The 72,089-nt window shown below is 46.4% G+C and overlaps 1 protein-coding gene across 1 annotated transcript; it reads right to left on the minus strand.

Moving 5' to 3' along the window:
- Nucleotides 1-762: 762 nt before the first annotated feature.
- On the minus strand, nt 763-40,722 carry LOC142576559 (monocarboxylate transporter 9-like). The gene is made up of 4 exons (XM_075686731.1): nt 40,482-40,722; nt 14,062-14,205; nt 10,597-11,811; nt 763-1,917 (listed from the first exon to the last, which is right to left on the minus strand). Exons 1-4 carry the CDS (start codon nt 40,699-40,701, stop codon nt 1,778-1,780), a joined length of 1,719 nt encoding a protein of 572 aa, XP_075542846.1. The 5' UTR covers nt 40,702-40,722; the 3' UTR covers nt 763-1,777.
- Nucleotides 40,723-72,089: the final 31,367 nt, after the last annotated feature.

The following is a 72,089-nucleotide window of genomic DNA, read 5'->3' on the forward strand; positions in this document are numbered from 1 at the left end:
GCGAAAACACGTCATTTTTGGGTCTACGTCCTTCAGTGTACAATTTGGCACAGTAAAGTATAAACCCCATGCAAGCGATCTTGCACGCGACAGCGACAGGCGACGCGATGGAGATGGCTGTCGCGCTCGCTCGTCGCCTACAAGTTGCACCCCATGCGAGCGATGACTTCGAGCGACGTCTCCCCAGTGTTGCCGGTATGAGGGCAACAATATAGGCGCCGAAACTAGCGTGACGCGTGCTTTATTAACTTAAGTTGATGTATCTTACTGTAAAAAACAGCATAAGATATTTCTGAAAGTCTTGCAGTAGGTGCTTATCCTTGCACCTATAAAAATTCAATCGTTTCTTGTTCGGTGCGACAATCGGAAGTACTGGAGTTATGTACATCCAGTTCCGGCTTTGCGCTATTGGCTAGTCGCTCATAGCACTTCCGGGCGACGAGCGACGAATTCTAGATTTGCAAAACCGAGCGATCGCGCGACAAGACCGAGCGATCTGTTCAAGCGACGGCCTGATCCGTCGCGCGAACCCGTCGCTCGTCGCTGTCGCGCACAAAATCGCGCTAATGGGGTTTAGCCTTAATGCTTCTCGTTCTTAAGAAAAAGAAAACACGCCCATGTGTCTTCGTATATGGGGATGAAAGCTGCTGCCGAGATATCGCTAGCATGAAATTATGCCGCTGTCTACCGGCAGCTGCAAAAAAAAAAAAAAAAACCGTTCAGGTGAACTGACGCAGACGAACGACAATGGCCCAGTAGCAGAAAAGCAACTCATTTTATTGCCATGAACAATTTGTTCTTAGAGAGCGTTATGTGACGCCACACAGGGCCGTGTGCAATTTTCAATCGCACCCTATAAGACAACACGACAAACAAGAGCTTGCGCTACATCAGGGACTGTTGTCGCATGTTCGAAAAGCTGCCATTACGCCCCAGCTGTTCTTGAACGGCTGCTTTCTCAGTACGCGCAAGTAACAACGAACGATTTCACCACAAAGTTAAACTACAATCTGAAACTGCTTGACCGCCTATGAACACTGTGCAGAAAAACGTGTCTGCTCTAGCTGCGTTCACGCATCATGACCCATCGGGTTCCAAGAGTTACCTAAAATTCGCTGGAGTAATTCTCATCCTTCAGGACAACATTTAAAGATGTATTTGGCCCCTTGCATGGCTCGAAGAAGGTTTTCCTGATCAAGACAGCGCAGCCCTGGCCTGTCAAGTCAAGACGCAGGATGGCAGGTTCGTGCGGAGGCCAGCGCAGAAACTCTAAAAACTCGAGTTGGCCTACAACTGTTTCGGGCGGGCGATATAGAAAACGAAGAATAAACATGCGCAGGTTAGGACTGCGAGGAAAGAAAAGGAAGTTGAGAGCGCAAGGGAAAATGGATCAATGTTTGACTTCTCACGTTGGTTCATGCTTTTCGTGGAACCCCCACTGAAATGCTGCCGCCCCGACCGGGATTTGATCCCGCGCCCTCCGGCTAAGTAGCGCTACGCCTTAGCCAGTACGACGCCATGGGGGTGGTAAATAATCTGATGCAGACATGTGTCTACACTTACCATTGTCGATGGTGATTTGCAAGGGCTAGATTATACCTGAAATATGGCTTTGCTGTTTCCGACGTTATCAGGCATATTGTTTTGTGCCTATAACTTTTTGTGCTAGCGACGCGCAACAAGAGTTCTGTTTTATGTGTAGAGTTTCAGAACGTTCAGTGACACTGAGGCGAGAAAGTGTCAATAAAATCTGTTTCACTAATATATATATAGATATCTATCTTGATATTTTAAACTTCCTGGACTTCCGATAGTCAATTGCTGAGAGTGCAGCGAACAAAACAGATTGAACCACCAGGGTGCTTGCCATGAAATAGAAAAGGCCATCATATGAGCCCCAGCTGTCCCGGAACAGGCCTGCAACGGGTGAAAATAAAAGACAATTTTAGGAAATACTTGCAGAATCAGACGCACACGTAATAATGCAGATAAGGCCGAACAATGTGGTTGATGCAAGCAAAGCAAAAGAATTGTGCTATTGTCGTGACAGTATATTATTGTGACAGTATAATGCTGACCGGCTTGAGTAATTTTGTAAGTCCACAAGCAAAGAGGAAAACGTATTTTTATACCTAATGCTGTATATGACTAACCTTGCGTAGTTTTTTCGGCATCCGGCTTCAGAAACGGACTTCGCGATTTATAACAATCTCACACAATGTGTTTCATTGTTTGCTTTGTGTGTGATCACGTACGGTTGCAGTGCGGCGGCGCAGAAGTCAAAATGCGGAACAGAAATGAACGCTCGCCGTGAAAAATAGCGTGACGTCAAGGTTAGTGGAGTATATAAGCACGAGAGGTATCGGCGCTAAAAACTGCTGCGTTATCGATGGGGCGGACACGTATAGTTCGTACACCCGAAGAACAACATGCGTACGAGGAGCACTGGGGGGAAGAGCAACCAGAATGTAAGGGGCGCTGGCACGAAAAGACCAACGACGAAGAACGTTTCCGCGATTCGTAATGAAATGACAATCATTCCATTCTGTGAACATGGAATTGCAGCGAAATAACTTTGCTTTTCGTTTGAGAGTTTTGACTGTCGTCAGCTTTCGCTGTTATTCCACGTTCACATAGTGGAATAGCTGTCATTTTTTTAGGAAAGCTGAGAACTCAGCATGAGTGACTTCCAAGCGATAACGTCTAAGCGCAGATAGGCTAATGCTGAACGTCACAGGAAAGCTAAAACGCCTGAAGGTGGTGGATGATAGTGAAAAATTCAAGAGGTGTTAGTATAAAATAAAAGCATAAAGAAACTGAGATAACACAACGGTTCTCAAGAATAAAAAAAATATTGTAAAATAATGTCCGGAGAATTAAATGTGAGAGTGGTAGCGATAATTCGACTTCGGAGTCGGAAAGGTTCAGATTAAATTATCATCTACTGCAACTCCATACACCGTGTTGAGCTGGGATTCAATTGAGGAGCTAGTCGCAGAGTGTTCAATGACGTGCAGAGCGCCACTATGGAGGAATTGATGGCTCAGAAATCTCATCAAGTCGTGTTAGTTGAAATGGCATTAATGGTTAAATATTTCAAGGTAATTTTACGCCATGTTTCGTAGAAGTCTGGCTAGGCTACATCAAATTTTATTTCATATACAGGGTGTCCCGCATAACTTGAGCCAAGAACTTAAGAATGAAAGGCGCGTCCGAAGTGAATTGAACCGAACGCATACTATTCGCAACAGCCTATAGTAAATCAGGTAATTTTTTGTTTTCCCCGTAACTCACTAATTAAGTTCAATTGCCGAGCTTTTTAATTATTGACTGATGGCCCCAAGTATGATACGCAGAATTGTAGAGCACCTTCAGAAACCACCGATCGAGTTGTTTCTTTTGCGACACGGCTCACGTAGTCCTTTTTTGCAGATTCCAAAGAAATCCCGCGAAATATGAAAAAGCCACTTGACGGAACGCTTGCGCAGTGGTATCGTGCTGCTCTCAAGCGTGCGTTAAGTGAACAAAGTCGGCTCCCGTCGGATGACGGCGAAAATGCATGCTGCTGGCCGAGCGCTGCCAATGAGATAAAGAACACCCTGCCGCTTCCTCGTCGCCAGTCACGATGCAGCCGACCTTGTTCACTGAACCCACGCTTGAGAGCAGCACAATACCACTGCGCAAACGCTCCATCACGTGGCCTTTTTCATATTACGCGGGCCTTCTTTGCAACCCGAGAAAAAAGGACTACGTGAGACGTATCGTGCAGGAAACAACTCGATCGGTGGTTTCAGAGGGTGCTCTACAATTCTGCGTATCATACTTGGGGTTCTCAGCCAATAATCAAAAAGTTGGGTAATTAAACTGAAATAATTAGTGATTGGGGAATACAAAAGAAAGGAGAAATGGGAAGAAATATCTGAGTTGCTATAGGCTATTGCGAATAGCATGCGTTCGGTTCAATTTGCATTTGACGCGCCTTTCATTTTTATATCCTTGGCTCATGTTACCTGGGACATCCGGTATAATAGACGCCTTAGGGTTCTGCGCCCCAGTCTATTCTAAAACTATTGTTATGAAGAAGGTTTCTAGTCAGGTGAGAAGATATTGTCACGTGGTCGTGACGTCAATGAACGCAGTAGGAAAACTGTGAAAGGTAAAAAACTAGCTTTTATTGGGCGAACCTGTGCCCACAAAAACAGGCTACACTTAAAGCACAGCGAGAGCGGCGAACACAGTCGGCGATCGTCGTAAATCTGATCAGCGGGTCAAGCGCGTCGGCTTTTATAAATCAGTCGTCGAATGTTCCAGATTAACCGTTGGGACCCGCGTGCCTTCCACAAAGTTCTACACCATTCGCGTCACGCGATGAAATCTGATAGCACAAGGTTAGGCGACAACAGACAACGGGATAGAAGCATCGATAACTTTCCAGAAACTTCGGATGCATGCAGGCGCGTCACGCGCTGTGCGATAACAGTTGTTAAGCGGCAAAACGTGGTCGCTTGATAAAGATAAGTACACGTGTCAATACCCCCCTCTTAAAAAAGCATCGACCCGATGCTGCAAACAAACGAAGGTAATAAACAAAAGCACTCGTAGCAAAGAAAAGAACAAAAATGAGGAAGTTCGTCAGCGTCCGTAAAAGGGTTTAAGGCGCACCACGTGGACTACTTCAGATCGTGCGCGGCGCCGCTGTGAATGCGAAATGCCGTCTGGCACGACCTCGTAGTCCAGAGCACCAATACGTCGGATGACCTTGTAGGGTCCGAAATAGCGTCGGAGTAGTTTCTCACTGAGTCCTCGTCGGCGTATCGGGGTCCAGACCCAAACACGGTCGCCAGGCTGGTACTCGACGAAGCGTCGTCGGAGGTTGTAGTGTCGGCTGTCGGTGCTCTGCTGGCTCTTGATTCGCAGGCGGGCGAGCTGTCGGGCTTCTTCGGCGCGCTGGAGATAGCTAGCGACGTCAATATTCTCTTCGTCAGTTACGTGCGGCAGCATGGCGTCAAGCGTCGTCGTCGGGTTCCTGCCGTAAACCAGCTTAAACGGCGTGATCTGTGTTGTTTCTTGCACCGCCGTGTTGTACGCGAAGGTTACGTACGGCAGGACCGCGTCCCACGTCTTGTGTTCGACGTCGACGTACATTGCTAGCATGTCGGCGAGGGTCTTGTTCAGGCGCTCCGTGAGACCATTCGTCTGCGGATGGTAGGCAGTTGTCCTCCTGTGGCTTGTCTGGCTGTACTGCAGAATGGCTTGGGTGAGCTCTGCTGTAAAAGCCGTTCCTCTGTCGGTGATGAGGACTTCAGGGGCACCATGTCGCAGCAGGATGTTCTCGACGAAAAATTTCGCTACTTCGGCTGCGCTGCCTTTTGGTAGAGCTTTAGTTTCCGCGAAACGGGTGAGATAGTCCGTTGCCACGACGATCCACTTATTCCCGCATGTTGATATCGGAAACGGCCCCAACAAATCCATCCCAATCTGCTGGAATGGTCGGCGAGGAGGTTCGATCGGCTGTAGTAATCCTGCTGGCCTTGTCGGTGGTGTCTTGCGTCGTTGACAGTCTCGGCATGTCTTGACGTAACGGGCGACGTCGGCGGTCAGACGCGGCCAATAATACCTTTCCTGTATTCTCGACAGCGTCCGGGAGAATCCGAGGTGCCCAGCGGTTGGATCGTCGTGCAGGGCGTGCAGTATTTCTGGACGCAGCGCTGACGGTACAATAAGAAGGTAGCTGGCGCGGACTGGTGAGAAGTTCTTCTTCACGAGCAGGTTGTTTTGTAGCGTGAACGAAGACAACCCGCGCTTAAATGCCGTAGGGACAACGTCGGTGTTCCCTTCCAAATACTCGACGAGACCTTTTAGCTCCGGGTCGGCTCGTTGCTGTTTAGCGAAGTCTTCCGCGCTGATTATCCCAAGGAAGGCGTCGTCGTCCTCGTCGTCTTGCGGTGGGGGATCAATGGGGGCGCGCGATAAGCAGTCGGCGTCGGAGTGTTTTCTTCCGGACTTGTATATCACTGTGACGTCATATTCTTGTAGTCTGAGGCTCCACCGCGCCAGCCGTCCTGAAGGGTCCTTTAAGTTAGCTAGCCAACACAATGCGTGATGGTCACTGACGACTTTGAATGGCCTGCCATAGAGGTAAGGACGGAATTTAGCTGTAGCCCAAATGATGGTGAGGCATTCCTTTTCAGTCGTAGAATAGTTGCTTTCCGCTTTCGACAGCGACCGGCTAGCATACGATATCACCTTTTCAAGTCCTTCTTTCCTCTGGACTAGGACGGCACCGAGGCCTAGGCTACTGGCGTCAGTGTGGATTTCCGTATCGGCGTCCTCGTCGAAGTGTGCAAGTACCGGCGGCGACTGCATGCGTCGTTTGAGTTCTTGAAATGCCTTGGCCTGCGGCGTTTCCCACTTGAACGCGGCATCACATTTGGTTAGATGTGTTAGCGGCTCCGCGATGCGTGAAAAGTCCTTGACAAAGCGCCTATAGTAGGCACACATGCCAAGGAATCTGCGCACTGCCTTCTTGTCGGTTGGCTGCGGGAAGTTTGCGATGGCAGCTGTCTTCTGTGGGTCGGGGCGTACTCCTGATTTGCTGATCACGTGGCCTAGGAACAAAAGCTCATCGTAAGCGAAACGGCACTTTTCCGGCTTCAGAGTGAGCCCTGATGACTTGATAGCTTCTAACACTGTCGCAAGCCGCCTAAGGTGATCGTCGAAATTTCCGGCGAAGACAACGACGTCATCCAGGTAAACAAGGCACGTCTGCCACTCGTACGTCTCAAGCCAGCTTTCCGGGTCCTCGAAAGTTGAACCGCAGAACGTCGGAGGCTCCCTGGGCTGCTGCAGCACGACGGGTGACGCTGGAGCTGCCATTGGGGTGGACTTTGTGGCCATCTTCCTAGTCGTCTCAGGCAAAAGTCCGTGCTCCGGGGGCAGTCCTTGCAGCCTGCGGCTACCTCGTTGGTTGTTGGCGACGTTGGCGTCTTCCGAGTGAGGGCTTGGGTCGCGGCTTTGTGGGGGCGTCCGGTACATGAACGCAAAGCACCTCCACCAAATGTCACGTGGTCGTGACGTCAATGAACACAGTAGGAAAACTGTGAAAGGTAAAAAACTAGCTTTTATTGGGCGAACCTGTGCCCACAAAAACAGGCTACACTTAAAGCACAGCGAGAGCGGCGAACACAGTCGGCGATCGTCGTAAATCTGATCAGCGGGTCAAGCGCGTCGGCTTTTATAAATCAGTCGTCGAATGTTCCAGATTAACCGTTGGGACCCGCGTGCCTTCCACAAAGTTCTACACAATTCGCGTCACGCGATGAAATCTGATAGCACAAGGTTCGGCGACAACAGACAACGGGAGAGAAGCATCGATAACTTTCCAGAAACTTCGGATGCATGCAGGCGCGTCCCGCGCTGTGCGATAACAGTTGTTAAGCGGCGAAACGTGGTCGCTTGATAAAGATAAGTACACGTGTCAATATAAAAGTTAGCTGATGCACGTAAAACAAGGTGTCGCGAGGCAAATTTCAGGAACTATTTTTTTTTCTTTTTAAGTGCTACGCAATCATGCTTACGACAGCCATAAGTACTTCACATTAGAATAGGTGCACAAACGCGCACCTCAGTTTTAAAATAAGTTAATTTTTTGCATGTGAAACCTGCCCAGGGTTATGGTATAGTTGGTTCGTTTAGAACGCCTAAGCCTACGGACACGACGAGATCAATGTAAGATGTCGCGAGTCATCCAGTGAAAGTTATCATGACTTTTCTTAGTTTTAACGGTCACAAATCCAAGGATACGCGGCAACAAGATTCTCAACATATTTAACAAAACGGTTTACCTCCTGTCTGACAAAGAACCAAGCTTATCGAACTCATCACCTAAGAAATCAGTAATGAAATTGTCGTCCGCGCGAGTGAAGGCAGGGAAACTAGTAAACGCATGGGGCGGTTTGGAGGTTTGACACGAGAGAGATAACAAAACGCCTTTATGATCTGAAAGTCCCTCAATTGCATCGCAAGAGAAGTCATTTTTCGCTTTATCAGCGCTTAAGGAAACTAAGTCGAGGATGGAATTTAACCTAGTAGCATTAAAGAGAACCTTAGTGATAGTGACCACGAAGGATAAGCAAATAATTAATAATTCATTAAATAGTGTCACGTCATGACCTGTTGTATTTAGTGATGGCCAGTGGACACCAGGAGCGCTGAAATCACCCATGCAGATAAATCGTCATAAAGCAATATTAGACAGGCACATAAAATTTGCGATGGCACGAAGGACATCAAGTAAAGAACTGGGTGGACGATATGCAACGCTAATTACAATACGCTGATTGTTCAAGAAAACGTTACACCACAGGCGTTTTTTATCCGAACAGATAAGCAGTACGACGCCGCCGCCAGTGCCGTGGATCGTGTCCATGCGCGCGGCAATGAAACCGGGTACAGTAAACCCGTAGTAATAAATATTACTATGTAGACATTGATACCTAGACTCAGTGATGCCTATAACATGAGCGGAATGAACAGAAATAAGAGACCCGCCGTGGTTGCTCAGTGGCTATGGTGTTGGGCTGCTGAGCACGAGGTCGCGGGATCGAATCCCGGCCACGGCGGCCGCATTTCGATGGGGGCGAAATGCGAAAACACCCGTGTGCTTAGATTTAGGCGCACGTTAAAGAACCCCAGGTGGTCAAAATTTCCGGAGTCCTTCACTACGGCGTGCCTCATAATCAGAAAGTGGTTTTGGCACGTAAAACCCAAAAAAAAATAAGAGACAGTAAGTTTGGAAGTTTTTTAACAATATGGCGAGCATTAATGTTCAAAACGACCAGATTATCGAGATAACCAGAACGATGCCATGTAGTGGATGAGCCGGCCGGAGTAGAAGACACAGGCACGCAAAGTAATGGTTGATTATGCGCTTTTACTAATGTGTTTGAAATGTCATCGCCGTTATAACGACTCTTGTCAATGATCCCATGATTGTAACTTTACGACCGAACCATTGCTTCGAAAAGGATTTTAGGCTTCCCAGATTTTCTTGCGAATAAATCTAATCCTTGCAGAGAAATCTTCTGTAATAAAAAAACAATTGAGCCCTTGAGTTTATAACTGTTGTTTAGAACCCCGGTTTTGAAGTCAGAACGCTTTACAATAATAGGACGGGTGTGGTCAGCGCGCGCTCTACCAAACCTGTCGACTCGTTCAATGTGAGGACAGCTTATCCTCAAGATATCGCTAGATACAGACGTAACTTTGGCCAGTAGTATGGCCGCGATTTCATTGTGGTTTTCGAAAATACAGTGTATTATAAGATTATTGCTTCGAGAATGATTTTCTAGGTCGTCATGTTTTAAGACCAGCTGCGTACTTTGAGAAGATAAGGAGTTGATTTCTGCACGCAACTCATAAATGCAACTGGAGCCATTAGCTGAGGATTCTAATGCACCAACACGCCACCCTAAACCATCAAACGGGCTGGCGACTGTCTTTTGAAATGCCTTGATGTCACCATTGCCTCTAGGCAATTTGTTTTGCCCAATCAGTTGTTTAGAATTTACAGCCTACAGGTTGTGAATTTCTTCTGTCACGTAAGTTTTACTGAGAGAGAACACACAAGTGTTTGTTCTCGCACAACTAGCGGTAACAATAAGCGGTACATTATTCAGTTCGGAGTAAAGACGGCTATAAATTTTGCCTTTTCCAGTTAACATGGTTACTTTTCAACACCAGCTTGAAAATATATGCTTTGTTATTTAATTACCCACTGCTGTACTATGTTGCTGATCAATTGCTATTTTCTAAATTGCGTTTTGATGCACTTTATTGGTACCCGTGGCGGTAGCTAACTGTCTATGGCGTTTCGCTGCCGAGCTCGAAGTCGCGCGTGCGATCGCGGTAGCGGCGACCAGGTTTCAATGGGGGCGAATTGCAATATTTTCTCGTGTGCTTAGAAGCAAGGACTCTTTATAACGATTCCAGGTGGTCAAAATTATAGCGGCGACCCCCTCTACTAGTTGCTGCCTCATATCGAGATCGTAGTTTCGCCACGCGGAGCCCCAGAATTCAAGAAAAAGAATATTTTATTTTTTAGTAAGGAAATGAATTCCCTGGATTTGCACGCCTGTGAGCAAATTGGTTGTTTACGTAGTGGAGTTTAGCTATGTTGTGGAGTAATGCTGCTGTCAATAACAATATTTGGTACATGAGCCTCCCTATTCTTTTATATTGGCTCAGAAATTATTGCGCAAGTATGTATGTGCTCACTCCGCAAGAATAAAACGTACTAAAGTGTCGCATTCATATTTTAGACGTAAACCACACGTAAAACATTTCTGACGTACTTAAGACATGGCGTTGCCTGCTCTAAGCCCTGCACGTCGGCGAGGTTATCATGGTCACACAAGTGCGTACCGAATGCTGCCCGCTGTGATGAGCAGCCGCATCGAAGAAGTTACAGCCGGGGGGTCAGTGCATCAATCTCGTGCAATGTAATCAATCTGCCAGCGGCAGGCAACATGGCGCATAGTATACGCTTGGAAGTCCGTGTAGTATTTACTCTACCAAATATTGCGAAAAGGTGATCACCTATTAAAGAAGGCGCCGTGAAAGAGCCGACAGCCGCCGCCGTAGACATGAAACCAAGAGCCATAGGCTGGTTCTCTTCTCCGGCAACTGTTGACGCATATTCCGAGATTCCGACGTTTATGCATCCGCTCGGTAACCCGACAGCCAGTGCCACACTCCAGAAGCCTACTTTTCCGGTGATAAAGGGAAGACTGCCGGCGAAAAGCGAAGTGACAAGACTAGATGATGCTAAGAGAGTAGTAGTTGAGAGCAGCTTGCGGTCTGTGAGGCAGGGCATCATAAACCGGCAGAGGGTGTCTGTCACAGAGAAAAAGGCAACAATGTGCATAGCGTCTCCATCTGAGATTCCGCTGTCCACAGCATAGTCGACATTCACTGTAAGGAACGTGTCTAGAAAAAGAGAGTATGCATAGAAGGAGTATGCGATTACGTAGATTCGCGGAGTTGCGGCCACTTCTCGAACACTTTCAATAAGTGCATTCCATTTGAAAACACTGTTATCTGAAGGCTTTCGAGGCTGCCACTGAATGGCGGCTGGCTGCAGCTCAGCTTGAATGACGTTGATGGTCGCACTACAATGGTTCAATGCTGGGACTGAGCATAAGAAGCCGTGTAGCTTCGCCTGGTTCATTCGCTCAGCGTCGTTTGTACAGGTTGGCCATTTGAGTGGCGGTAGCATGTGAGCCACTGAGAGAGAACCTGTTGCTTCTTTTCGTAGACAGTCTTTGTTTGGCGTAGTTTTCAAGATGCTACAGGCTTTCCTTTGTTTTGTAGGAGAATCACTAAATGAATGTTCTTGCCTCAGGACGGTGACCGGGTAAGAATGGTTGCGCACGCAGCCTTTTGCCACGATAACCTTGCTTTCATAAACAGTGGGAAGAGAGGGATGTTCGTATACGTGATGTGATTTTGCCTCTGGAAACAGGTCTGACTCCACATCGAAGACGCGCTGTCGCCGCGTTTCTTCCGCTTCATTTGGCGGCGAATTACGAAGCAGCAGTGCAAAGGCAGGAACATTCAGCAAACACGCTCCGGTGAGGAGCAGAGTTCCACGTAGCCCGTGAAGTTCTAGGACGTACTTGAATAGTGTGGAAAAAATAAGAGACGATGCGGGCGCTCCGGACGTCACGACTCCAATGGCAAGGCCTCGCCATGATGGAAAGTTGTCGCCGAGACCAACGATGCTGCAGTTGAACATGATGCCTTGTCCGATGCCTGTAACAGAGTAGCAAAATTAATCAGAAACAGCGTTTTCCTGTCATCCAAGCGCTAAAATTTGTACAGATATGCTACCTTAAATAAATGCGAAAATGTGAAATCTTGTCAATAACTCGGCGGGCATGTTTTTGCAATGAACCGATGAGACCGCACATTAGCAGTTCTAAGCAAACGATACAATAAAGAATGCAAAGCTGTTGGACACAGTGCCTCTTTGATGTAGTTTTTTTTAGGATGCAGATTATCACCGCAAAGTTAAGTTGATCCGCTTGCGCTCTTAAATTTACATTTTTAGAAGGTGCCTCGACGTTCAAGTCGTTAAATTAACGCTAAAATTCGCAATAATGAGCTAACCTCCCGCGCCATCTTAACTGCGCAAGCAGCGTTCCATAAATTTTGTGCAAGAATTTACGAAGTGAGCCTCTTCGACACATATTCATCATTATATGAAAAGCCTTTGTCTTGCAGTGGGCGTAGACTCACATTTTCTTACCTCTAAGGTTGTACACACACTCTCTCACATCCTCTACCTTTACGATTAATCTCGTTATGCTCCACAATAATATTGCTTAGGTTAAATCGTTTTCGCACTCTAGAGGATTTTTTGGTTATCGCCCTCTAACAAGCATGCTCTTCGCTCAGCGTCAAATACACCATTGCTCCCTGCGATACCTTTCACGAAGGCATTATAATCACTAAGGCCCGTAGCAGCGGCAGCACTAAACTTCTGTGACGGCATACTTGTGGCAAGCAGTTGTCACTCAGTTCGTTGAGTGTTAATTTCGTGTGGTCAAAGCAACATTGAGTATATAAAGGGCACACTGTAGTGGAAGTCTCGATAGTAGTTTGGAGGATCTTGGTTACTTTGCGCTCATCTAAATGTAAGTGCACAAGCGTTTTCGTAGTTTTCCGCCATAGAAATGCACCTGGGGCGGCCTAGAGGCAGACCCCCGACCTGAGCAGCAGAAAGCCGTATGCACCAAGTCACGCAGCAGCGGGAAAGGGATGGTGGCAGCAGTCGACGGCATCTTTTACTGTTTTGAATGTAATGTCTGACAGGACAGCTGACGCATGACACCTTTGTATTATCGGGCAGTAAACTGCGATTGAATATAAGTACGTGCTTTTAATTCTTCGTTTCATTTTGCGATTCTAAAGTGCTGCTTGCTGGGGAAGTTGGTGCATATTGAAACTTGAGAAAAACAGCGAGAATATTCAGACGCCAGAAAAAAAGACACCACAACGCTGGTCTAGGAACTGACGTACATTTGAAAAAACGATTCACCTTTCGAACACTAACCGCCAACGCATGCGCAATGCTCTTAGCAAGGTACAATATTCTTTGAATTGCTGAGAGCACTATTTTGCTTTATCTATTGCTACTTCATACTTCCTTGTCTTTAAAGGTCAACTTTTTAGAAAAGCTATCACTTACAGAGATAGAAGATACACTGATGCATTGTCCTTCCTCTTCTAGACTTATAGAAAACGCCTCAAATATATCGCTTTCGGGTTTCGTCCTGCGCCTGCCTATAATCGTAACATTATGAAAAAGTGGTGCACAGTCATAATGACGATAGTGAAATCCAGGTGACCAGCTCCCTGAGAGTTGGTCAACGCACAGTGCTCCGGCATCCGTTCATTGACGCATCGGCCTGTTTGGTCATTATAGACCTCGTTTCTCTAGAACAAATTGCTCCGCGAAAAAGGGTCAATAAGTGTGTTCACAATAGACTGTATGCATAGTTGGCACTTTATACGCGTTACATTTTATTCTGTGGAGCTCGTTTATTGACTTACATGGCGCCACACAGCCTGATTGGTTCCGACGTAAGGCGTTTGGCACCTACCATGTCTCGGCAGCTATTTCGTTGCTCTCGTATACCGCGAAGTTTTACACTGCGTGCCCAAATACATTTTGTTTTGTTCATATCAAGCTGAATAGTTGTTGCACCAGCTGCCTAACTAATCAACAGTGCTGTATTTATTACACTTAAAGCCACATCATTTGTTTCACGTTCAATAAGTGACACCGTGGTGAATAGCGTCTTGAAAAGCTTTTTCAGTGTCCACAAACTCCAACACCATGAATATCACTCAATGCACCGATTGAACATTGTTCTTTTTTTAGCGACGACCGTAAGCTGCCGGTACTGAGTTGAGGCGCGTTGTCATACGCAGTCCAACCAATTATTGCTCATTGCGAATCTGGCGTTGAGTATTTTGAGATGCGGTGAATACACTTACCACCAAGGACGCCCAGTACAAGTGTGAGAAACAGTATTCCATTTGCAAAGCAACACGCTAGGAAAGTGACGCTGAGCAGGAAGCCACCGACCACTGCAGCTACCCAGACTGTGAGCAGCTGTATCACAGTGCCTCCGAGAAGTACTGCGCAGACAAAGAAGATGAAGCAGCCGTTAGTCGTGATTTCTTCCACTAACTATTGCGCGTCGTTCAATTTTGATGCCAAAATATGCGTTTTGTATATACGAGGAAGGAATCGAGTACCGCGCGTTCATCTTAGCGCGAGCAGCCGTTATGAGCGTGGGACTGGGAGCCGATAATGCGTTCATTTGTCATCATGATCTGGTTCAGGTAAAAGAGGAGGTACCTAAGACAGCGGAGTGGACATATGTATAAACGAAACAAGAAAAGTTTCAAGCCGATCGCTGCGCCACTGCCACTTACCACAGTGGAACAGAAAACGTCCAATCAACGTTATTAGACGTACTTCCGTTTCGGAGCTCCCTATGCAAGCCCATTGGCCGGCGTGGCCGCAGCGGCTGTTACCGGAAATACCGCCGCTGCAGTCGCGTCTTTCGCCATGCGCCGCACGTCGCCGGCTACTTTTTTGACGCGTCGTTTGCCACAACTGGCCTGTACTGCTTCTCCGCCGGTAAATGTAGTTTAGCTACACACACTGAGTTTTGTGGCAAACCTGCCACGCTTAAGTAACGGGGACTTCACGGTGTCTGTGTACTATGGGCGCTGCACTGACGTATCTTTCACGCAGCGCATGCCGTCTACTCCTGGGAGGTGATTTCCTCGGTGGGTCGTTTTCTCCGTCTGGCCAGTGGTGTTCGCTCTTTGACGACTGTGTTTTGGCTGCCCACGCAATATTTTATGCCAAGGACCCTCGAATGACATGTATCGCTAGTGTTTAGAGGCTGCAGCTACACCGCAACTGAGCGGTCGTACGCTACGACCGCTTTTCAACCAACTTTTTCCCAGAAAAGCACCACGGTGCCCTTTTCAGCGGGGGCTATATTTTTTGCTGCTTATTCTTAAGATGTGCAGTAATCAAACAGGGCAAGCGTCTGTGCAGGTATAGCGACATTAACGCATCACGCCCAGCAGTCGCTCGAGATAGCGCTGTGGTGAATTGATCCCCCCCCCCCCCCCGGTCAACGCTTCTTCGCCTAATAAACTTAATTTACACATGCATTTTTATAGTTATCCGCGGGTATTACGGGACATGAAAATGCGTTGGGAGTGATCTGTGAGCAGTTGGCAAGGACGAAGTTAAATGCTATGGACATATTCAGGTCAAAGCTTAATAGATTTTCTTTCTGACGAACAAAACAAACAACAAATGCAGCGACACTAATAATTTGCTCTATGTAAAAAAAAGTAATCTTGAACAGCTTTTGCTCAGAGTATTTTGCCCGATTTCTGGCTGCTTGCACCTGCTCTGTCAGAGATGCCTCACTGTTAAATTTATTGGAAAAGAAGTTTATGCGCACGACAAGATAGAACTTGATGACATTAGCAGTCACTTCTTCATGATGATCATCACATCCTAGTGCCGGCACAGATTCCTTGTCTAGCCCCTCCAGGATGCTCCAAAATAAGTCGCCAGAAACTGCGTTACTGTCGAGTGTGTGACGAATTATTTCTGCTATGTGTTTGATGACGGTGAACATTCTGAAAGACGGTTCGCGTAAGCACACTGGCTTGAATGACCTCAGCTCTGTCAAAAGCCAATGCGAGGGTCGTTGGTCACACGCACTTGGTGGCACAGAAGCATTTTCCAATGATTCAACGCACTGTTAGCAAGGCACAGATTTGGTAACTTTCGTCAGTGTATATCTAGCCAGGTAGTAGACAACCATTTCTTGCGTTCGTGCTTTCTGGTACCCGTGGCCGCTCAAGTCGTCCATAAAAATTAACATTATAGAATTATGGGGTCTTTACGTGCCAAAACCACTTCTTGATTATGAGGCACGCCGTGGTGGAGGACTTCGGAAATCGCGACCACCTGAGGTTCCTTAACGTGCACTTAAATCTAAGTAAAACACTGTTTTGGCATTTTGCGCCCATGGGAATGTGGCCGCAGAGGCCGGGATTCAATCCCGCGACCTCCTGCTCGGCAGCCCAATACCATAGCCACTGTGGCCTACTGAAAGACTCATCCCACAGAGCTTCTTGTATAGCGTTGCTTCAACTGAACTTTTCAGCTCAGGAGCAGCCTTCGCCTTTTACCCCAGGCTGTCATGAAGAGACACAAGAACGCCATCCGGAGTTCCAGAGCAATTCCCTCTCATGGCATTTTTCACAGGTGTGAACAAAGACAACAATCTTCAGATCTGGCTGAATTAAACTACAGATGGGTGGTCATCGTCGCCATAACCTGAATGGACCACACCGAGAAATTCCTGAAATGAATAAAGAAAGCATTCTGTGAGTGATTTTGTCCACGCACCTTTTAAATTTAATGGCCCTAGCGTGTAGTAATAAAAGTAATCTCGACAAAACAAACTTTGCATTTGCGGTTTGCGCATGCAAGGAGATTTTAAAAATTTAACAGATCTCCGCATTTTCAGCAGGCATTTGCGCATTACCTCTAAGAGATCTTGGTAGAGCTTCACTGTCAGTATGTAAGGGACATCATGTTTGTCGAGCTCATCAATTATACCGACATTAGCGTAACACTCAAAGCTTCGGTTGTCTGTCGCGAAGCAAACATAAACATGTTTCGGTAGTGATAGTTGTGTTCCGTGGTCTTAAACAGGTCGAGAAACTTACTATCTGCACAAATATATGAATTTATGACTGCACTAAACTGTAGGGCTTCCATTAAAATATTATTACACTGAGTTTCACGCACGCACACTGACTTAAAGCGTACGTTAATCTTCGGTGAGCCCTTTCGTATTCCTTCTGCAGGGTGTTTAATGTTAAGTGCATTAAAGACGTCATTCGTTGTCATTTCAAACGCTTCTGTTCCCTCCAAGTCCTGCGGGCCTTCAGCGCTTTCTGCCTTGTATAACTGCAATCTAATAGCAGTACTACGGCTGAACCTCTGTGGAAGACAGTGTGTTACAGTTGTATTTGACAAACGTTACAAAGCAACAAAGAGCCGTCTTCTATATTTAGGTATATTACTATTTATAATAGCTCACATGCGCAGGAAGTTGCACGTTCATTCTCGGCAAGTTTGTGGGTTTCGCGTGCGCTGCTGAGAGCTTGGCTACGAATTTGAGGGGGGGGGGCTTTTGTTTCGCACAAATAGAGGCGTTCATAGCGGGTAAAGTTTAGCGGGAATCTGCAGCCTGAAAAAAAAGTTATCAACGCGAATCACCACAGGTTATTATGAAATAAGCTACGTTAGCTCACCTGTCAATATTTGTGCTTGAGCAAATGGTTGTGTACGAACTTCAGGGTATGTTGCACGTCACACATGTAATAAAGGTGCGCGCGCTCAGGCAGGCATGGATGTAGAATCTTGCGAGAAAGTGAGGTTATGCTGTCACTGATCCCCATCTGCTGCCACATCGAGCGATTGTAGCCAGCTCCATCACTTATTACGGCGATCACCATAGCACCGCGTTTATACAATTGCGTTACTGTTTGCAGCACCAGCTCTGCTAAAATCCTACCAGCCGTAGTGCCTTTCACGGAAAAGATGGCAATCCGTTGCACCCAGCTCTAAAGAAATGGTACTAAAATCAGCACGAGCGTATGATCTGCAAGTCTGCGAGTCACTTCACTTGAAATACCACAGTAGTCCTAAAACCATGAAGCTTGTAGTTTTACATGTTGAAATTGTATGACTGGCGTAACTTAATTTCATCCAAAATCAGTGTGCGGAACTGGCTCCCATCTGCTATGTTGCCCAGCAGTTTTCCAACAGCTTCCATACAGAGAGGATAGGAACCATACTTGCGTGGTATTCCTTTCAAAATTTTCGAGAGACGGCTCAAGGAGGGCAAGGGCAGCATGTCCATGTCAGGTAGAAGCCTATATGCTCGAAGGCTCGCTACCCTCGGCATTAAGCAATTCAGAAGCCAGTCCGCATTGGTACGGCAGGACACATGTAGACTTTACTTTTAGCTGTTTAAACGATGTCATAAATGCAAGTCGCTGTAAAGGTGGAAGTTGGGCCTACGTTTCCTCAATTCGTTTACCGGGCATTTCAGAAAGCCTTTTCATTACAGCCAAAATTTTCGTCTTGTGCTTTTGACGCGCAGCAGCAGCGCTAAGCAACCTCTTCTTGCCATTGCGCAGTTTATGATAGCGCTTGAGCATAGCGCTCGGAGGTCTAACGCTCAATTGAAGTTTCCTCTGTACACGGAGAAAACGCACGCACACTAGTTGCTTTGCAACTACATTGCACTGCTTGTGGTGTATATTATCTGATGTCGCAGTGTTATGCTGGCCTGCTTTCACACCCGCGCATGTGTTCAAGCTGTCTGCTTCTCTCAAAACTCTTTCCACCCTTGCAGTGCTAGTCACAGCTCGAAATGGCCTCTTATGAGTTTTGCTGTAGCCATTTATGCAGCGAAGTACCATCCTCTTTAAGCACAACACTTTTCATTACTAACAGATGTCCCGCTTCCAGTTGCCTCATATAAAATATTACACATCATTCTGTGTTGCGTCATCCTAAAGAAATTGGAACTCCCAGAGCGTAGAAGACAGTGTCACGTTCGTGAGCTCGTTGAGCACAAAGTGTGTAGCGCATATTTCTCAAGTTCCTTCTTCCAAGTCCAACAGCTGCTTTGAAGTTGAAGCTATGTCACTACAAGCTTCGCCCGATTTGCTTGTCGGCACTTGCACTCGTTCTTTTGGTGGACGTCGCTTTCACTTCACTTTTTTGGCTTTGAGATGTGCTGAGGCAGACCAGGAATGAGTCGAGGAAGTGCGCCGGGAACAAGCATCCATATCCAGCGAGAAATAAATATTTCTGTATTACCCACATCATGCTTGTAGTATTTCAAGATGTCGTCGCCCTCAAAGTGGTGTTCACACACTTTTGATTTGTGTTTGTGAGGCGTTTGTCTTTTTGGCGTAGCATGTGTTCCCAGATTTTAAACTCTCCCGCGTCTTGTGGCGGTGCGAAAAGATGGTGACTAGTGGCATCGCGTCTCAGGCCGCTGGCGCAGCCGGGAGCAAAACAGCACGGCATAGAGAACTTATTGCTGTCGTGAGACGCGGAAACGCCTCTTCAAAAAGCTTTTCACCAGAGAATATGACCACATATCACACGACACCTACAAAACGAAGGAGGATAGAGGCAGACGATGCAGCGCAACCGACATGAAACCAGAAGTAAAAGTAGAAGTGAAGTTTCAAGTTTATTATCAGAAATGTATTCAGAATACATAGCTCAGATATGTATGGTATTATATGGCATGGTAAAACATCACCGAAGTCCTGCAGATCGTGAGTCTGCACGAAGCGGGCCGCTCGCTCCCACGTGGGAACCGGAAGACCGAGCCTCTCGGCCCCATCGTGGGTCTGCTGGACAGCACAGAGCTGGTCAGCCACAAGAGGGCTATAGAGAACCGCATCCCATCTGGCCGAGCTGTTATCGAAGATAGAGCGTGACCGGACACACCGCCAGAGCATGTGTTCTAACGTGGATATTTCTCCACAATCGCGGCAAGTGCCATCGATGTGACTATCCGTATAGATTTTATTAAGAGCGATGGATGGGGATACGTATTCGTTTGTAGCAGACGAAGCATTAGTGCTTGGGCTCTATTGAGCCGCGGATGAGGAAAGAAGTAGGCTCTACGGCTAAGACAGTAGAGTTTAGTGGTGGAGGGCATGTACCTGTTCTCTGGGGAGTTGGCGTTCGATTGGCCGGGGGTAGCACGGTAGGCAAGATCGCATGCAGCCCCGTGAGCCGAGTCGTCGAAGTTAAGGAGAGCACCCTTCATCTGACCCTGATATACGGGAAACCAGTAAATCAAGTGGTGCATGATTGCCTTGCCCGTAAGAAGTCCGATGGCCTGTTTCGAAACGGTGCCTTTGTCAAATGCTCTAATTGCAGACCTTGAATCACTATACATAACATCACGTGAGTTATCCAGCAGGGCTAGTGCAATAGACATTTGTTCAGCAATTTCGGAGTCCCTCGTCCGAACCTAGGCAGCATTGGTGATTCCTTACCGACCATTGACAGCGACGATGGAGAACGCCCGACGTCCCTTAAAAGAAGCCGCATCCACAAAGCTGACCTGTCGCTGATCTCTCTGTATTTGCCTACGGAGTTTGGCTGCCCTTGCCCTCCTTCTACCGCGATTATGACCTGGGTGCATGTTCCTAGGTATGGGCGCGACCATAACGTTCTCAGGAATTGACGGAATAACGTCACAGAACTCCGCTATTCTATCGGTGTGATATCCGATTTCCGGCATGATGTCTTTTCCTGCCTTCATTGTAGTGAGGCGAGTTAGCTGTGCGCACTACTGGGCGTCTGCAATCTCTGCCAGAGTATTATGAATGCCAAGCAGCATTAAGCGCTCTGTACAAGTTTATGCGGGTAACCTGAGAACCCGCTTAGTAGTCTTACACAGGTGTGCATTCAATTTATCCCGCTCTGCCCATTTCCATCGATGCATGGCTGCCACGTATGTAAAGTGGCATAGAACGAAGCAATGCATTAGTCGAATGAGCATATCCTCCTTAAGTCCATGATGCTGATTTGATACCCTCCGAACTAAACGAACCGCACTTTCAGTTTTAGCAATTAGCTATCCTATAATCTTGCCATTGGCCCCACTGACTCAACACCATGCCCAAGACAATGAATGAATCGACTCTGGGTATGCGGCAACGGTTGCTTGCATATAGCTTAATGTCTTTATCTTCTAACGATGTCCACCCCTTGGGCCTTGGACCACGTTTCTTGGGACTATCCAGCAAGAGTTCCGACTTCAAGCGGGAACATCTGAGACCGGTGGGTTCGAGATAGATTTCGATAGTGTCTATACCCTCCTGTAAGGCTTCCTCAACCTCACCATCATTGGCTCATGTGCACCTTATAGTTTATCATCAGCATACATGGTGTGTTTGACGCCTTCAATCCCGAGAATCGTTCTGCTAAGGCCGACCATGGCTATATTAAATAAAGAGGTGGAAATGACTTCCCCCTGTGGCGCGCCCCTCTTGCCAAGTTTCAGTAGTTGTAATTCAAGATCGGCCATCTGGAGTGTAGCTTTCCTATCCGAGAGGAACGATCTAAGATAGTTGTAAAACCTGTCACCCAGATTGAGTCGAGATATCGAGCCCAGGATATGCGAATGTAGAGCGTTCTGGAAGGCCTGCTCAAGATCAAGTCCCAAAACGGTCCGAGTGTCGCTAGACTCGTTGTCTATGATTTGATGCTTAATCAGGTTCGCAGTATCCTGTGTCGATTGCCTTCTCTGAATCCCGTCATACTATGGGGCTAAATGCCGTTATTCTCCAAGAACCGGAAGAGTTGATTGAAAACCGTGTGCTCTGCTACTTTTCCCACAGAGGATGTAAGCGAGGTGGGCCTCAAGTTGCCAACGCTAGGTGTTTTGCCAGGTTTGGGAATGAGCACTGCGAGAGCTGTCTTCTAAGACAGTGACATGGTTCCATTCCTCGAAATTTCATTAATTTCCTCTGTGAGGTATGCGAGTGATTTATCATCCAGGTTTCGCAACGTCTTGTTGGAGATGCCATCCGGCCCGGGTGCAGATGTACCATTCAGTCCATGTAGAGTCTTAAGAATCTCCTCAACTCCAAACTCGGCATCCAGGTAGGAATTGGCCTGGCCTTGGTAGTCGAGATGTACAGGAGGCCGCCCTGACCCGACTGAGAGATATTTGTCAGCAATCGTGTGGATTAACTCATTCTCAGAGGTCATTCGTGCACCTTCATGTATGGTTCTACCAATGGCATGCCTCCGATTAGACTTAGTATTGGTCTCGTTAAACAGGTGCTCAAGCAAGTTCCAAGGTTTGCCATTACACATTTGGCCGTCTATGGAATTGCAAACCTCGTCCCACTGCTCTTTAGAAAGGGCTATACAATGCTCCTCAATGTGTTTGTTCATCGCAGATATATTTTTGCGTAGTCTATGATTAAGTCGTTGACACTTCCATCTGTTGAGAATGGACTGTTTGGCCTCTAACAGTTGGCTGACCTGCTGTCCATTTTGTCAATAAGGAGGTCCGTGCAGACCTTAGAGGCTGCACGCCGAGCGTCCTCTTGGACCTGACCCATGCATTGCTCAATGATAGGGTGGGAATCTGAGGGAGGCGTCTCCTCCCGAAGCTTGCGGAATTTATCCCAGTCCATGTACAAGAATCTCCGATGTTTTTCACCCACGGTAGGCAGGTGGGCATCACAGATTTAATGGTCACTACCAAAGTTCTCAGCCAAGTTATTCCATTTGCCCTCAGTCACGTTCTTGACAAAGATGAGATTAGGGGTAGAGTCTCTACACGTGGATGTCCCGATTCGGGTCGCAAGGTTAAGGCTATTGATCAGCGTCTGGTCCAGATCTATGGCACTCTGCGAGAGGTGCTTACCCTAATTGGTATCATAATTAAAACGCCAGGCATGAAGCGGTGCATTAAAGTCCCCTGCGACGATAAGAAGGCTTGAGTCGGCCAGATCTAGGGCCTTGCGGACCAGAGTCTTGAACCGTTGCCTTCTATCGTTGGGACTACTGTAAACGTTAACACATATGCTGTCTCGGTTGACCTGACCAGCTATCATCTTTACCATGACATACTCACTATTACTACCAGCCATTTCAAGATTATGTGTTACATGAGTGAGTTTCTTACTAACGAGAGTGCATACCCCACTCCCCCTCCCCGACTGCACGGCGACCGAGCAAAGCCAGTCATCGACATGCCAGGGGAGAGAGTTTCCTGTGGCAAGATCATTAATAATTGATAGCAGTAATAATAAGATAATCATCAGATAATTTTCACAAAGAGGCTCAAAAGTATCAACTGTGAGATAACTACTTCTCAAAATGGAAACTGGAAATCTACCAGAAGTTAAGGAACTCCTATCAGAAGCGAGAGAAAAAGTGACGAAAGACGCTATTTCAGCGCCGCTAGTTCACGTGACCACCACTTCGGCCACCTCCCGTGCGGTGCTGTGAAACTCAAATATGTCTTAAGAACGTTGGACGAAATAGCGTCATGAAAACAATTTTATGCAACTTTGCTGGAATAAATGTGGGCATGAGTTACTCGAAAAAATTCATTCTATACTTAACTGCATCATTGCATCAGACATGACATTGATATAAAGCTTGACTGCTGAGATGAAGAAAAATTTGAGGTAACCAAAGCACTCCTTATGAGTAGCGAATGCGAAAGCATTAGCGTCCAAATGTGTGCCACCGAGCGGTTGAGACGCTTTGCACACTTTCATTGGTCCTTACGGAGGTACAGTTAGAACGCATGGGAGAGCTTGCACAGACAAGAAACGCACGGATAATGCAGGCTTCTACGAAAGCGAGGGTGATTTGGCGTCACGACAATGCCCTTTGCCCTCAAGCAACAGGTGGTGCGCTATTGGGCAGCAGGTGTTCCCGTTAGCCTGCCCTCCGCCGGGGCGCGCTCGTGTCGTGGGGTCGCAGCCAATGGGAATTTAGGTCCCAATTCGCTTATGGAGACGCGGGCTTTTTCGCAAAATGCGCCATTGCACGCTTTCGCATCAAAAATCACATAAGAGCACAAAGTGGAACTGCCGCAGTTATAAGTAGATTTAGCAACAATTAACTTAGTTAAAAGATTTTATAAGTTACAAGATAAAGGACAACTTTCTCATTTTATAGAGAAGCTCCAGAGCTTAGCACAATTTATAATTATCAGGACAGTCCTCCACATTTTTAAACACGGGTGCCGGTGCAGAAGTAGTGGTTTAGCTGCTGAAAATCAAGCAACATACGCCCAAAAGCGTTCGAAACATGCACGGTATTGTTTTCTCGCTGCTTCATTCTTTCAGGTAAACGATGATTTCTCCCATTCACCGTGTCGGTTCTCTGCTAGTCGTATGCGTCATAGATTGTGATGCCAACATACCAATCTCGGCTTGCCCCGTAATTTGCTAGACAGTTTTTGCAGAAAGCAACTGAAACATAGTGCAGCGCGGAAAAAATGTCATATCACGTGACACCTGGGCTCGAGCGTTGGACGTTTCGTAAACATTCGATGAAGGCTGCCAAAGGCATTGCGGACCACAACGGCAGAAACTCAAGCAAGGACAGCCCATTTCGCATCCAATATGCCAGCGTTCTGACATTGCGCGCTTACCGACAACTGAGCAATAAAATAGCACGATGGGCTTCCCTTTTCCTTAGTCATGTCCCCCACTGCAGGATTTTATTCATACGCCGCCATCTTTAACGAGATCGGATATAAACTTTTGAACTCTGTCGTTACCCCTTGTAGTGTGCTCATTTTCCGTGCTTTTCGCTTTAGCATTTTACATAGAGATGTATGAGTTGCAACGCGTGCTGAGATCATAAGATTAGAGCATGATGAATCATGTTTGATAGGGTGTATAGCAGTAATAATTGTTCAGGCATTATTTTAGAATTCTTATGCGAAACTTCAAAAAAAAAGCATCTCTATCAACAAGAATGAAGGTATCATTCGCTATTTTTAGTATAAGTATGAGTAAAAAATCCATTATTATACGAAATATGCATTCGGTTCGTAGTTCTCAATTTTGTTAGTCAGGTCACAGAGAAAAATGACGATTTTTGCCCTCATTACTAGCCGTGGTGACGTCCAAGCTACAGGGGAAAACGGTAGCATTGCAAATGAGAAAATGGGTAAGCTCCTACTTCACGGAGATCATTTGTTTTTACTCATAGAAGCGAGCACCTGGTTTGTTTTTCACCGCGTTATTTAGGCTCGCAATATAATGGTTCTCAGGTCAGGGAGCAATGCAGTGTCGTCCCCATAGATAATTTTTGCGTTTGATCAGCTCTTCAGCGCAAACAAGGTCGTCTAGTGTGGGTTCAACTGGCGCTGGAGCCTCTATATAATTTGTTCATTTCATGCATAGTGTTGCACGATAATGTGAAGAGTTTCACTACATTATACAGAAATGAGAAAGAAAGCTTTCGCAGGTGGTGTTCAGAACATAAGACATTTCAAAACTAGTCAAGCTTCGTTCGAACTGCGGTCTGAAATCGACGGCGCGCTCTTTTTTGAGCAAAAATCCCGCACGCCTGCAAGGATGTCTCGTAATAATTTGTACATGCGCTATCGAAGTGATGATGGATATAATATATTCATGGCGGGAAGCACAAAGTTGCACTTGCTATTAGTCGAACAAAGTTATGAAAATACCCATGAAAATACCACGCAGCCATGAGTATCGGCGGTTGTATGAGACATCATTAAAACAGCCAATACGTCAGTTCAGAAAATTGGCAACCCGAGAGAAGATTCTATCTTTTCACAGCTGCTGTCTAAAAAGTAGGCTGCTGAGTCGACCAAAGCGAAATGTTTGCCTCTTTTTATAGAAGTGCTCCCGAATCTGTCGAAAATTGTTAAATTGGAGAAATAGTTCAAGTTTGGTCGTCATTTTAGACGGCTACCCATATTGCTAATATAATAATTCTAATGTACATATTAGATCGCGTAGAAGTACTGTCGGTCAAATTGATCGATTGCTACGGGTGCGGTGACGAAAATGTTTTACACATAATTAGACACTAGTTTATCGCCAATCAATTAGTACGTGAAAACTAGTTGTATGCAGCAGCTCGCTATTTTGAAATCTTGACAACCAGCACGAGTGACTTTATGCGATGGGAGCTCTCAATTTTCTGCGCGATCTGGAGAGCCTTCAGGCACAAGCACTGCACATATGCCTTGGCTTACCACGTTGCACGTAAGCTAAGGACATAATAACGGAAGCACGGGCTTGACCAAGCGATATATACAGGTCTTGTGAACCTGCGCGAACTAGAACCTATCTTCCCCTGCTGAGTAGACACTCACACCACCCTCTGTCAACACTTCCAAGAACCAACCTTGACTGTGCTTTTTGTAAAGCAGTTGCATGTCACGCCAGCATTCTACCTGCAAGGTTCTAGGCCACCAATTTCCACAAGACACCTCCATGGACATTGTCGAGACCACTAGTGAGGCTTCAGATACCCCGAATTATGAAGAAATCAAACGTTTCTTTCAGTGGCTTGAAATAGCTCACCCTGTCCTCTATATTTTAGATTATATAGTGGGACTGTACAAGTATATACCAATGGTTCGGCCACACCATCTGCCACAACGGCGGCATTTGTCCTCCCACAATTTGGAATAACTCGGTGATTGGAATTATACCACAAATCAACATCTACGGCTGCTGAACTTGTGGGAATACGGGAGGCTGTCCGTTTTATGAGAACGCAGCCACTTCATAAATGGACGCTGTTCTGAGATGCCAAATCAGCGCTACGGACCCTACAATGCTTTTTAATGAAAGGGCCATATTACCTGCCCGTGCTGGAAATCGCTGAGCTTCATTAGAGTGCCGAGTTAGGTGGCCATCTGATCCCTTTTCAATGGGCGCCTAGTTATTGTGGTGTGAGCGGCAATGAACTCACTGACAGTGAGGGAAGGTCTGCCTTCTCTTGCTCTGAAGAAGCATAGTTTACCTACTGGTGGCCTGACGCCAACTCTACGATCAAGGCACTCATGTAGGACCTTACAAAGGCATACATAGCCCACGATGACAACATCCACAGGCGCCTATATATGATCGACCCAGACGGTAAATTATGTTTGCCCCCGAAGGTTACACGGATCAAAACGTCATCGCTACGAAGGATTCGGCTGGCTTTGCTTTCACCCGTAGCTACACACGCATCATCGGCCAGTCGAACAGCTCTGTTCTGAACACTACCAGACGCCTGAAATGCGCGAACACATAATGCGTGATTGCCCACCATATATGCTGGAGCGAGGGATGTAGGAAATTTCCCTAGCCAGCGTTGACAGGCAACCACTGTCGGAGGAAGTTATCCTCGCCCCATGGCCTGACACTGCAACTTCAATGCGAGAAAATAAAGTGCTGTTGAAATTTCTGCAGGACACCGAGCTAGACGAGCGGCTCTAGCAGGGCAACTGTCTCATATACATGAGCACCCACCACTTATCATCATCACCCATCCCAGTACTTTCACTCCCCTTCCCTCTTCGCCAGTGCAGAGTAGCAGACTAGAGCGCACTAGCTCAGGTCGACCTCTCTACCTTTCCTGTCAATAAATTCTATCTATCACTCTCTGTCGTTCCATCAAGCTCATATCTTCTTCGTCATTTCATCATAGTCATGGTGTCACCATTCATTCGTGAACATGCCGTCCTCGTCACGCAATCGTCATGCATTCCTTGTCACGCCGTCCTCGTGATGTCATCTTGGTTGTTCCATTGTCGTCATTCCACCTTTGTCATAACGTCGTAGTCCCCCCATCACCGTCACTCCACTGATTTCAAGAGTCGTCGCCCTGCAGTCGTCGCCACACCATCGTTGTCACACTGTTGTCGTCATCACATTGTCGTCATTCCATCGACGTCATTAATTCTCTGTATTTCAAGCGTGGTTTTGCCACTGTAGTTATGTCATAGTCACCATTGCGCCGTCGCAGTATATTTCGTTGTCGTACTTTCGTCGCGATTCTGTCTTTGTCGTTACATAGGTATTACTCCAGCTTCGTCATGCAATGCTTGCCCTGCCATCGTCGACCCGTATTGTTATCATGCTGTCACCATCACAATGTCCTCGTTATAGCATTGTCATGTAATTGTCGCCAAATCAAAATAAAGCGCACGGATTAGAGTTGTGTTGCTTTACACGTAAGCAATATTACTTTTCTGGGGTACGGCTCTAACCTCATTAATTTTTCGAGGCATGTTCATTTTCCCATTTCTAAAGGTAAACGATTTGATTTGTACTAATTTCGTAATTTATTGCATGTGTTACGGGCTTTATTCGCCGTTACCGGGAAGTCGTAGGCCGGGTCACGTCGGATCGAGCGTAAAGCAGTCGAGCAGACCCAGCGAAACACAATCGCGAGCAGCCATGCTGATGCGTCCGTACTCTTCCTCTTCAGCGGACGGGCAGGAGCGATGCTCGAGCTCTTCTTCATTACAATGACCCTTGGAGAGAAAAGGAGCCGTTGAGGCGACTATTGGAGAAGATACTATAAAGGGACCGTGGTTGTGATCGAGACAGCTGACGTGTACGGTGTCGCAACCGAGACGGTGCATGTCGTCAGACGGCGTGAGAGGCTCATTCACTTAGTTGACTGGTGACGTGTGGTCGACGATGCGGTAGGGCCCAATGTTTTGAGCCGGAAGCTTGGACGAAAGATACGGGATGTGGGGTGAAAACCACAGCGAAACGAGGGAGCCGGTACGGAATGTTGTGTTTGTTAAGCCACTGTCATGTACATGCCGCTGGTGTGCTTGAACTTCCATTGTCAAAATGCGAGTAAGTTGTCGTCCTCTTCTTTGTGCGTCTGAAGTTTTGGAATGGGCCGGCATTTGGAGGCGTCAGGTCGGTAGCTAGTACCTTGTACAACGTGTGCCATGGTTCTCTTCCATACAGCAGAAATCATGATGAGAAGGCAGCGGTCGCTTGCCTTGTGGTCTATAAACGTACGTTAGAAAATGCAGAACTGTTTCCCTGTTGGAATGGGCGGACGCAACGTACGCAGTGAGCATTTCGCGAAGACTATGGTTGAAGCGGTGCATGAATTACGTGACATTCGGGTAAGGAAGGCTTCACTGAATTTGTACCGAAACACATGCCCTTTGTCACTGAGAAGTTCACGAGGTGCACAGTGTCAAAGCACGAAATTGCGTTCAACGAAGAAATCAACCTCACGGGCTGTAGTGGCAGGAAGGGCGGTTGTTACCAACAGCCCTTCCTGTAAGGAGAAGGTCGACGCCAACGATGATGCATCTGTTCCCAGAATTGGTGAAGGGGAGTGGGCCGTAAAGGTCGATGCCAACGCGATGGAAAGGATGACCTGGGCAAGATAAATGTTGAAGTGTGCTGGTAGAATGCTGAGGACGCGCCTGGCGTCACTTGCAAGTGGTGCAGCCACGAATGCACTTGCGCCCAAAGGTGTACATTTCGCGCCAGTAAAAGCGCTCGTGCAACCTCCTATATGTCTTCAACGCGCCGGCATGGGCACTCTGTGAGTCGGCGTGAAAAGCAGCACAGATGTCGGAACGCATATGACGCAGTACGACATGGAGCCACTTTCGACATTCATGCATATATGAGGGCGATTCAGAAAGTAGTGCCTCTAAGCATACTAAATTGCCAATAACACTGCAAACGTTTTGATCTCTTCATCATTATTGCACTGATGTTTCATCTTTATTATGTCACTTGGCTCACCTTCCTATCTGCTATCGTCCTAAAGTAATCGAGCAATCCACAAGATCCAGTGGTAACGTACAGGAGAAGCAGCGGGCTGTAATTGAATTGTTGACAGCAGAAGGTTGTGCAGCCGTCAACATTCAACCCCGTCTGATTGCAGTTTACGGGAATGCCTGTGTCGATGTCAACATTGTGCGGAGGTGGGCAAGGACTGTGAAAGAAGGATCAACCTTCCGCAGTCAGATATTCAATTACAGCCCATTGTTTCAACTGGACGTCACCACTGGCTGCCACAGATTGCTTGATCACTCTGGAGCGAGAAGGGACAGGAAACTGAGGCAAGCGGCATTCTGTAGCTTAAATACCAGTGCATCAACGATAAAGCGTTCAAACCCTTTGCGATAATTTTCGCAAAGTAGTGGACTTCGAGAAATTTTTGCCTGAATCGGCCTCGTAGTTTTGGCGGTGGAGCAGGCTTTCGCGTAGAGCAAAATAAATGCCTTGACGGCGGAGCTCGCGGGCAGGCGAGGCGGCCGACGGGGTGGACAGAACATTAATGATGTTAACCATGCATGAATCCTTGCGCTGCTTCGACGGCATAGAATCGAAATTGAGTGCCGAGACCGACGAAGCGTCAAATAGTAGTGGGCACCGATAATGTCCATCCGCGTCGGAATGCTTCCGGATAGATCTGCATACCACTTGTATGTCATACTCTTGCAGCCGAAGTGCCCAACAGCTAAGGCAGCCTGAGAGATATGGATCATTTAGGGACGACAGTTAGCACAGAGCGTGCTGGTTCGTGATGACGTAGAAACAACGGTCACAGAAATAAGGTCAGAAGTTTCGAGAGCCAACACGATGGCTAGACAGTCTTGTTCAATGACAGAATACTTATTCTCGGCCTTTGTGAGCGTGCTGCTTGCGTAGGCGGCAACACATTCTGCATAGCCAGGTTTTCATAACGCAAGTACCGCACCAAGGCTGATACCGCTCAGACCTCTATGTACTTCGGTAGACGCTTGCGGATCGTAGTGACGGAGTATCGGAGGAGATATTAACAGGTGGCAAAAAGTCTGGAAGGCGGTATCACATTCAGGGCACCAAGTGGAGATGTTGGTGCGAGGCGCATAGAAATTTCGTCAAAGGTGCATTGATGGTGGCGAAACTACGCACAAAGTGACGGAAGTAGGAACAGGGCCCGACAAAACTCCGAAGTTTGGTGGGGTCGGGAAGGACACCGGTTCCGGACAGAACGTGGCCAAAATTTGTTTACGGGCGGCAAAGTGACACTTCTTGATGTTGAACTGGAGGCTAGCACGTCTCGAGGCGCGTCACGAACTCGTGGAGACAGGTGAGATGAGTCGAAAAATTTGGAGAATATACGACGATGTCATCCAGATAGCAAAGACAGACGTTCTGCTTGAAGCTACAAAGGATACTTTCCATCATCAAATGACAGGTAACTCGCAGAGACCAAAGTACCTGACGGTAAATTCATGTAGCCACTCAGGCGACATGAGGCCACAAGAACCTGGGAGCAGCCAGAGCCCATGTCTAGCGATGAAATGCATTCAGAACCTTGCAAGCAATCAAGGGCATCGTCAATACACGGTAAGGGATAGAGGCCCTTCCCTGTAATTTTGTTCCCTGTAATTTTGACGGCCGTAATCAACAGAGAATCGAATAGATCCGTCTTTGTTTCACCGGAGCACAACTGGGGACGACCACGCAATATGGATGGCTGAATGACGCCACCTTCAAGCATGTTCTCCAGCTGGTCAATGATAAGCAGCCGTTCTGGGCTGTGATCCAGTGTTGATAATGCAGCTGATAGTGTTAGTACGGCTCAAGATTTGTGTAGTGCAATCGAAGGAAGTGCGGATCTGGTCAAGTAAATAAAGAAGCTGATCGTCCTGTTGTGTGGAAACGTCAGCGTCATTGCAAGATTTAAAGACTGCGGGGGCAACTAGGGGCAGTCTGATGGTGACGTAACGGTGGTGAGGGGGACGGCAGAAGAACCAGGAACGTCCAGTGATTGAAAACGATAGACGACGTCGACACAACTGCGGGACTCGCCACAACGGAGAGAGAGTGGGTGCGCAAACGTATTGTAGATTAGCATCGTTGTGGCACCAGAAGTTACCTTGAGAATGGCAAATGGAAGAGGAGGAAGTGTGCGCTGAATAAGCAGTGATGACGGCGTGAACAGGACAGCAGCTTCGGGCTCAAGTGGGCACGAGAAAGCGACGGGCACCGCACTTTCTGAAGGGACGTTGGTACCATCGGAGACAATTATCTTTTGTGGAGCGGCAACAGTAACTGGCAAACCTGTAGAGGCTACGCAATGCGACTTAGGCATGTGCGCAGCATGTGCGCAGTCGCGACAGCGCTATGACTCGACAGGAAGTCCCACCCTAGGGTAACGTCGTGAGAGCAGGAATGCAGCGCAACAAGTTCCATGGTATAGAGAATGGTCTGAATAATGAGTCCGGCCGTGCATGCAGCATACAAATGGACGGGCTGAGTGCTGGCGGTGTGAAGTATTAGAACAGCAGTAAAAGACGTGGTAACTTTCCCGAGTCGTGAGCAAAGCATCTTACGTATAATAGAAACTGCCGCGCTCGCATCAACTTGCGCAAATCTAGCGACTCCTTCTACCTGTGCTTCTATAATGTTTTACCGCCATAGCGGTGGCCGTGGACATTTCAACAAGCTTGCAGCTCTTTCCGCCGAAACTGCAGCACTTATGCACCGTTCCATACATAGCCGTGGACGCTGTGGAGGCTAGAGAGACTCCTTGCAGTGGCTTCATTCGCAGTTGATTGTAGTTCGATGTTGTTTTACCGCAATTGTGCGCAGCAATTTTTTATTGGGCTCTGTATTGAATGAGACAATTTCAATCCATAGAAACATACATGGTATAGTACACTGCTGCTAATGCTTTCATATTCTCCTGATATCAAGACAAAACGATGTCTCAGATAACGTGAAGTAGATTTGCATTAACCGGACGTTAATGTACAGCGCCATACAATATGTAACTCCTGCGCCAAGTTTTATCTAACAGAATATCTAACCTATAATGTCTGGCCCGTAAGTCCGCAATGCCTTGAGCTTATTGATTACTTCCACTTGAATTTTGCAAGGCGCTTGACCTCATATACATTAAACAGTGGCGTTTTCCTACTATTAAGTGAACATTTGCGCAAATAAATAAAAATACCGTCTTTGGAATTTCCGAAATGATGAATAGGGAAGACGTGGTCGCACCTAAATGCCTAAATGGAACCATTTGTCAGCGCAGGGTGAGCGTATCTAACTGGAATCAATAATATCTGAGTGAAGCTCTGTACACCCAGACAGATATGTCCAGGTGGCATGCCTGTCCTGCCTATGTTCTCGCAATACCGTGTTTGGTTCGCGTTCCAACTGGCAGCTATCGGGCACATTCTTTCTGTGAAGTACGTGTGGGATTAATATATTTTCATGGCTACAGGCTCCGTTTGCTCCGAGTTCAACATTGTTGCTGTCAATGTACTTTGACAACAACAGCAGGTGCTGCCGTTACGTGTGTTCTTCATCTGTTGGCCTTTTCATTTGTCGCAAAGGGATGACTTCATTGCGAATGCACTCTAATACTCTGACAAGCATTCCACGAAAAAAGGCATACTTAAGTGACAGTCTTTTGCCAGGACAGCAAAACAAGACGTGGCAATGGCAGTAAAAGTTCTATATTCAGCCTGTTCCAATGTGGCCGTGGACAGTGGTTTTTTGCAGTGGTTGAATATTTTATTATAGCGATTTTGTTCGCATATTTGTGTTATGCCGAAGGATAATAAGTGTTTCGTGAAAGGAATGCAGGGCACCTTATGTAACCAGCAATAAGGAAAACTGCTATGCTACTCCGCCCAACTCTATTGCAGTCCTCATTTTTTACCACCGCGGTACCCGAAAAAAAATAGGTACCGCTTTACGCAACGTCTGCACCATTCAGAACCTTTAGTTAATTGACAGCCGCTACAAACGCGGTGCTTTCCTTTCACTTGACACACTTCTTCGTCCAACGCAATGCGCTATAGTGTAGTGGTGTGAGGAAATATTCGAAATTTCGAAAGGCGAATTTAATATTACGTGTATTTCCTATTCCAGACTAGTAGAAAATATAACTATTCGTCTACCCGTCCTGTAGGCCCACACACGACGCTCGTACTTAATATCTGCGTTTTCTTCCAAGCCCCCTCGTCCTCCTTACAGTGTCTAACCGTTCATTAGGGCTCGCTTCAAAGCTGCTGCTCCACTTTTGAATTTAGAACAGCGCAAGAAGGGACAGTGACATAAAAGTACGCAAGCGGGGGAATGACTTCTAACACTTCCCTATTTCCTACAAATCAATAAACAGTCCCAACATTTGAGGATATATAGCTCCTTAGGGACCATGGAACACACCGATTTGTAGAGTCAACTTCTGCCCTAAACCACCTGAGTAAGCAGTTTGCATCTCCATTTGTCATTTGACGCCTTAGCGTCAAGTAGCCCACAATCAACGCCGGGGGCCGCGCTATGATCCAGCGATCCTGCCCCCGCCCACAGAGGAAAGCGGCGAATGTGTCTCCTGTTCTCGAGGAGCTCATTGCAAGAAAGGCGACGAATTCCTCTGGACAAGCAATGTTTAGACCGTACCACGTTTATATGGCACCCTCCGCAAAGTCGTAAGCGCCGGTTCACCTGAAGGTTCTTGTCCGATGGCGCCTAAAGCCTGCGGTCACTGCTGGACGCGAACGTCCCATTCAGGGCGAGGATTAAAGCTATGACAGCTTCAACCTATCCCTGTGTGTAGGGGACAGAACCATTGGCGATCGTGACTAGGACGCGACTGGAATAGAAAAATGTATGCAGGTTTGCGGAAGCACTCCGTTGAAGTGGATGTGACTGCTGTCGCTGAGCCGAGCGCTTTGCGCGCTTTATTCTCCAGTTGAACTTCGTCAACAGAGGGCTAGCGCGATCTGGTGATTCAAGCTGCCAGAATTAGTCGAACTGACCGAGGAAATTCTGCATCAGTAGAAAAGCATTTTTGACCGTGTCCGTTTATACGCACTTTGAGATTGCTGCTGTTTCATCTATGTAATATAACTTATGCTGTATATGTAGGGTTCTGCGCAATCGTCATGGAGAATATGCGTGTAGTCGCAGACTTCGATGGAAATCAGTGCCAACGCAGCCGAGGGTTCGCTTTTGAATGGAGAGATGCAGCAGCTGTTTGTGTTTAATACCTTGTAGGTAAAACGTTAGAGCAGAAAATATGTAAAGCGCACAAGAGTAGGCTTTTAGAAATCGCCATATAAAGAGAAATTATATGGCAGCAACCTCAACACAAATGATCGCAAGTAGGCTGTTGTGTTAGCGTAGCGGTAAAGTCTCTTATTGCTGTAGTGTGTTGCCTGGGGTGAACTCCTTTCAGCAATTTCCTTTCTTTGGTTTTTCTTTTTTATCTGTGGCAGTTTGCCTGGCGTGGCGGAAACATTTGTTTTTGCGACTACATAAAGTTGGCAAAGGAAGATGACAGAAACCAGTCCGTGCCCTCACTGCTGCCGTAAGACACAAGCATCGGACCACAGGGTAACAAGTTTAAGTACGTTTATTACGCCGTTCATTGTGTAATGAAGTAGAAACTTGGAGGTTAACGAAGAAGCTTGAGAACAAGTTAAAGACCTGGCAAAGAGCGATGGTACGAATATTTTTAGGCGTAGCGTTAAGAGACAGCAAGAGAGCGGTGTGGGGATCAGGGAGCAAATGGGGATAGCTGATATCCCAGCTGACATTAACAGAAAATAATGGCGCTTGGCAGGCTATGTAAGGCGTAGGGTCGATAACCGGTGGACCATTTGAGCTACAGAATTAGTTCCAATGGAAAGGAAGCACAGTCGAGAACGATAGAAAACTGGGTGGGGTGATGATTTTATGAAATTTGCTGGCGCAAGTTGGTATCAGCTAGCGGAAAACATCGGTTATTGAAGTTAGCAGGTCCCTTCGTCCTGCAGTGGCCATAAAGATAGGCTGATGATAATGATCATGATGATGATGACGATGACGAAGGCGCCGTTCAAACGTGTTCTACCGAGAACCTATAAAAACAGCTGAACAAACTTACTGTCTAAAGAGCGCAATATATGTTTTTGCACGTGTGACTACACGACACTATAGATCTGGCTGTCGAGCGGAATTGGGCACATGCTTCTTGCGGTAATGTTTGAATGAAAGATCTAAGTGGCGAAAAGGTTTTCGCCACGTGAGGCAAAGTGAAGTAAAAAAAGAAAGAAAGATGATTGTGTGATAGGCAATCGAACTCCGGGCCGAAACGTGGCAACCGCAGATGCTACCGCTACGCCACCACTAGAGATATTTTTTTATTGCAGGGAAGCAAAACCATAGCATTCAGCGATCGTAGCAAATCAATAATCAGGCAAATTTCAGCGCAAATCAAAGAGGTGAAACAAATCAAGAGATTCACTTTACCCTCGTATATCCCGCGTATTTATATGTCTCTACCTGGAAGAAGTTCGTTGCTGTGGGCGGTTCGGAATCCCCATCTATCAATCTTGCTTTCCAGATACTATGCGATTCCTCAAGAAAAATGACATCTAGTGGCAATGTTCTATTTTTCCCATGAAGGTATCTGATAGCAATAGGATTAATTTCAATAATATTCTTCAATGTGCTCCGTAGAACATACCCCACGATATGCAGCACAACTCACGATGAGTGTCGTTGGTAAGGCGAATAGCAAGCAAGCAATTTACCATGTTGGTGTAGTCACGTTTATGAAGCACGTGCAATGCTGTTTCTCCCTTTCGTTACTTCGGCTAAATGACACGCACTCCGATATCGTCCCACCTTGGCATTGCAATCCCCTGCCAACGTCGCGCGCGAACATTTAGTCATAACGACGATTTTGGACGCTGACTCCGTGAAGATGGAATGAAGGAATGATATTGATGGTAACACAAACGTGCATTACGACCGCGACAGGACGGCAATGACATGCAGATTCTTAAGTTATGATGAAGGCATAACGATGAACACATGACGACTTCGTAACCACAGAGAGATGTCGACAACTGTAGGATGACAATGGAGTGACCACGATGGTATGACGACAGCCGGATGGGGAAGCGAAAATGACGACTATGCTTGGACCAAGACCACAAGAAAAACATGGTATGAGAACAGATGCATGGTAGCACTTGCGTGATGACCACGCATTGACGACGGTGGCATAATCACGATTCAATGACGACAGCATTATTACGATCAAATATTGAAGAAGTGATGTCGATGGATTGACAAAAGAGGTAGGACGTCGACGAGGGTCAGATGACGAGGCTGTAGCGAGGACGATGACATGACCACGGTGGCATGGCGAGGATACTCTCACAATGGATGCATGATGAAGACTGTCTGACGAACACGACATGAAACGCGCGGCATAATAGTAATTGAATGACGACAGTATGATTAAAATTATTAATGTAGAAGAAATATGGACATCGATGAAACGACGAAGGCGGTACGACGATGATAACATGACGGATAAGGAAGGACAAGTGATAACAATGATTAAACGACGGTTTGACAACTGCGGGACAACGATGGCACTATGTCGACGGCATGAAGAGTATCGGATGAATGACAAAACTGGAAAGACGATGCTCCAATGACCACGACGGCATCATGACCCCGAACACATACCTATTGACCCAAGCTGTTAGACAACTTCGAACAACTTGGTTGGTGTAGAAAGTGTGACAACGACAGCTACACGAGAGTTAGATCACGAACCTGGAACGACGACGATTGAACGACTACGACAGCATCACAATTGCATCATGAAAACGAATTTATGGCGACTTTATGACGAAAACGACATGACAAATGCCAGAGGAGAAGGCAGGAATGTCGACAGTGTAACAACCATGGAAGCATCGCGACCACGAACTCGTGGCCAGAGCTGTTAGACCACTTGGGCAACTCGGTCGGGATAAAAGACGTGACGACGACAAAATGACAAGAGTAAGGTGAAGAAGCTGGGATGAAAATGGAACGACGTCGACAGCACCACCACGAGGAGCACATGCTTGGTGGTCCAAGCAGGCAAACGACTTGGGTCACTGGGTTATCGCAAGCAAGATAGATAGATAGATAGATAGATAGATAGATAGATAGATAGATAGATAGATAGATAGATAGATAGATAGATAGATAGATAGATAGATAGATAGATAGATAGATAGATAGATAGATAGATAGGCACGTAGGCAAAAACGGTTGAATTAGGCAAATAATGCTATTCGTATTATCCCGGCGTCACAACTGTTACTGAAGCAATGGTCAATGGTTTCTGAGTTTTTACGCAATTGCAATTTGTGTCCTAGGAAACAAGGTATGCCTCAAACTTTTGTAACGCCTTTACTGGAATCATCGGGGTATAGAGTATTAAAGGAAAAATGTATTTACTCCCTGATAAACACAGATTTGCTTTACGCTATGCAGCACATAAGACAAATAATGATTACCAAATTTGGTTTACATACTAGCACGTGAAAGCGCGCATTCATAAGCAATGTTTTACGATTTAAGCTCAGTACTAAGGCTGTTGAAGATCGGATATGTGTAACCAAAACGGCATCAGCCTTTTCATTTTTGACCCGATACAGAGAACAATTTTCCACAAAGAAGGATACAAAGGAAAAAAAAAAGTGAGATACGGCGTATGTTTATGTGGTGTAGAAACGCATGCGTAACATCGCGACAGTGCAGGAAATGCGAGACTCGTTATGTAAACAAACGCACAATGCAAATTCAACTTTTTTCAAGCGGGATAAACAAGTTATCGGGTCGAACAGGTAGGTTCCTGCTCACAGCGCTAGACAAAGCGGGCTAAGATCCTGTGGAACGGTTGAATATTTTTGCCCATACTGGAGGACTTCACGCAAATAAATTAATTTCGCAGCTAAAGAACGTCTTGGAGAGAGTTTTCATCCGAGAGATCAGCGATTCTCTTCCACCCCAGGACTCAGCTGCATGCCGAAGTTTTGTGCCTGACTGAGACCAATGTTATTTACTGTTGCGAAATTTATATAGGGGTACTCCAAGGTAATTAACAGCACTAGTATACCGTTCAATACTGGCAAACAGTGAGGAAGTCACTGCCCCTGACCAAACGGTAATCATCGGGACTTATCATGATTAAGAGATCTACCAGTGGCTGAACAAAACGATTGCGTTAGGAACATTACTTCGACACTTTTCTTATCTGAGGGTATAGACGCGATATTGTAGGCATAAGAAAAGACTTTGATTTATGAAGTACCGTAGCCAAATCCCGTCATCGTATCATTAGCAATGACACAGAGCGAAGAATTTTCTGAAAAAAAAAGCGACACGTAGTGACGAAAGTGGAAACCATGGTCTCACAGAGGAGGCAATATATATAGGAGCTGAGAGGGCGTCATTCGCAGTTAATCTAGTTCCACCACTTAAGCACATCCTGATTTTACGAAAAATTTTCGCACTAATGAGATGAGTGAAAATGAAATCATGGCTCACTTTATCGGACACTTTAGCCAAATAAAGTGTGGTGAGAGCGACCTGGTGAACGCTATTTCACATACACTGTCCTGCTAATCATGTCATAACGATGTATCCCCATCCTGCAAAACCCCCGTAACGGGATCGCAGTATTTGTAAATAAAAAAAGCAACAGAAGAATGACCATTATGCATATTTGCATGTATATTACGACCAGGAATGACACATGTCTCATTTATAGTCTATCCTCTAGTATTTTTTGCAAACGTGTTATTGTTTGTTACATAACGATGTTCGCCCTTGTCCTCCTACCTGCCTTTGCATTCGACAGAATCACTTTTAGGAACGAAAGCTATATGACCATGATAAATGGTGGGCGGTAAGATATTGCCTGCAAAAGCACACGTGAAAACATTTAAGAGTACGGGACTGAACTTTCTTGAAACTGCTTATAAGGTGCAGTTCCTAGGCTTTTTGGAGCACGTGATTTATGCTGCTGTAAATTCTTAACTGCCATTACATTTACTACAAGAGATATTTGTGCTGCTAACATTTCTTTACCTTCTTCTGTTAAGCTAGCAAAAGTTTTTATCGTGTGAGAAAAAGTTAAGTGTATGATACTCCTCTAGTGCCTTTAAATTTGAAGTTGTGGCATGGAATAATTTTGACTGCGCTTCAAATTGAATAATTCCGTTGGGAATCGCATGTTGCATTAATCATTCCTTAGTAGCATGTTTGAGGCCGGTAGTGCCAGTGTGCGTTAGCGCCTAGACACGTGGTTCGTTTTCCAAATCTCGCGTGTTTTAGTCGCAGCACGAAAAAATTAAAACAAGCAGAGAAGCTATTATGACGCTAAGGAGTTATCTTGCGATTTCGAAATCGGCTCTACAACTTCGTCATAGAACATTATACGTTTAAAGCAGCGCTTTAAACTTTAGTAAATTAATTAGATCTTTTAAATTACATCACATCCCAAGTAAAATAAATTGAGTTGCTCAAGGCGCAGTGAGCAATATTAATTTGGTAGCATTCTCGTTAACGCACACGTTGGTTCTTTAAAGCATTGCACCAGTCACTGGAACAATGCGTACATGACGATATAATTGATTAATGCATCTACTTTATCCAAATATCGCTGGTTAGTACCGCATGTTGATTTTAGTGCTCTTTCAAACAAATAATATGAGCACCTGTAGCGAGCTATTGCACTGCGGTGTCATGTGCAAACAAGAACGCCGCCATTCGTTTTTCGCATTAGTTTCCCCCATACAAAATGTGAACGATTCTTTTGAACTTTCGAAAGATTGCTTTAGTCACGCGGAAACACAATTATCGCTCTGCTAATAAATCTGAAACTATGGTCACATTGCAATCGTCCTCTCTTACGGTAGCACAAGGGTTCCTGCGCGATTCCTTGAAATTGGGAGCTCAGAGACTTTGCCACATACCTCCAAGATAATAGAAGCCTGCGTAGACAAATAGTGGCAGTGACGCCTGTTCCCTGTTGACTAAGAACGTTTCCATGATGAAAGGGTAGAAGAATGCTGCGTTCCGATAGAAAGCGCTGCTGAGTAAATTGATGGCGAAGCAGGCTACCAGGGTGACTCCCTTGTGGCGGACAACTGTTGCGTGGGCAGGGCCGCCGCTGGTGAGTCTGGGTGCCGCCATCGCCTGCAGGTCGGCTAGTTTGCGAGCGCCCCTGAAAAAGAAGGAATATGTGTACTTTTACTGCTTCGTGCAAAGATGTAAAACCGACAGCTGCAAAGGTATTCATAAAAGATAGCTGGCAATCAGGGCACTTATATATAAAAATATCGATGTTTCTCGCACGCTGATATAAGGATAGGCATGAAGGGCTTATTTGAGCGTCATCTGTGCATATATAACGCAACGACAAAGTAACCAATGCCAGCTTCTAAAGAAATCAATCTAAAAACGCGGCAAACAACGCAGTTGCTGCCTTGGCAATGACACGTACTCGTGTCCAAAAGCAGCCTTAAAGCGACATTCCTTGTTCGGCAACTGCTCATCACTTCAAAGTTCCATCTTTCTTTGAACTTCTGTGGTCTTTGCATTTCACCAGTACATACCTTTTATGTAATGTTCCTCACGACATCAAGACTTCGATATCGACGCGGATCAAGTTAATTTTTTTATTAACCCGGTACGTGCAGTCATTTCTCTAGATGTAAATGTGCTACACGGCATAGCATTGGTCAGTCTGAGACACTCATCACGCGAAGAGAATGAGCCATGTGGACATTAAAATTTACCAGAGATGGGGCCGTAGCTTTACCAGCGAGAGTCATATAGCAGTACATGTCGTTATATTACGACACCTGCAACTTCGGAACTGTTCACGACTTCCTGTTCACGGTAAGTCATCTCACTGTTACTTGCGCTGACACCAGCCCCTCCGACAATCAAAAATTTAGATGTTGTCAACTATAGTGTAGGTTAGCCTACCATTTGAAACATGTCTCGACGATTCTCCATCCCACCACTCTGTCCCTCAAAGTGCACTTTCCACAAAAACTAGCAAGTTGGGAACTGCCACGTGCGCCTACACCAATCGTCAGTGGCCTCTTTCGATCCCCGTTTGTGCCAGTAAAAATGCTTTCCTTTGGCTTCCAATTTATTCTCTATGATCAGTCAATAAATCTGCGCTTTAGTGCGTTTAAAAGGTCGAATGTTTTTTTCTCTTTGCCTAATCTGTGCGGGGCTTGAAGACGCTGGTTAGATTTCTGGACGTGATCGCCAGAATAGGACAGTGGTTGAGTGTGAAAAAGACGTACTTGTGCTCTTCATAGAGCCACCGATGACCAAAGCGGTGATTAAGGCTAGTTCTTTATGAATCGCGAAATAGTTTTCGCGCATAAATGATGGGACAAGAAATTGCGTAAGAACTCATCTAACAATGGGTGTCGATGGTAATGCGATAAGCACTTGAACGATGTAACCATAAACCAGAATTTGAAGTCGCGCTTATTGAGCATATGCACTGGTCATGCTCAGACTTCCGTTGCTTCGGACATATCAGGCACATTCCGGTATCACCTGACTTTTCTATGGCACTCGCTTACCCAGGTCTCCCGAAAGCATGGCGGCATGACGGCTACTGTGGGAGGACGACCAAGCCACGACGATGAAATGACATCGATGGAACAACACAGGTGGTATGACGACGAAAGCATGACAACAATGAGATCACGACTTTTAAAGGATTACGATTATATAACGATGGCTGCTTGGCGACGAGGACATAAGGACACTGGGATGACGACACGTGTATGACTACGATAGGGTGACGGTGACGGCATGAGGACACTAAGATGAACAAGCTAGAAAGACGATGACGACATGACAACGAACACATGATAATGGCGGTCCGAGGACGACGCAATGAAGACAACTGAATGAGAATGAGGGCATGATCGCAGTTGAGTGACGGTATGATTATTAGAGAGCATGACAAAAGGAGAAAGCCACAGCAGTGGCCATAGTAACAATAATGGCGTTACGACTACAGGATGACGGAAATTGTATGACGACGGCTGTGTGACGACGTCGGCGGGAAGACTACGGCATGAGGATGGCGGAATGCCTAAGTTATAAAGACGGCGGTGACATAGTGGCGATAGAGGCCAATGCGATGACGACGAGTGTGTGGCGACAGAGGCTTGACACTGACAGCACGACGACATTCGGAGGCGAAGCTGGAGTGACGACGATGGCATAGAAGCGGCGGTAGACAACAGATGCGTTATAGCGAATGTTTGACAATGACTAAATCATGACGATGCCGTGAAAACAGTGATATGAGAACTACTGAATGACGACAACATGATTAGGGCAGAATGATTAAGGATTCATGTAGATGGAACGACGAAGGCAGTATGACGACCATGGCATAATGGCAATGGTATGACGAAGACTCTGTGACGATTATAGCCGTGATGACAGTCGTCCAGGCGTGACGACAGTCGGATAACGAGGATAGAATGACGACGAAAGTAAGATGGCGAAGTTAGAGTGACGACTATGGAATGAACACGGCGGCATGCCGACGTCGGTAGAGCAACAAAAGTATGAAGGTGAATTTATGAGTGCGACACAATTATGACGACGGCATGAGAACGGTATGTGGGCAATGGCATCACGATGGGTGTATGACGAATGGCAATGGTATGACGAAGACTCTGTGACGATTATCGCCGTGATGAGAGTCGTCCAGGCGTGACGACAGTCGGATAACGAGGATAGAATGACGACGAAAGTAAGATGGCGAAGTTAGAGTGACGACTATGGAATGCACACGGCGGCATCTCGACGTCGGTAGAGCAACAAAAGTATGAAGGTGAATTTATGAGTGCGACACAATTATGACGACGGCATGAGAACGGTATGTGGGCAATGGCATCACGATGGGTGTATGACGACAAGGGCTGGGGCCACTGTATCACGAAGACTGTATGGCGAGTATGGCGTGATGAGGCATAATGAATATGACGAAAATGCAAATGACCGCGATGGTTTCATGACCACGAGCACATGCCTAGTGCCATTAGCTATGAACATTATTTTCCAATCAAGGTGCGCGGATGCGCGTACCCTCGTTTCCAGCTTCAGCAAAGCTGCGCCGTCCTTACCGCAGGACAGGTCTGCGATGTGAGTGCGTGATCCCTTGCATAATCCACGGTAAAGTTAGGAGTTTTTTGGGACTTAACGATAATTTTGCACGTGTTCTGTGTGACAGTACTGGTCAAGGAAACGCTTCACGGGAAATACTGCATGCAGTTTTGTAATCGGAATTGGCTCCATGAACCCGCTCTCGAGCGTGAGGCTCAGCGTATTCGAACAGTTGGTGTGCTGTGGAATGCACAAACCGACGTATAATGGTGGACGAGTTGTACTGGCGGGGGGCACAAGGTGAAGTTAAAGAAAGGCGATGTTGCCAGTGAGCCATCACACGATTCCCGCTGAGTGAGACGAGCCATCGATCTTGTAACAGCATGACACTAGAGCCCTAAATATTTGAATCACTGCCTGCCACCTTTTGATTGGTTTGGCACTTTCGGCGCTATAATATTCTACTGATATATAAGAGCAAAACATTCATCATTGGCTGACGAACGCGTTACTGAATGCGTCGCGGAAACATGTGTACGATTGTGTGGGACCACACGCAAACACAAAAAGGAATGTCGCAACACAGCCCATTGGAATGTATGGCGGTGGTGGTGTCGCACTGGTGGTGTGGCGTTATGCAGAACCCGGAGTAATTCTTAGTTCTTGGAAATGAAGCTTTACACACTTGACAGACTAACGCGTTATGCCCACTCGCTTTCTGCGCTCTCTTACCATGCCATACGCTACGTCTCGGGAGAAAAACAGCACTTGTCTTGCTATGCATTTGCATTACGCGTGCAGAATTTTACATGCAATTTGTTTATCATGATGAACTGCTGCTAGAAACCAGCTTTCTTTGAGGTCAAGCGCGTGTACGCGTAAGATAACTGGGTCATTCGCGTCGACCCACTCTAAACGACAGGCCAGTTTATCCTGAAGAAAGTTGCTGCTTCGGCTCGTTGGATGGTAGCACATGTCTTAACCAGTTGGATCAATGTGCTGACCAAGTTGCTGAAGCATAAATGTTGGCCTATGTCTAAAATCTTTGTTCCATGTTTGCTCGGCACTATAGCCGCAAAGGAACACCCTATACGTCACATCCGGCATGTTGGCTTTGCATCGGTAAATGGAAATCTGTTCATGCTATGAGATACGAGAGCAATACGCGTGCATTAAAAGAAAGAAAATGAAAAGCTACTCGAACTAAAGCCCATTGATCTACGGTCTTCCGAGCTGGTCGGCGGAAAACGTCATGGAGGAGCTTTAGCTTTAAGAAGACAATCGACAAATGAAAAGCGCAAGGCAAATCCACTAGAGAAAGCTTGGTAGAGCCGAGGAGGCGCGAGAGCATCGGCGACCTGCCTGTCAAATTTAGTTGAAGTAACGGCCACCCGTCGTGGTTGCTCGGTGACTATGGTGCTCGGTTGCTGAGCACGAGATCGCGGGATCGAATCCCGGCCACGGCGGCCGGATTTCGATGGGGGCGAAATGCGAAAGCACCCGTGTACTTAGATTTAGGTGCACGTTAAAGAACGCCAGGTAGTCGGAATCTTCCACTACGGCGTGCCTCATAATCAGTAAGTGGTTTTGGCACGTAAAACCCCATAATATAATTTAAATATTTTATGAAGTGATGGTCGCTAGAGGGGTCGTTTACTGGAGAAAGGCCCATTGGATAAGTTGGGCCACAGGGTCAACTTAGTAGGCGGGACAACGAAGGAATCAAGTGGCTCAGATCACCCAGGTGGAATGGTGACGACGGAAAAACCATGACAGCATCTCGATCGAGGTGTGACAATGAATGGGTGACATTTTTTTTTTGGCAGCTGCGGTGGTCTGAACAGCGTCTAATTCTCCTGCAATCTGTTCCCAGGCTGATTTCTGCGTGCTTCCGTGGCTATCTTCACGTGCGGCCATATCAACTGCACAGCGCCACCTAGTGGGGCTCGTCCCGACCGGCTGCGTGTGCGTAGACTGCTCCCTAGACAAACTATACGAACCGCTGCAAGGCACCAGTTTTCATTTGCCAGTGACAGTTGCGGTGGTCTCAACAGCGTCTAATTCTCCTGCAATCTGTTCCCAGGTTGGTTATACGATCTTTGTACAAGACTTTGTAACGTTTTATTCCAGCCGCAATTGCTGCCCAGTTATATTTTCTTGTTGCCCAATTCTATTGTCTTGTGCTGAAGAATGCCATCAAACGCGGAATTATCGAAAAAAGTGGATATGCTTGAATCTTTGTTCAATGCAAATATGGAGACCTTGGTAAGCGACCTAGCAACGAAAATCAAGGATCAACTGTCCGGCGAGGGCTTGAACCTGCATATTACCCTCAGTACGAGTGTCGAACAACTAAGCGGCGTCTTCGATGAATTGATGACGAAAGAGGGTTAACTGCTTGCAGCGTACAAAGCCCTGACAGCACGCAATAACGAGCTTGAAAAGAAAGTCGCGCATCTCGAACAGTATTTTCGAACGAATAATATTGAGATAAAGGGTGTCCCGTCCACCGATGGGGAGGACTGTGTCGCGATTCTCACATTAATTGACGAAGTGATTGAATGATCTGTTTCGCCCTCTGACCTAGACACCGTACATCTCGCGTCTACGAAATCTGGCGAAAAAAAAACATAATTGCCCGCTTCTGCTGCCGTGACAAGAAAACCAAATTTCTCCGCAAAGCGAGAAAGGCTCGCCTACAAGCTAACCAAATTGGTTTCTCAGGCTGCACTCCACCCCAAGCTTCAGTCTTTGTAAATGACCATTTAACTCCCGACAACAGGAGGCTTTTCGCGAATGCACTCGCCCTAAAGAAGGATAGCAACTGGCAGTTCCTGTGGACAGATAATTGCCTCATTAAAGCTCGTAAGACCAGTGAAAGCAAAGTACTCCGCATTTCATCTGAGGCACATCTGCGCATCTTCACCTAACCGTTTTTCATTCATCTTTTCCTTGCCGTGCGCACCTTAATCTGTCATGTCTTTGATATCCCTACAAAGATTTAAGTATCAACTTTCAAGTAATAATCGTTCACTGATCCATTTTAACGCTCGAAGCCTCAGGAGGAATCATGATAACATTAGTAACTTTTTCAACAATCTTGATCGCTCTTTCTCGTTTATTTGTGTTTCTGAGACCTTGCTTTCTGGAGTCATGGAGGTGCTACTATTTTCATTGCTTCGGACGTCACTAACACCCGTAGGCTCGATCTTTCAATAAATGTTAGTTCCTGTGAGGCTAATTGGATTGAGGCTGAACAACCTTTCTTTGCACATAATCGGAAAAATCTTATTCTTGGTTCCATCTATCGTTCCCCATCATCTTCTGTCACTGATTTCCTACTTGCTCTTGACGTCATACTTAACAAATTATCGTTCGAAAACAAAATGTTTTAATCCTTGGCGACATTAACATCAACTTACTCGATACAAATACCAGCGCATATTCTGCCTACTCAGACTGCTTTTCGGATATCGCTACGAGTCACCTATTAACTGCCATGCCAGATGTAGCCATAACGGAACGCAAACACTTTTTGATCATGCGTTATCTAACATAACACCATCCCCTGTGTCGGGAGTAGTGCGTACTGATACAACCGATCATTTTTCCATGTTCGTTACATTTAACGTCTAGTGCAAATCTTCAACATCTTTTTCAGTACATCAGTATTTAACCAAGATACACTTATTGATACCATTAGCAATACTAATTGGACTCAGGTCAATCTATTGGAAGATCCGGCAGCAGCAGATGATAAATTCTCTACGTCGTTTTTACATGCCGTTTCAATAAGCACGCGGACCGTTAAGTGTAAGAATAAATATAAGTATGCCTACAACCCGTGGATGACGTCCGCATTACTGACCAGCTTAAGGAAAAAAAGATAACCTATACAGGAAAACTAAGCGGCAACCGTTTAAGTCTAACCTGGCCCTGCGTTATAAAAAATATTATGTTCTTAAAACGCTACATAAACAGGCTAACAGGCGCTACTATGATAATAAATTTAATAAACACAGCAATAATCCAAAAAGGCAATGGAAGCTTCTGAACGAATTCATGAATAAATCTTCTACGTCTGAATTCACTGTTGTAAAATTAACCTGAATGGTACAATATACCACGAGCCCACTCATGTTGCCAATGCCTTTAGCGACTATTTTGCTCTGTCACAAATAAATAACAACCCAGTCACTCAGCCAACCTTGTCTAGGTTACCTCACTCATTTTTTCTTTCCCCTGTTAGTGTTCCAGAGGGGTATTTAACAATCTGTAGCCTGAAAAACACAAGCCCAGGTTTAGATAAGATTTCCGAACACCATTTAAAGTTAGTTGCTAATATTATTTCAGAACCAATGTGTACAATAACTAATCGCCTTTTCGAATATGGCACTTTTCCTCTATGTGTAAAAGAGGCTAAGCTCATTCCCGTATTTAAGGAGGGTGCCAAAGACCTAATTTCTAACTACAGACCAATATCTATTCTTTCGTCTATATATAAGATTATTGAACATTTATTAGTTAAACGTTTAAATAACTACCTTGAAAAATTTAGTATAAATAATCCCTGTCAGTTTGGCTTTCGTTCCGGAAGTTCTACTTGCTTAACATTGCTCTCTTTAAACGATTTTATTAAGAAATCTATAGATTGTGGTAAATTCGTTGGCTCTCTCTTTTTGGAATTGACTAAAGCTTTTGACACGATTAATCGCAGCATTTTGTTCACTAAGCTTGAAGCATACGGTATTACTGGTCCCGGCTTAACTCTATTAAAAAGCTATTTGTTGGATAGGCAGTACGTGGTTTCGGTAGCGGGCGCCCTTTCTCAAACTAAAATAATTAACTTAGGTGTACCTCAGGGGTCCATTCTCGGTCCATTACTATTTATTATTACATTATTGACTTACCCGACCTTTTACATTCATCTCACTGCGTTTTATACGCCCATGACACCAACTTATCATTATCATACACGTCGTTAATCTCATTAACATCAGAGTTAAATGCTGCCCTAACTGACGTTATAGAATGGTGTCTCATTAATTACCTAATTATTAATCCCGAGAAAACTAAATATATCATATTCAATAGTGGTCACAGGGTCCTAACTTCGCCACTAGCGTTAACACTTGGTGCTCATGAAATTCCAGCCGGTAACTTGGTTCTATTCCTCGGTGTTCTCCTGGACGCTAACCTCAAATTTGACTCCCACGTTAACAATATTAAGAAAAAAAAACGGCATTTGGCATTCGCGCTCTAATAAAAGCACGCGCCTTCTTTTCTCACGAGGCTCTTTTATCACTTCACTTCGCTTTTATTCATAGTCATATGAACTATGGAATCGCTGCCAGGGGCAACACGTACAATGGCCACCTGTCATCAGTTCAGCATTTACAAAATCAAGCCATTCGTACCATTACTAGCAGTCCTCGCCAGTCAAATGCATCCATTTTGCTCCGTCAAAACCTCATTTTAACGACCGTGAACTTGTTTCAATATAATTTAACAATCTTATTTTTCAAGTTACTTAACAACCAATTGCTTTACGAATTCGTTCACCTAAATGATTTACATAACTACAGTAGAACTAGGTTTGTCTGTAACAGAAATTTTTTACTGCCTCGTGACCGTACCAAGTATGGTAAACTAACATCATCTTTCGCTGTCATATCTATATGGAATCGCTTACCATCAAACATAAAGTCAATCACATCATTCTATGCCTTCGAAAAATCCCTTAAAAAGTTCCTTTTGACGCAGTGATGCAATTATGGCTCCAAATGTTTTATTTATTATCACTATTTCTCCTATGTTTTGCTGTTCACATGCTTGCTGATGCCTTTAGTCGTTTAGTTCATAAATGCTTCTTTTTATGTATTCTCATGCTTTTTATGTCGGTTGAAATTTTGCATATGTATATTTTTAGCACACTTATACTTTTACTTGATGTTCATTTCAGCCTGCCGATTATATTTTTCTCTATTTAGTTCTGCTCCTTCTTTACACAATTTAATGGTTCTGTTGTACGCTGATATTATTTTTATTTTTTGTTAGTATTACTATACATTGTAATCATAATCACTTTTTCGCAGTTGCACTATACCTCTTCGTTTCTCTTAGTGTACATTCTATAAATGTTATTTCTGTCCTGCCACCTACGTAATTTTTTTTCTGATAATTACCCACCGGGGGTACCAGTTACAGTCTTCGACTTTGGCACCCTTGCCTGCAAAACAAAAATGTAACCGTTTCTTTGTTTGTGATGAATAAACTTGATTTGATTTGACTGTATGGTGACGATGTCATGATGAAAGTCGGATGGCAACGCCGAAAGGACGATGAGGCAACGACCACGAGCTCATACCTAATGGCCCAAGCTGACTGAACTTCGGCCGCTGGGTTGGTGTACGAGGCTAGACAGACAGACGGCCAGGTATGGAGGTAGGACGGAAGCGCAGACAACCCAATATAAAAAATAAACAAACAGTGGTGATTCAGCGGGAAATAGGAGCGAAATGCGGTAACATTACGCCGCACCTCTATGAGGCGCCAGGTCCATTCAATAAATCACGTTTATATATATATATATATATATATATATATATATATATATATATATATATATATATATATATATATATATATGCGTGTGTGTGTGTGTGTGGAGGGTGTCAATTTATAAGTGTTGCGGAATTCTTATAAACCAGCGGTTGCGGGTAACATTATCCTTGCCGTTGCGCTGAGTTAAACAAAGTGGCGGACATTTCTAGAACGCGATAACCAAACACATATTCAAATACTTAACCCAACCTCACTATTCCACTTCTTAATTAATGACATTAGGCACATATTTCTATAGACGAATTCTAGTTGGAGAGCTTGCAAGCCGCATCTACTTGAAATGAATTGGAGGGACGGTTGCAGTTTCGATAGATTATTTCGCAAAGTGTGGGACGAAATACTCGTACATGGGCCTTTCAGTTACTTTTGTGATTCAATGCAGAACCGTGAGTAAAAAGTAAGTGCAACAACAGTGCATTTTACGGTAAGATTGAAGGCGCCTATCTGCAAACAGGAAACTATGTAAATTCATTCTCGAAAATAATTACAAGTGGATACGTCTTGCAAGTTCACCAGCTACACTTCGTAAATTCCAATATGTACCGTAAAGTAATTGATTCGAAAAATAATTAGACATTTTTCGTTAATTAGTTGAGTATTTGTTTCTTTTTTGAGCAGGTAAGCATTGCCTCTCTGAATAAACCAGCTCAAGAATTTTAGTTATCTGCAACAGGGGATTCGTAAACATACCGTAGAGCTTAAGAATGATCACCCTGTGTACTACATGACCGCCTTCCCACAGTTCACACACGTCGACTTCTTTTCGCTTTGACACTCCTAACAATAGCCTATAGAAAATAACATCTGCGCATTAACGACGCCAAACAATGCGCTCACAGAATAGTGTTTACAGGCAATATTGTAGTGTAACTCCGATTGACGGTGGCACGGAACCATGAGAGTTGTCTAGGCAGAGATCCGAAAAGGTGATGAAGGCGAAAGCCGAATGGGATGGTCAGCGATATGCAACAAACAGCGTCAGGCCTCAAGGTCAGGCAATAACTTCCATGCAAGAGCTGTGACATCTCACCATTTGCACACACCAGTCAGATCAGCGTTTCTTTAAAGCGCATCTTTAGACGCCCACTTCTGCAGCGAGCATCAGCGCCAGCGTCTCTCGTAACCGAGCGAACCAGCTCAGCGAAGGATGAAACAGGAGACGCGGAGCGCAGTGGGGGATGAAAGACGTCGATAGCGAAGAGAGCGCGAGGAGGAAATCGGAAGAGAAGGGTGCAGGGGAATCATCAGGCGGAAAGCGGCGGAGTAGGGTATGGCGAAAGCGTGAGAAGAAATGCGTAGGGCCGCGCAAGACGGGCTCTTTGACGGCGATGGCTACGAGATGGCGCCAGACTAGCGCGCGTCGTCTGTTCAGCGATAAGGCCAGTGATTCCGGATATGGAAATAAAGTGCTGCATGAGCGGAGGTTTGTCTGCGGCCGCGGCTGTGAATCACGCCTACGCGTCATCCAAGCGCTGCCTCTCGCGATATCCCGTTTGCGAGCCAGTCGCGTCACACTTCGCTCCGTTCGCAACGTGCCGCATGAGGGAGATTGTCCGCTCCAGCCAATATATCGCGACGTAAAAACACGTAAACAAAGGCGCTGAAATTTCGCATTAGGGAATATCGTAATAGTCTATTATTTTTTTTCGATATTACTCTTTTGTTATGCACCACAAGCCCAAACTGCTCTCTAAAGCGCGGAAAGGGCAGGCATCGGCTGATTGTTTATTACCTTGCGTTACTTCCGAGCGAGAGCTCACACGCACGTGCACAACCCTGGAAAGGCATGGCAAACAGGGAGGCGGCGGTTCTCAGCACCCCCCCCCCCCCCCCCCCCCTGCACTCTCATATTTTCTATGTCCCTCTCAGGTGCCCTTGTGAGACGCAAGCCGGCACGGGTTTACCATCACTTCACCGCAGACAGCGAACAAAGAAAGAAGCAATCGGCACAACATTGCTCTCGGCGCCTCACCAGCTGAGGTGAAACATTGAGCTGTGGGTAAATATTACCAGCGTGATTTTACAGCGAAGCTGTCTGTGGCTAGGATCTCAGGATTTTTGGACGGGTGATAATTTATCACCCGTTATCTCCGGCGAGCCACAAGGTGCAGTCCTGGGGCCACTACGCTTCTCAATATACATTAACGACTTACCGATAGGTTGTTCTTCCAAAATTCGTTTATTTGCTGATGATTGTGTAATCTATCGTCATATTGCTAACAACGCTGATTCTCGCGCTCTCCAGTCCGACCTTAACGCCATTGAAGCTTGGTGTAATAATTGGCTAATTTCTCTCAACGTCAAAAAAAAAAAAAACGTCGCTACTTACTTTCCATCGTCGCCAATCATTTATTTCAGCTAATTACATTATCGCCGGTTCGGAAATATCTTCTGTGACTTCTTATAAGTACCTAGGCATTAACTTGTCCAATAACCTCAGTTGGTCCTCGCACATTTGCAACATTAGCAATGATGCCAATCGTGTACTATGCTACCTGCGCCGTAACCTACGTCTTGTACTGCCTTCAGTAAAACTACTCCCATATTTAACCATCGTTCGACCCAAACTGGAATACGCATGCTCAGTGTGGGACTCGCATCAATCTAACCTGGCAACAGCCTTAGAATTCATACAGAATCATGCAACAAGGATCATTCATTCTGACTACTCTTACCACACTAGCGTTACTAAACTTAAGTCATCTCTGAACCTTCCAACCCTCGAGCAGCGCCGCATGACTTTGCCTCTTTTAGAAATTTTGTCGCTCACTACTTCATCAGACCGACATCACATCTGCGCATCGCACTTCATCCCGTCATAGCCATTCAAAGGCTGTTTACTCCCCTCCAGCTCGCACCTCCGCTCATCTTAACTCTTTCTTCGTTCAAACAGCGAAAGACTGGAATCATCTACCTGCTGAAGCGGTGCACCACTCCAGTCGTTCATCGTTCAAAGCATTAATCGAAAATATCATCTAAATATGCCCACCCCTCATGTAAAACCCCAAATGGGGTATTTGAGGTAACCATAAATAAATAAATAAATAAATAAATAAATTTCTTCGTCGTGTAACGTCGACAGAAAACTATCACCACCTGCGCCTTCTACCCGCAAATGCTATGGCTCGTCTTGGCTCATTTACGGCTTATCTATGGTCATGTTCTATTTATTTCGGAACAGGGCAGCCTTTGGCTGTTAAGCAAACAAAATTATATTGTGTCGCGCAATAATGCATCTTTCACGCGTATACACGTCACTTTGACGTGGTAAGTTTTCACGCTTTTGGGACACCGCATGAGAGACAGACGACGTGGGCGCCGTCCAAAAAATTGCCAAGATTTTTTCGAACGGTGAGGAAGGTATCAGCGTGCGGTCGGACATGACTCCAAAGACGGAGAGACTAGTCAGACAGACTTTGAGGCGACGATTCTGCACGCTGACGTCCAAGTTAAACTTTGAGAAGAAGTCCTAGCCGATGATCAAGTGAACCAGGTCTGCGAAGACGAAGACTTATCGAAAAGTGTGGCGAAGGCCGAAGCCGAGGGTGAGAGATCGGAGTCCTTATGTCGCTATATATGTAGACGATGCGTTGGCAGGACGTAGCAACTGACCTGATGATCTGGAACGATCAGCCTTAGTGCGGGGAACCACGCTGATTTCTGCGCCCGTGTCTATAAGGAACCGGTTACTGCAGAAATTGTCGATTTCCATACAAAGACGGCTAGAATGACAAGCGAGACCACACGCCGTCGTCAGTGGCCTCGGCGGGCGTTTGCCGGCCATGAACAGGGAGGAGTGCACTTCGTGGCTCGGTGTCAAAAATGCCGGTGGTACCGGCAGAGTGGCGAAAGGCTGGAAATCCGAGCATGACGTGTGCTACGACTCAGCGCGATGATCTAGAAGAGGTTAACGGCTCCCCTGTGGGGGCTCTGGTGTGCGGCCATTGAGGCGGCGAGCTCATCGAGGCGGGCATCAAAGTGCGAAATGACAGGGTGTGTAAGCGGCAAGGTAGCAGTGACGGACCGGGAAGTCGTCTCATGAACCTAATCGGCGAGCTGCGCCATGCGGTCGAGGGTGACGTCGCCGGCTGTAGCGAGGAAGAGGCGGTTGGGTTGGGAAAGGCGTTGGAAGAAAAGGTCCTGAAGCTACGCTGAGTGTGTAGGGACATCGCGCCTCCCGAGAAGCTGTCACAACCGACGCAGCAGCTAGGTGGGGGGCCGGTCACCAAGGTCCTCCTCGGTGAGGAGCTGCTGGAGGCGAGTGCGTTCCGACAGCATGAATCTCTTCATCACCTTGGTCTTGAGGTGCTAATATGGTGTAGCGCCCGTGAGGGCTGAGAGAACGTCGGAGAGCTCGCTGGCAACATCAGGAGAAAGGACTGAGGCGACCATAGTAGTAGCGCGTCGTTTCTCAGGAGATGCGGTAGAGGCATCACGGTGAGGCGCCTCGGTCTGATGAAACCAAACTTCCGGATTCTGGTGCCAGAAGGGCGGGAGGCGAAGTTGCAGCGAAGAGACGTCCTGCAGACCTCAGTCCCGTTTTGTGGAGGCTTCCGACGGATCAGTCATTGTCTTCGTCCTAGGTCAGCACTTGTAGGCTTATGCCTCAGGAGCGAAGGAGGAAACAGCTGACCCGACTCGCGTGCCACGACCAGTTACCGTCTTTATTTTCTTCTAATGAGGGCGCGAGCTATCCGTGTTCTAGGCACCGCCCTAGGGAGGGCATTACAAACTATTAAATCGGCGAAGCTGGGCCCACAAAAACAGGCTGCCCTCAAAGACCAAAGATAGCGGCGAGGACAACCGGAAATTTGATCTGCGGATCAAGCGCGTCGGCTTTTGTACTTGAGTCATCGACATCACAGTGAAATATTTTGCGGGCACAATTGACAAGAACACAGAGAAGGGAGACACACGAGCACTGACTCTCCACTGTTTAGTTTTCGGAAAGATAGAGAACATATCTACCCCAGCTATCAGCGCTGAGCATGTGCAACAAGAGTCGTCAATAAAACAGAAACATATTAAAAACAGGTTAAAAGGTTCAACCAGTATTTAAAAAATTGGAGGACGCTTAAGCTTCGCCTTCAAGAGTGGAACGCGACAGCGTTCCCGTCGACCCGCCAAGGGGTGTAAGACAATGGGCTACGGCGCAGCGACTACGCGCCCCGCATCGGACGCGGTGAGCGTCGAGCAACGCAGCGTTCGGCGCGACAACGAAATGTGCGCCTGAGCAAGCGACGCACGCCTGAGCCTTAGAAACAGCTCGTTTCTAAGGCAACACCGCGTTCACTAGAGGCGCTTTTGTACCGCTTTGAAGCATCGAACTCGTGGCTCAGTCATTCCACCTCCGGCTTTCAAGCGAAACGGACGCGGGATGGCTTGCTCCCATGGAGCGGTTTCGGCGGCCCAGGCGGGCCGCGGTAACAGGTTTTTTGCTTCTACTGCCGAAGATTATCAGGTTATTCTGCCCAATCTGCCATCCGGACGCATCGTCGCGAACACCGTTTTCATGCACGGCGACCCAAGAGCTCGGCCCTACCGTGTCGAAGACTACCGGGATACTTTGGCCAATCTAGGTGCGCTCCCCGACGTTTTGGCGTTGGGGGCGTATCAGATGAACCACGTGTGGGCTGTAACAATGACGAGTGCTGACGCCGCTCAGAAATTGCTCACCGCTGTCAACGTGAAGGTAAAAGATCGCCCATGTTTGCTCATCGATCCAAACAACCGAGAGGTTCGCTTAAATCTACACTGGTTGCTGCACGGCGTGACCGACGAAGACATTCGTGTGGCCCTGGCACCCTACGGGAAAGTGTTGGAGGTGACGCGGGAGAAGTGGCGTGTGCAAGGCGCCACTGAAAAGGGCTCGACGACTCGCTCAGTTGGACTGCAATTACATGGGGACGTCAAAGTCGGCGACATTCCACACCAGCTCAAGATAGCCGGAGAGCTGACTCTCGTCGTTGTTCCAGGCCGCGCTCCGCTCTGTCTGCGCTGCAAGAGCACCGGGCACATACGTCGGGACTGCAAAGTACCTCGCTGCAGTCGTTGTCGCCGCTTCGGCCATGAGGACGCGGATTGCCCAAAGACGTACGCCAGCGTGACCGGACCAGTCCAGGCAAACGATGCATTGGACCACCTTATGGATGAGGCAGACTCCGAGGAAGCAGCAGGAGTGTGCCAAAACCCGACTACTCAAGAGGGTACCCCGAACACTCCACAGGACGCCCTCCTTGAAGCTCCAGGGAAGCCCGAAGCCGGGCTTCTGCATGAAGCCGTGGAGGACCGGAGTAGGAAAGCTGCTCCAAGTAGTACCGGCCACACCTTTTCCGGCGGAGCTGTAGAGTCTACTCCCGAGGCAGTGCCGATGACAGGCATCGATAGCGACAGTGCCAGTGCGACCGCAAAGCGGCCCCACGAAGCAGGCGAAAAGGAGAAGGGGCCCAGCGCCCTCGCAACGGACGAGCCACCTGCGAAAACGACTCCCGTGCGGCGTCTTTCCCATCGGCTTCGGCCGAACACTTCGACGGAGCGCAAGACGGCGGAAACGCCGCCTTTGCCTCCCTGAGGACTGCACCGTGTCAAGGCACCCAGGAAAAACGCGCAGTAGTGAGGTGAGCGTCATGCCCCCGGGTTCTCACCGCCTCGCAATGATGTCTATGGATAGGTCATTTCGTGTGGCCACTTTAAACGTACGTGGGCTTGCCTCAAGGAGGAAGCAAAGTCAACTCTATAGACTAGTTACCGAACATGACCTGGACATTCTAGCAGTACAGGAGACGAAAGTTGAGGGCGACGACGAAACCGGGGGCATGGTGCGTCAATTCTTAGCTCGATACTGTGTTATAGTGAGCCATGCTGTGGGAACTTCATCCGGGTGCGCTTTGTTCATCCGACATAGTCTTGGAGCAAAAGTAGAAGCTGTGACGTCATGCCCGTCAGGTCGGCTTATTGTGTGCGATTTTTTATTATCGTCATTGGAATGGCGTGTTATTTGTTTGTACGCGCCGACTGTCGCTGAGGAAAGACGCAGATTTTTCGATCAGCTTAAACAGTACACCCAGTGTAATAGGCTCCTCATTATTGCCGGTGATTTTAACTGTGTTCTTTCAGCCCGTGATAAAACTAGCGCCCGACCGTACAAGGATGCAAGCACCATTGCCCTAAGCGATATGATAAGGGACGATGGTTTGGAAGACGTGGCTGAGTGTCTCGGTGGTGGGAGGGCTACGCAGTACACCCACTTTCAGGCAGCCAGTCACGCCCGTCTTGACAGAGTGTATGTGAGCCTTGATTTGATACCCCTTTGTAAGGAGTACCACGTGAGCGCACTTTCATTCAGTGATCACTGTTTGGTCAGCTTTTTAGTAGCAAGCACGAAAGAAAAGAAAAAGGGCTTCGAGTGGCAACTATGGAAATTTAATTCGAAATTACTAAGCGACGAAATGTTTACAGCGGATGTAACGAAGCAATTTGAAGAAATGAATGCTGTTGATAACACGACATCTGGTGAAAAATGGGAGAACTTCAAGCAGGCGGTTAAAATCAAGGCTTTAGAGCGTGCGAGCGCTATATGCAGAGAAAAGGGAGCAGAAGAAAAACAGATGCGCAGGAATTTAGAAAAATTGATCAGTGAGGAATGTAGGATGCCCGGCATGTTCATGGACGATATTCGCGCACTGAAACATAAAATAGAGCAGTTCGATATCGAAAGATACCGCGGTGCTGTGGTGCGGGCAAGGGCTGAAAGGCTGATAATGGGAGAAGTACCGTCGAAAAGAGCGTTAGGCTCAGAAAAGTGGCATGCGCGCCGCAATCAGATAGCGGAAATCGAATATTGCGGAAAAGTTAGCGACGCAGCAGAAGATATCGAGCGTGCTTTTTTCGAGCACTACAGTGGTTTATTCACTTACTGCGCAGTCGACATTGATCGTTTTAAAAAGGACTTTTTGTCGTTGATGCCAAGGCTAGATGAAAGTACGAAAGAAACATTGGAGGAACCAATTTCGGAAGAGGAAGTGAAAAGTGCTATTGAAAGTATGCATCCGGGGAAGTCCCCTGGCCCTGATGGTCTAACCTCAGCCTTTTATAAATATTTCAAAGGTGCGATCTCACCAGCCTTAGCGGATGTATATAACGAAGCATTCCAGCTCAAAGTACTACCCCCGTCCTTCTCATCTTCCCACACTATTCTTATACCCAAGTCAGAAGATCCCGTTGCATTGCGAAGAGTAACTTCTTACCGCCCAATTTGTCTCACTAACGGAGACTATAAGATAATGATGAAAATCTTAGCAAAGAGGTTGCAGACTGTCATTGCGAAGCTTGTGGGGCCGCATCAAACGTGTGGCATTAAAGGCCGAACTATCTTCTCAAACATAAACGTAGCACGCAGTATCCTCGAATGTTGCGATGCCATGGGTGCACGAGTGGCAATGCTCCAAATTGATCTCGAGAAAGCGTTTGACCGGGTGCCTCATGACATACTTTTGTGCATTCTAGATTATGTGAATCTGGGTAGAATAATTAGAGAGGGGGTTGCCATGGCGTACCGGGACTGCTCGACGCGGCTCATTGTCAACAAGGTGGTGGGAGCGCGAATCCAAGTTAAGCGGTCGGTGCGTCAGGGCTGCCCTCTCTCGCCGCTGTTGTTTTGCTTGTATATAGAGTCGTTTTGTTTGAGTGTCGTGGAGAATGACTGTGTCCGCGGGTTTAAACTGCACGAGGTCGAAGTCCGCCTGTTGGCTTATGCAGACGATATTGCTGTGTTCTGCACTGATTTGGACAGTATAACACAGGCTGTCAAATGTGTTAAAAGTTTTTGTGCTGTGAGCGGCAGCGCGGTAAACTGGGGTAAGTGCCTGGGATTCTGGCATGGGGATTGGCGGGCGACCCCAGACACTTTTGCCAACATGAGTTTCGTTACGACTCCGGTGAAATACTTGGGTGTTCCCCTTCAGTGCTACAAAGACAGTGAGTCGTACTGGAGGAGTGAAGTGGATAAGCTGCGGGACACAGTAAACAAATGGAATGGCTGGAATTGGTCTATGTTTTCCAGAGCCACAATTTGCAACATATTTTTAGTCAGCAAACTTTGGTACATCCTTCAAGTCTTGCATTGCTCAAGGGTAAACATCCAAAAAATTCACCGGGTGTTCGCAGTGTTCGTGTGGGCATCGTCTTGGGAGAGATCAAGTCGCACCAATTTGTTTCTTCGAGTTCGAAATGGAGGACTTGGATTGTCACATTTGTTTTTGAGACAGGTAGTCAATCGTTTTTTTTTCTTCAGGGATGCAAAAAACCCGTTTTTATACACTGTCTGCCAACTTCGCCTAGGCAAGCACTTGCCCGAAATGGTTGTCTCAGCGGGCAGTTTGCCAGGGGCTGTTTATGGTTTTCTACGTGAAGTTGTGGCTTCATGCAGGTTTTTGTCAGCGCGTTTTTCACTTCAATATTTGAGTGACGTTAACCGGAAAAAACTGTACAGGGACCTGTGTGATGTTGTTCTTCCCGTGCCTTTATATCGGTCTCTCTACAGAGCTAGCCATGGGCACAATGTTCTGAAGCGCGTTAAGGCGATGCTAGTACCGTCAGGCGCTAAGACGTTCTTTTTTGAATTGCACTCCGGAACGCTGACCGTCAAACCGTGGCTGGCTGAAAGAGGTTTCTTTGTTCCTTGGGGCACTCATTGTACAATTTGCAGGCAGGAGGAGACAATTGAACATGTTTTTCTGCATTGTTGGGATGCCGTTTTCCTCTGGGATGTGCTCCAGCGCACAATCAAAAAGGATTTCCCCCTAGATGCGTATGGGATTCGCTACTTGCCAATAGAAAGTGATGATGGTACCCCATTCGATGTGATCATGCTTATGGCCCTGCATAGCATTTGGAAATGTAGAATTGCGGTAAGGCATGCCGATCTCGATGCAAGAGCGGCTCGCCAGTATTTCAAAGAAAGCATACGGAACTTTGTAGAGGAACAAAAGTTGCTGGAGTGCATCCCAGAGTGGTTGCCACGAGTGGAATTATTATTGGCGATAAGGGAATTTTAGCACAAGCGCAGCCGCGCAAGTTCTGCGGTTGTTTTCAACATATTGTGAGTGTGCCTTTTGATTACTTGTGAATGTGAAATTTTTATCCGGGCCAACGACCGGCAATAAAGAAAAAAAAAAACTCGTGGCTCAGTGGTAACGTCTCCGTCTCACACTCCGGAGACCCTGGTTCGATTCCCACCCAGCCCATCTTGGAAGTTGCTTTTTATTTATGAAGTGCCTGCCTTGATTTATCGCTCACGGCCAACGCCGCGGACGCCGACACCGACGCCGACGCCGACGACACCGGCTTTTCTGCGACACGACCTCCTTAACGCTATCGTGTTAAAAGCAAATTTATTATCAATGACTGCAACCGATGGTTGGATTATGCATTTTTCAGCACACTTTTTTATATGAAACGCTTCTGTGATTTCACGCGTTAGTTTATTTTTATCTGAAAACAAAATGTCAGTATAAAAAAAATACCGGATCACAATGACATAGATTACAGTTGTTCGACAAGTGCGGATAGTTTTCCTTACCGAGAGAATGTTCATGTTCTTTTAGACGGGTGTTTATGCGGAGCCATCGAAAGTTCCATAGCAATTGCTAATCCTTCTTGGGTACTAGGCGCGAACACACAAGAAACTCGGAACACACAACTCGGAAGTGGCGCTCCCCTAGTTCTTTACATACAATGCAAATAGATTGAAGGCGCAGAATCCTTCTGTAGGAGGATTTCCGCTGAAGCAAGTTCAACGGGAATGCAGGCTCACGAGCACTCACCATTCGAACGTGATCCCCATATGGAGTGTTTTTTTCTCTGGAGGAACTAGAGGCTGCACTTGCTTTATGCAGGCGTTCCTCGGCCCTAGGACCAGATGACATTACACACCGCGCTATGTGCAACCTTGGTAAACGAGCTCGAAAAACATTCCTGGTTCTGTACATCAACTCGTGACAGAATGGCATGGTTCCCTAGGGAATGGAAGTCAAGTTGTCTGATTCCGCTTCTGAAAGCTGGAAAGTAGCCTTTGGAAATTGCGTCATACTGTCCGATCGCACTTGCTAGTTGTGTAGGAAAAGTAATGGAAAACATGGTTCTAACCCATCTAGAGTGGTACCTAGGGCGCCATGAAATTTATCCAGACACATTGACAGTAGTCAGGCGTGGCCGTTCTTCTATAGTAACGTTGTCGACTTGGTAACGTACGTCAAATTCCAGACGGTCTCTAACCGCATGTCTACTGCCTTGTTTCTAGTGGTTAAAGGGGTTGCGATACTGACATCCCTCCTTAAAGCGTTCGAAGCAAGAGGACTTGGTGGCAAGATATGGTTTGCGATCATTCTACGTGCTCACTCCGCATGGCCCAACACCCTTGTAAAACAGTAGCCGCGTAGTTTCTCAGGCGGAGTACTAAGGCCATCGCTTTTTATTCTAGCCTTGATTGGTCTACTGGAGGACCTATCAAGCACCTTTCTACTCTCTATCTACGCCTATGACGTTTGTATCTGTACTTCGGGTGGCATACAGCTTCAGCTTTCTATTCGGCATCAGAATGCGGCCTCATCGACATCAAGCTACCTTCGTCAACAAGTACTGCAGGTGACGCGGGAAAAGTGTGCAGTGGCGGTATTTACACAAAAGCCAATGTCTGCATATGGCATATCAATCAACGGACAAGTGATATCCAGCAGAAGTCCCATATTCTTGAGGTTTGTGACTGACAGAGACCTTTCTTGGACTCGTCACCTGAACCATGTGAAAAAGCGATTGATTGCTGGTTGTCATCTATTCAGGTTCCTCGCAGGAAAGAACTGAGGTGTGTCCACACAATCCACATTACAGGTGTACAGGGTGTTGTTTGTTGGGTTTCTCCGGTACAGCCTACCTGTTATATCCCACGTGCATTGCATTGCATGGATATGCTTTGGGTCACCACGAAGTACGTCAACTGCTCAAACTATTGCAATTGCGACAGATTATTCAATTACGACGCACAGCGCTGTGGAGACAATACGTGCACATGTCAGGCACATTGCCCAGACCCCTTGCCACCACATCATCGTAGTGACCATGGAAAGACCCCGCACGTCATTTGGCAGAACTCTCAGTGCAAATTATGCCTCGCTTACATCGCGATACACACGTGTGGCCGGACCGGTGTGTATGATGGTGTTGGTGCCATACTGAACTACACCTCAGAATTCTAGGACATCACAAAAAGTCTCACTTACCACCGTCTGCACTAAAGCAATTGAGCTTACTCCTGATATGCGAGAGATACACACATCTATACTGACGGATCAACTACATAGACCAGGTATGGTGGTGTTGTGTTTATACCGACGACAGCAATAACACTGAGATTCAAGGCGTCACATTTCATGACGTCCGAGGCTGCAGTGTCGACACAAGGCGCTTCAATGTATTGACACAGAGAGTCCTAGTACATCGGCCGTGATTTACGACTCGAGAGCGGCATTACACGGCATGCAATCAGTTCTCCGAAGTGGAGCTCACGAAGAGCTAACATACGAAATTGTCAAACTTCGTCACGACGTCAAATGGAAAGGCCATGAAATTATTTTCCAGGTGATATCTGGCAATTGTGGGGTCAGTGGAAATGATCAAGCGAAGCTGCCCGAGAACCACATCAAGAACAACACAGCGTACTGATTCCCCTTCCAGGACACGCTGCAAGGCAGCTGCGTCAACTGGCACGCAAGCTTGCTTTAACAGAGTGGAACACTCCAAATATAAAGCGCACCAGGTTCGACGAACATAACCCTTCGCACCATCTCCGACCTCCACCCGGGCTGCACAGACGTGACGCATCGCTTCTATACCGGCTGTGGTTGGGAGTACCTTCCACGAATGGCGTACGCTAGTTTGATCGGAATGACCGACAGTGCAGCGCGCGGCCTCTGTAGCGGCGAAGAAAACAACGAGCATTTATGGTGCCACTGTCATTGGTTTCAGTCGGAAAGAGCAACATTATCTACCGTATTGCGATGACTGGACGATCAGCCGTTATCCGTGCAGATGCTACTTGAAGACTGTCCCTGTAGATCGTCGGCCCACAATGCTGTGAAGGCACTTTTGTCTTTCTTGAGGGCGACTCGCCTCTCTGAACATCTCTGACTTGCTCAGGCCCTCCGCGTGCGTGCGTGAGCTCACCCAACACCACCTAGAGAGCACAAGACCTGTTCACTACGTCATGCTACTGGCCTAGAATTTTCATTGCCAAGGCTGGCGTGGCGAAAGCAGTGACGTCAAAATCACTGTTGCCTGCTCGGAACTAGCCCCATTAGATTCTATGGCAGTTGGGCCACAAGCACGTCGTGAAGGATCGGAGTGAAAAGGCCTTGTGCTAGGTAGGTGGTGCTGGCTCACCGCAGCTTTCCTCCTCCTCCTCTACCTCTCTATATCTCACGTTTCTATTCACTCCTTCCCTTCTCCCAGAGTAGGGCAGTTAAACAGACGCATTTTTGGTTTACATCCCTGCATTCTCTCTTTATTTCCTCCTCCTCCTCCTGCTATTGGCAAACGTGATTATGGGAGCTGTGGCGCCGACAGAAGGTTGGGAACGGAAGAGAGCACTCTTTGCGTCGATTCCTGGTGAAAAAAAAAGAGAAGGCCGCGATGAAGCCCGTGCCAGCGAAATCTTGCGCTACTGTTGGTCTGCAGTCGCAATGGAGAGGATAGGGACATCGACGCCACTGGTGCACTTTTTCATACTTCTTTGGGTACTGCCTTACTGGGTCGGCCGCTGTGCCAAAGTACTGCAATCTGTTCGTTCTGTTGACGGCCGCGCCTGTGAACTTTGCACCGTCGCTCTCGAGGCACGCTTCGCCGCATACGAGAGCGCCGGGCGCGCTCATTCGGCGCCCACAGGAGGCATCTTCCATTGCTGCTGTTTCTGTTCGTCGTAAAGCGCGGACTGAACGGAAGAAGGACTTTTGAGTCACATCGCCAGGCTGTATGTTTAGCCACGCCCGCTCCGAGCACGAGCGCACCACACAAGCGGACGACACATGAAACGTTCCGCTAAGGCAAGCAGTATGCTCTAGCGACCACATAGCGAATGAAATTGTTTGGCCCGCACATTCTTGTAATTATTACGCAGGACGTTGATAAGCTACACCCGACAATTCTGCGGCACTACACATCTGGTATATCGGGTACATGAGCTAGGGCAGCTGGTTACCAAAGCATGCTTTACCATTTATGCTCAGTCAAGCGGGTGGACATAGGGGCGTCTTCAAACATATATAACCCCCCCCCTCCCAACTGGCCCCTGGTACCCGGGGACCAAGGCCCCGCGGACCCCATCCCCCGCTTGTTACTGCGCCACTGTGCCTAATGCACGCGTTCCTTCTAGAAACTACTACCCAATTTGTGCAGCGCATAGAATCTGATTTAAAAAAAGTTCTGAAAGAACAAGCACTACAGATAGAATCAGCGATAACGTTCTAGTAAGTTAGAAATCATTAAGGCGTGTCTTGTGCTGTGGGATAACTATGAGTTGCTATCGGGTGAAATGCTGACCCCGAGAAAAAAAATAAATAAGTACAAGTGTAAATGTTCTTAGTTTGCGTGGCTTGATACTGCGATAGGAAAATTTATGCATACACAGTAAAGGTTTTGCTTTCTTTTGAACAAGAAATTTAGCCACCGCGCTTTTCCATTAGATTGCCAATGCTTGGGACGACAAGAATACCATGCCACCGTTCGATCTCGAATACGTAGAGTCGACTTTCGACAGCTCTTCTCGCCCGTGTGCTTTTATGCTTGATTCGTTATTATTACGATCTTAGGTCTGCTTCTGAAAGCGGAACGCCTTTCATGCGGAGGACCTGGTATTGCATACAAGCTCTGGGAAAATGGCGAGGATATGTCAATTTAGGGACAAAAAGTTGCTATGGATTTAGTTTGTATTGGCTCTTGAAAGTGGGCTTTGTAGTGGTCTTAAGTTCAAAATGTAATTCTTTTTTATTCTTTAAATACGACACAAGAGGCTCGCTTTGAGGATTGAGTAGCGCTATTGTTTTCATTCGAGGAAGGTTCGGCTACTGTTGCTCTTCGGCCAGATTTATCAAAAAACCTGTATTAGACTACATTGTGCTCTCACAAAGACACGCTTGTCATGCATGGTATGCCCCTTACAAAAACACTGGCCTTTGCGATGTAGTCACGGCAAGCGCGGCAATTTTCGAACAATAAAATAATTTTGAATATTCCACAACCCAGTAGCACGCTGAGCACTTCAGTCAAATTTTTATCCTTTATGCGCTTTCATTTTTTACAGGTGTGATGTAAGTTGAGTTTCTGCATGTATCCATTGGTCATCGCGTGCCAATGGTTTCAAAAGAAAAGTCGTCCGCTCTTCCTACTAAGGCTTCCTGCTAAGCGAACAGTCGCCGCTCAACATTGGCGCCAAATTAACTTTAGTGATGATAATCTGGAAAGTTATAATCGCATCGCATATAAGGCCTTTCGTTTTCCTTATCTCACTGGACAGGACTTTCTCTTTGTGGCACGTAGGCAACGTAACGGGCGTGGTCACACATTCAGAATTACACATTTTGATATTTAGGAGCTATCGCTCAGCAAGACATGTGCTGGCACGGCATCATTTACAGCATTGCTGGCGACTGCTTTTCCGCAGACACCACGCTAGCGCAGCAGACATATGGCGTCCGATACCAAGTGCGAAACTGCAGGTTTAATTGCAGGCCCGGTGCCCATAGGGATAAAAACAAGAGGCGTCAGTGGTTTGAACTTTTTCAGCAATATGAAAAACAAGGGGAAGTCAAAATTTTTCCATGGCCCCTCATTGCGCAGGACTTTATTACGAGACTGTGGATTTCGAAAGCAGACTCTTTTAATAATGTTTACCTGCGGTTCTGTTATACTTTTGTTACCACGTGGCAGTTACAATAAAAGAAATGCTGGCCTTCATACACAAATCAGTGCTTTGTTTTAAACTGATGCGTTGCCGGAAGATAATTTTGAGTAGCTGCATGTGAAATTACGTTGATTAAGCTTCCGAGTGCGGCTGTCCGTCTGCTAATCTAAGCGTTATCTTGTTTGCACACTGTCCACTTATTATGCCTTCACTTTTTCGAGATCTCCACTACCAGCTGCTAAGTTAGCCAACTAGCCTTATCTTGTTTAAGCTTTCAAACTTCATTTTTGTCTTTTCCTGTTGTTTTTAATACCAGTGCTTGCGTTTCTAGGCCATAATTATGGTTCAAAACATGCGCTTACTAAGCCAAGAGCGTTTTCTATAAAATTATCTTTGCATTATTTCCGTCTGAATGCTCGCTGCTCTATTCTTCGACGCGTAATGAATTTTGTCAAATAAATATACTAAATATATCCCTGAAAAACTAGGGCAAGTGGAAAAGAAGACAAATTCATTTGATGCCATTGATTAAGCCGCTCTGGCTTTTCAAAACATGTTTAAACTCGGCAGGACTACACGAAATCCAACGCTTCTAATCATGACAACCAGTCTAGGAGTAACCACTTTATTATTTGAAGTGTCAAAAGGAATTTCTGACCATTAAACGGTACTGTGTACGCTGTTCTTGCCAAACTTGGGTCGCCAGCGCGGTCCGACGAAATATGTGCGTGCATTTAACAGAACGCACGACGCGGCTGTTATGACGTATCTTATTCATGAATTTAATGATTTTTATAATTTGTAGGTTCAGAGTATCACAACTGTTGACGCCTTGTGGGTAAAATTTAAAGAGCACGTGATGCATTGCATCACAAATTTTATCCCTTTGAAAAAGAAGGCAACATGCAAGCACAATCCGTGGATTACTCGAGAAATAATCCACATGAAACGAAAAATTAATAGGTTAAGGCAACTAAATAGGCAACGACCAAATTTAGAACTAAAGGTCAGCATAATTTCGCTAACAAAACAATTAAAGAATAAAGTACTCGAAGCTAGGAAACGATTTTGTGGCACTACACTAAACAACTTCATTAAAAATTCGCCGGCCAAGTTCTGGAGGTATTTAAACAGAAAGAATGTTACTGCTAGTTCGCCTACACGTGGAAAGCAGCAAGCTGACTCATTTAACAATTACTTCCAGTCGATATTCACCGCCGATAACGGCGTTTTAGGAACATTAGCGTGCTATAGTAATGAGTCTACACAATTTTCTGGCGCCCTGGTCATTAGTGTACCTGGGATTCTTTCTCTGTTGTTGAACCTTGATTAAAGAAAGTGTTGTGGTCCTGACGGAATTCCAAACTGCTTTCTTAGGCGCTATGCCGAACCAATCAGTGAATATCGCTACCTCATATTTTCTAAGTCACTTCAGGACAGCTGTCTGCCCGCTGAATGGAAGTTAGCAAAAATTGTGCCCATTCACAAATCAGGCGATGTAACGTCCCCGTCCAATTACCGGCCTATATCCCTCACATGTACCTGTTGTAAAATTGTTGAGCACATCTTACTAAAATTTCTTAGAGAACATACTGAGACTAAAAACATCATTCACCAAAACCAGCATGGCTTCAGAGCAGGGTTGTCCACTGTTACCCAACTGGCAGAAATCTTTCATTACCTCGCAGAGGGAATCAATCATCAAAGTCAAACTGATATAATTTTCCTTGATTACTCAAAGGCCTTTGATCGCGTGGCGCATGCTAAACTGAATTTCAAACTAAACAAAAGACTTGGCGATGGTCCCGTTACGAGGTGGACAGCCAGATACTTATCGGAACGCCGACAATATGTGCAATACAATGACCATGCTTCTGATATCGTTCCGGTCATTTCTGGCGTGCCGCAGGGCTCTGTGCTAGCACCATTTTTGTTCATTTTATACATAAATGACATAACATACCACGTTGATGTGAAGGTGCGTCTCTTTGCGGATGACTACGTGCTATATCAAAAAATAAACACACATGCAGACCAAATAAGGTTAAACACAGCTTTGGCCAACGTCATAAAGTGGTGCAATACATGGCAAATGGCAATCAATAGGGAAAAAACTGTAGTGATGTCTGTCACAAATAAGAAAAGAAAACTTAATTTCCCTTACGGTACTGGCAACGGCGTTCTCAGAACAGTAACTGAAAAGAAATACCTTGTTGTGATTATTTCTGATAATCTCAGCTCTAAAGCCCAAGTACAAAACATTACCAAAAAAGGAATGGACAGTTTATACTTCCTTAAGCGCACCTTGCGCTTTGCGAATTCAGATACCAAGTTACTCGCATATAAAGTCCTTATCCGTCCAATCTTAGAATATGCAAACGTCGTCTGGTTTCCATATATGCAAAAAGATATACACATGCTCGAATCAGTTCAACGAAAAGCTGTTCGTTTTATCTACCATAGATACCGGCGCACTGATTCTCCCACAGAGCTGCTTTCCTACGCAAGCCTAGATACCTTATCAAGCCGCGTCACGCTCCATAGACTCAAGTTTTTTTATCAAATAATTCATAACGCATTTAACATGGATCCTGCTACTTACATTAGTTTTAATCGTTCTAGAGAAACACGTCACAAGCATGACTTTACGATTAATAAATACTCTTGTGCTAACAACACATATTACTTTTCCTTCTTCCCTCGAGCCATAAGAGAATGGAACGGCCTAGATAAATCTATAACTGCGCAGGATTCCTTGAAAAAGTTCGCTGAGCTCGCAGCCTTGTCAGTCTTGTCAACAATCCAGACCTGATGATTATGTTCAGACTGTATTGATTTTGTGTTGTTGCCCACTCGGTGTGTAACTGGCGTATTACTGTACTGTACTGTATACTGTTTGTATTGTTGCCTGCTTGATGTGTAACTGGCGTATTACTGTACTGTATACTGCATTCCTGTATCTTGCTGATAAATCCATTCCTGTAACAGTGCCAGTGGGACTAACAGTATGTTAAATAAAAAAAATTGGCACCGTTTTGCTCATTCTCTCGAAACTTGAAGGCAGTGCGAGATAGTTTTAACCGAAATGGTAAATGGTGTGGCAGACAACATACTTGTATACATAGATGCCATAGACGAAATACATAGAAGCATGGGAATGCGCTCGCCGCTAGTGGATTTCTTGGTCGAAATAGTGTTTTTGAAGGATATTTGGAGAACACGTTTTAGGCGCGCACAAAGCACAAGCACAACGATAACACAGTCAAGGCTTAGCCAAAAAAGGTGCCAAATTGGTATTCTTGCATTGCGTTGGCTATGCCACTTCAGAACCTGCACAATTTTCCCTACACATCTGCCGCATCATTCAATATGGTCCGGCGACTTAAGCGTTGTTACGAAAAGCGGCTCGTAATATAGGGTGTAACTACTGAACGTCTTCCATTCTGTTTTTATTCTAATCTCCTGACGTGATCGCTGAAGCAAGCACAGGTGGTGAACCATCCCTTTGTTGGAACCGCCCAATCAAACTCTCATAGTTTATAGGGTGTAACTTTTCTGTTTGGTTTCAAGGCGAACAACATTGGCTACATTGCCTGCTTTGACAAGTTCTCATTACATAATTGGCTGACGAGAAGCAAGTTGGGCGCATAAATGTGGGAAGGGGGATTCGGTGGGGCTCATCTAGGGCAGTGAAAGTAGATGAGCGGCGGAGGAGGGTGGTGCTGGCGTCACCGATTGGTCCATTTCCCCGGGCTCAGCTTTCGGTGAGTCGTCCATGGTCACCGCGGCGTGCAACGGGGTGTTCTAAAGTGCCGCAAGTCGGATACTCAGCGACGAATTGTATGCAGAGCGATGCTGTATACTTACAACAATGTGCTCGGAGAAGATATAGTGCCACGCCAAATAATAATTCTACAGAAAAAATTGCTTCCCGCCTCAACTCCGAGTACAGGAACCACCAAAGCGATCGGCGTACAGGCGTCTTCTATTCTTTTCGGAACGTGGTAGTCTCCAAATAATAACTAAAAAGCATTTTACTTTTGTTGGGCATAGTTTTGTACCTGTAGTGCATAAACGGTCCTTTGAGGTGGTAACTGTTTGTGGTTTTTTTGATGTTGCAGGAGGAGCAGGCGAACTGGTGTGTCCAGAAATGTTTTTACAAATTAGTGGAAAGCAAATGGCCCACATCAACGTGGAATCGCAAAAAAAAATGTTTTGTTAGTGTATCGGGCATGCGCTGTCTGCGCTACCTTATCAGGACAGCACTGATATCACGCGTGCGTCTGACAATTTAAGTGCGTGCCAATAAACCCTTCGCTGCTGCTTGTTCCTGCCATCGTGTAGTTGCCTCGATCTTTACCAGACACACGTCGCACACGTTACATGGTGTCAGAAGTGGGCACTTCGGGTCGAAGCATGGATCCGGCAGAGCCCCAACGATGGAACTACTGAAGGCACCGCCACCCTTGCAACTTACCGGCAATCTCTCTGAGCAATGGAAGCGCTTCAAACGGAAGTTTGACTTGTTCATAGTGGCAACCACGACGAAGGAGCAACCTCGCACGGAAGCTGCAAAAGCGGCACTCCTTCTGAGTGTGGATGGTGACGAAGCACTTGACGTGTTCAACACGTTCAAGTTTGAAGCACAAGAATCGAAGGAAGACTACGCAACAATCCTTGAAAAGTTCGAGTCTTACTGCTCTGAGGTTAGCAACGAAGTGCATGAGCGATATCTGTTTCGCTCGAGGAAGCAGGCAGATGGGGAACCGCTCGCAAAATTTCTTCGTTACCTAAGAAAGCAAGCTGGGCAGTGCAATTTCGGAGAACAGCGTGATTCAATGATCCGGGGTTAAAATAGTGTTCGGCACGAATAATTCAAAGTTCGCAAGGTCACCGAATTTGTGGCGCAACGAAACGAGGTCTGGAGGGCCACGGACAGCCACATTGACGCTATTGCGGGGCCCGCAACTGCACCGAAAAGCAGAAACGCCCAAGATGGCAACAAGCAGTACCGCTGCACAAAGTGCGACCGGCGGCATAGACCAAGGCAGTGTCCTGCATACAGAAAGAAATGCAACGTATGCCACTTGCCCAATAATTTTGCGGTGTGCTGTCGAGAAACGTCCCAAATTGCCGAAGTCAGCAAAGACGACTTTGACGATAACTTCGACATCCTAGAAGTTGGGGCTGGGAACAGAAATGCCAAAGAATGGATTGTGGAAGCTGAGGTCAAGGGCAAGAATTTCTCCTTCGAGGTAGACACCATGTCACAGGCCAGTTTACTGCCGTTTTCGGCATACCGGAAAATGCGTGCGGCGGGACCGTTCACTGCTGCTACCTCGGTACTACGGGCCTACAACGGAGGCATCATAACACACTTCGGAGCAACGTCGCAGGAGGTGACGGTAGGAAATAGTTCCGCCACAGTCCAGTTCTTTGTCGTAAAACACGGCAGTCAAGCCATACTAGGACTGGAAGCGAGTGAAGCCTTGGGCCTTTTTCAACGCACAGTGACCACTGTAAGCGCGTCAACAGACTACGAAGCAGTGACGAATATCCAGCACCTCTTCCAGGGATTAGGCTGCTTGAAGCAACCATACAGTATGGTCCTGCAAACAACAGCGGTTCCTGTCGTTCAACCAGCGCGGCGTATTCCCCTGTCCCTGCGGGGCCCTCTTCAGGAAGACCTACGAAGACTGGAGCGCGAGGCCATCATCGTAAAAGAGAATGACCCCATGGACTGGGTAAGCCCTTCGGTTATCGTCAAGAAAAAGGACGGCAGAATTAGAATTTGCATGGACCCCCAGAAAATTAATGAGAACATAAAAAGAGAACACTTCCAGCTCCCAAGGCG

The sequence above is a fragment of the Dermacentor variabilis genome, chromosome 3 (assembly GCF_050947875.1).
Source record: "Dermacentor variabilis isolate Ectoservices chromosome 3, ASM5094787v1, whole genome shotgun sequence".
Classification (NCBI taxonomy): Eukaryota; Metazoa; Arthropoda; class Arachnida; order Ixodida; family Ixodidae; genus Dermacentor; species Dermacentor variabilis.

Coding starts and splice junctions, on each gene's coding strand:
- LOC142576559 (XM_075686731.1), bottom strand. CDS start 40,701: ATGGCGGCACCCAGACTCACCAGCGGCGGCCCTGCCCACGCAACAGTT. Junction 14,206..40,481: donor AGGCTTCTATTATCTTGGAG/GTATGTGGCAAA, acceptor TTGTCTGCGCAG/TACTTCTCGGAGGCACTGTG. Junction 11,812..14,061: donor TGTACTGGGCGTCCTTGGTG/GTAAGTGTATTC, acceptor ACTCTGTTACAG/GCATCGGACAAGGCATCATG.